At 45.8% G+C, this 72,089-nt stretch overlaps 1 protein-coding gene across 1 annotated transcript; it reads right to left on the bottom strand.

The window, feature by feature from the left end:
• Window positions 1-16,256: 16,256 nt before the first annotated feature.
• Window positions 16,257-32,278, bottom strand: Thor (eukaryotic translation initiation factor 4E binding protein thor). The gene is made up of 3 exons (XM_084609479.1): window positions 31,991-32,278; window positions 24,809-25,006; window positions 16,257-17,681 (listed from the first exon to the last, which is right to left on the bottom strand). The coding sequence occupies exons 1-3, from the start codon at window positions 32,130-32,132 to the stop codon at window positions 17,641-17,643; spliced, it is 381 nt and encodes a 126-aa protein (XP_084465605.1). The 5' UTR covers window positions 32,133-32,278; the 3' UTR covers window positions 16,257-17,640.
• Window positions 32,279-72,089: the final 39,811 nt, after the last annotated feature.

The raw sequence follows: 72,089 nt of genomic DNA, 5'->3' as shown, positions 1-72,089 counted from the left end.
GATGCAGTGCAACCGCATTCTTTATTTTTTTTTAACCTTTATTCCCTAGCAATTTCTCTCTGTGCCTGTGCTATGTCATGTGCTGTGAAGTGTTCAAGCTGTTTTGCTTCTACTCAGCTGCATCTTTGTACTGATAATTATAAGTTCATATTTTTTGCCTTATTCCTCAGTAAATTGCCTGTCACTGCCATATGCCAAAACTGACAATTCCATCGGGGTTGCATGTGTGGAATGGAACTGGTGTATCATAATGTATAATGAAAAACTTTTATGGCAGCTTTAAATCTTTATCATGTTTAAGCCAGTTATATATAGCAGTTGCTGCCATCCTGTTGACCCTCTTGGCAGCCAACCCACCATATTAAAATCACTCAAATCAGCAAAAACCTTTACTATATTGGGTGTTGGTGATGACATGGCCCTAACTGAGCCTGCTTTCAGGTAATTAAATGGCTACTTACCAACACTTTTGATTTATCCTTCTCTTATAATCTCTTTATGCAATTTTTTTTTCTTTTTCAGTTATAAGGTTTCATTAGGGGTAAATATTGAATGTTTCGAATGAGATTAGAAGGTTGAATATCTGATCAGTGATAAAAAATATCTTAAAATTAAAAATAGCAAGCATTCTTTGTCTTGTTTATTTCAGAATTCGTTGCACAGAATCACGTATACTTGCTGAACAATTCAGAATAAATTCCATACATGATTCTGTCTACCATGGTTTCTTGCACAGGAAGGACTTGCATGAAGCCAGTTGGAGCTGTTATACCACTACTGAATACAGTATACTCTCCTTAATTCAACCTTCAAGGGGCCGTCGACTTAACCGAAGCCTCAGATTATTTAATCGGCCAGAATAAGCTTTCGAAAACCATTCGCATCACAATAATTTTTTTTCTAGTGAGCAGCTGCATGGTGGCTGCCTGCATCTGAAAGAAACAGAAGTTAGAACAACGACTTTTACTGATTTCATCAATTGCTTCGCTTATCGCACTTTGAGCACTGCCGGAAGACCCTCCCTACAAAGGGAAGGTCCAGTCACAAAATGTCCCCTTTGCATTTTGAGGATGCTTCACTGCATAATCCACGCGGTCAAGCGTTTGCGGTGAAGCGTGCTGTACAGTGAAATTTTTGGTATCTTCGGTAATTTTCGAATATCAATTTTTCGAACACGAATCAAGTAAGACACATTAGATTTGTATTCGACATTCGAATATTCGCACACCACCACATTTTGTGTTTACATGAACACAGCTTGGCTACGAATCCAATGCTAGCTTGATTCCATGTGAAAACTAAAGCTTTGTATCAACGAAACGTCGTCTTTCGCCGTCACAGCATTAAAGTTGAAATGCATGGGGCACAGTCAAGCACTGCAATACTGCACACGGTGCACCTCCACTTCTTACCTCACGCTTTGCACTGCCCAGTGCTATGAATGTTTAACCGTTTCTTCCCTTCCCTATCTCTTGCTGCATTTTAATTCTATTTTACTTTTTCAACAGACTGCACTGCCTTCTTTTCAATTTCATAGCCAGTTTGTTTGTTTTTTTTTTTTTCTTCCTTCGCACAGGATGCTTTGACTCACAGCTCCAAGGCCCTCGTCGTAAAGCTTGCTTCTCCTGAAAGCTGCTGAGCCTGGTGGTAAAGCCATAAAAAAAAAAAGTTTTACCCTAAGTATTTTTCTCCAAATAAAAAATTTGTATCGCAATCCTAGGTTTCACCTGCACCGTAATGTTATTTTATGGGAAGTACGTAGGTGCGTACAGACACAGTTTAAATATTTTGGAGCAATAGCACAAGAAGGCAAGGGACCAAGAACGAGTAGACACACACGGCACTGTGTATGTCTACTCGTTCTTGGTCCCTTATCTTTTTGTGCTATTGCTCTGTAGTATGAACCAACAAGCCCTAATTTCCATGTTGCTCAAGTTTAAATGTCTTTACTATAAAGAAAAAATAATCTACAGTTGTCTATAGAAGACTAACTGGGACTTCAGTTTTACACTATACTATATCAGAGTTTGCTATAGCAAGGTTCTGCTATGTGTTAGCTTGGATGATGAGCTTTTGACTGCCACGAGGAGCATTCTGTATACAACCCCTTGAAGACACTCGATTTCTTTTGTTCAGCTGCTCATATTGACACAGGAAGTTCACAGGTGGCATGGAAAGCTTTTGAAATGCTCGTCAAGGCCTTTCAAGCCCTGTGTAGGAATTTCATGTCAACTGTGTGGAATTCATGTCAACTGGAATTTCATGTGTGTAATTTGCAAGCAAAAATATAAGAGGTGTACCTGTCTTGAGTGGACAATCGTAACAAAATGACTGCTAAGTAATTAAGTAACCCTTAACTCATGCTTGCAATATATAGAAGGTAACAGCAGTACTGCACTGGGAAAAAGGGCACTTTGTTGTAAGCGGGTCTCCCTTATGTCCTCCTAGACATACAAAGGGATCATGTTACTGGAGTATCTGGTCTGGGCTTTTCGTTTGGTACAACATTGGCTGTCAGATTTGCCAAGTGTGTGCTATATTTAGGAAGTTTATGGATGTGCCCTGGACTGGAAACAGAGTTCTGAAGCACATGACTGGGCTGCTTTCAAACGGGGTTGAAAAAGCTGGGGTTTGCACACACAATTGTTTACCAACTGCATAACTTACTCACTCTACACAAGAAAATAACAGAAAGGAGAACAGTAATCAGCGTTTTCTTATCCCTCTCCCGCAGCCGAGGAAAACTTTATCCTTGTAGGTCTGCGCATTTATGATTGCTTCGTGAGCAAAAAAAAAAAAAAAAAAAACGTTTTCTGTGCACAAATTGCAAAAGGTGACTGTGCCTACTCCCACTTATTTGAAATGTTATTGGCGTGTCACACTTAATCTAGCACCGGCATCGCATTGCGCTAGGACTCACCGTCCCTCTAACAGGCAAGCAAAATAGAGACTACAAAATACTAAAACACAAGATTAAAAGCCACACGTTCCTAACTCACAGCTAAGTTAAATGCCTAAAAAAATGGAAGTCCCCCTTGGAAAGTACCATGTAGCAAATCAGGCAGGGAGATAGCAGAGGCTAGTGAAATCACAGAGAAAGCACATGATGGTGTTAGCACGCCATCGGTGTTTTAGAGCGCAGCTCTGTGGCGCCTGTTCCTGGGTTTCGCGTCATTGTCGGCCTCGTAACCAGCTCCGCCCCCCTTTCGTCCCCCCAGTTCGAGCCGGCGCTACGGCAACTGGAGCCTCGCAAGAAGAGGGAAGGGGGGGGGGGTACACTCAGCGGCGAAGCGCGCAACAATTGGAGAACACGAGGAAAGGGGGGTCGCCAGAGGCAGCGCTAGCAGCGACTGACTGATGGCGCTGCCGCCGCTATCGAATCCAGACAGCGTGACTGCGTAGAACACCGTCATGCAGAAAGAGGAGGAGGGCCTTTTCCTGTGTGGCGGTGAGGGTGCTCTCTGGCTGCCAAAACGCCGGCTCGCTGTCAGCAGATCACGGTGCATCCCGTTCTCACTCGCTTCACTCGCTAGCGGCGTCAGCAGCATCAGTCAGTCGCTGCTATCTGTTCGTCACGCAACGTTCCTATGGGCCCACGCGCTGCCTCCCGCAACCTTCCGATAACTCAATTGCTCTCTTCATTTCTTCTACCACAAAGCTTCTTTCATGACAGCCAAGAACTGTTAGTGGATTGTTTCTTGATGGAATACGTGTGAAAAATTAAAAAAAAAAGTTGTCTGTAATTGTACATACGTGTCTTGCTCGAAATCTTTGCCTCTATCTATCGAAAAGGTGAAGCAGCCAATGAGCTGCGCTCAAATTTCGCATTAGGAAGTAACATAATCTTCGATAAGTTTTTTTTTAATGAAAAAGAGCGCAATTTTTAGGCATTTAACTTAACAGTAAGTTACGAATGTGTGGTTTTTATGCTGTGCCTCTGGTATCTTGTGTTTTAGTATTTTGTAGCCTCTGCTTTGCTTGCCTGTTCGAGGGAGGGTGGGTCCTAGTGCAATGCAATCCTGGTGCTAGATTAAATATGACACCTTTCTTTCCCTTTCGCTGCTGCACATGCACGCTGTACGGTGCATACATATGCTGTGCGCAGCAATAAAGTTTTGTTCAAGTCTGCGCTTTGTGGCGTCTCCTCTCTTGTCCATGTTCGTATTCATGCCGTGTGATTGTAAGCAAGGTTTGAATCTTGAAGTTTAATAAGTACTGAGAAAGCCAGCAGCAGTCTTCCAATCATCTGTGATGTGATAGTGAAAAAGTGCTTCCAAAACGGACTTGAGTCAAACCAAAGAATTCCAACTCTCTGTTGGAGGTTGAAGTGAAGCAGTACTTATTTTTGTGGTGGGACAGTATGTCACTGTCTACAAGGCTTTAAGCATTTCTCACATTCTGTTTTTTTACATGTAGTTACCGTCACATCACTGGAAAAAAAAAGTGTGCATTTTTCGAGGTTACTGTTATCATGCTGAATATGCTCCGGTACCTGATTTCATCAACACCACATGATCATATAAACTATTGATGCACCCTCCAGCTTTCCCGCAGCTAATCGGTGTACATCCCAGAAGCATTACATGACACATATTTTTCTTATTGGTGCTGATGCCAGCTTTGCTTGCCTTATCTTTGTTGGCTAGTAAGTACAAATGAGACAGCTTGCAGGGCACAGAAGAAAAAAAAAAAGGAAGAAACGTCAGTGTGGAATCAACTTTCTTTGCACCCTTCTCAGGTTGTGCAAGGCTAGGCTGCACTCTCCTATGTAAACCTATCTAGGGAATCTAGTTTTAAAGCTGTTGGCAAGTAAATGTGGCGAACACTGCAGCATGTCTGACTCCACAAGATGCTTATGTGATTCAATGAAACATCAAATGTTTAAGCACCTTTTAGGGGTTATGTACACATTGTTCAGTACACATTGTTTTAAAAAAGCTTCAAAATTACATATTATACCTTGTCACAGTCTTTCTCACAGTCTCTGTGAAACACGAAGAAACATATTTTGGGATGTTTAGCTCGCATGTGTTTCTATGAGTCGTGCTACCACCTCACGCCGCTAGTGAAGGGCGGCTCCGATGTGCATGTTTCCGTTTATAAAATGCACCACCCTTGAAATTATGTTTAATTCTTTCATATTTTGTTCTAGGATGTGTAGACCTTTTCACTATCCTGGGAGAAACCAGTTTAACTGGGCTGTGAAGCAGGCGTGGAGGGGAGAATCCGCAGCTTTTCCCTGTGTTATGAGCGCAGCCCAGTCTCCAATATTGCAGCGCCCTTTGGCCAGTTTTGAAAAGGTCTATATATGGTTTGTCTTCACAAAGAGGCACCATCATAGGCACACTGTGAAATTGGAAAACTGCTTTCAAAGCTTTTGTCTAGTCTACATGCATTCTTACAGACTCTCTTTGTCACTCGCTCAGAATCCCTCTCCTTTATTATCCTCTAGCTAGTGCCTTGTTTTCACAGGCAGTGAAAGGCCTGTTCATATATTTTGATGACATCTTTAAAAAATATGCATTGCTTTTCATCAGCGAATGGCCGATGTTTTTGCTTCCTGCCACTATGCTTCCACTTACACACATATATATGTAAGTTTTTGCTCTCCAGCAATCGTGCCCTTGATTCACCGAGGCCAGCATTTTCAGCTTCATCAAAAAATAGTGTAGAAAGCCCTGGTTTGCATGGACACATAAATAGTGGAGGAAATTGACATCTTCATTTGTTTTTTTCCCCATAAACTTTGTCTAGCTACATGGCTCTATTCTGCAAAATATGAGCTCAAGTTCATGCTTCTTCTTTTATATGGCTATTGCTATCTTTTATGCTCACTAAAGGAGCATAAAAAGGCTGAGCACAACTGAGCTTAATCTTACTAGGAAAAATATTGCAAAATGACAGTGATCTCGCCACTTTTTATGTTATACGTGAATCTAGAAAGAACCTTTGAGGCATGGAACTGTGCAGTGCTACAAGCCAATTCAAATTTATTTTTCAACTGAACCGAATCCGCCTCGCATTCGGGAGGTACCAGGTTCGATCCCTGGTGCTGCAGGGTACCCACTGGTTTTCAACGAGTACAAGCTTTCCCCCAGCCTGGTGCTGCTCTTTGGGGTGAAATGCTTGAAAAAGGAGTCATAGGTACCAAATAGTTGCACCGATGGGACAGGGATTCATTCTGCCATCGGACAACAATAGGTCCGCCTCGCGCAGCAAAAGAGCCACATAATGGGCTTTTACCGTGTGAGGCAGACTTATTGTTGTCTGATAGCGAAACGAATCACTGTCCCATCTGCGCAACTATTTGGCAGAAGAGTTACAGCTCGCCAAACAGTATATCCCCCGGGCTTACATGGAATTGCCCAGGCCGAGCCCATTCCCAGGAACTAAGTCCCACAAATAGCGGACACCCAGGCCAGGGACCGCTCCTGTACCAATTTACGTTTGGTCAGCATCAAGCTGTCAAAATGAATCCTGTCGGCTCTCCCACCACACGTGGCAGACCAGTCCATTACTGCCGCCGCGTTGGTCATATGGGTCGCACCCACGTGCTCGGGCAGGCAGGGTTGCAACAGCCGTGGTGCACTTCCAAGACGTGCACCCTTGCGAGACGTTGCAGCATCCCCGACTTCGGTAACTCTCTTTGTGCTGCGCTCCAAGCGACAGCCCAGTTCTAGCACGTTTTGGTAAGTGTCTTGGTTTTGACACTGGCCCCGTTGCTAGAACCCTGCAGGACCTACCGCCTATGTACCGGAAGTGCGAGTGGAGGCTTCATCCTACACCTCTCGGGTCTCACAGCGGTACTACTCACGGACTCTCAAAGGGTGCTTGTACCAATTCTGCTTTTGCTTCATCTTCACTCTCTTAGCCTACTGAGATGCCCGAAGGCCCCAGCGTTTCCCAGGATGTCCCTAGTTTCCTAGAGAGGTAGTGAGGACAGTCTCTAACAGTGCCTCCATGCGTCCTCATGGGCTGGGTTACACAGGTTTGCCCCTACCCCTGGTGACTTTATCCAGCAGAGGTTCTCCTGCGGCGTCTTTGCATGGAGACTTAGCTGGCACAGCCCATTCCTGGACTGCACTGGCGGGTGAACTCACTCTTATTTACCGCTGCAGGGGGGGTAGATCACTTCCAACTGTAGCAGTTTTCTTTTTGGATTACAGGGAGTCGGGAGCTGCCCAGCCTTATCCCTAGTCTCGTTTCTCTATAGGGACATCATCGGTAAAGGCTGCAGTCTTCAATGGACCCGCCGCAGCGGTCCATAAGCCCCAGAATCTATTTCACTTCAGTGAGTTAGACTTCCTCAGAGTGCACCAGTGAGGTTCCAGTCTTATGTCTGAGCATCCACCAACGTGGCCTCCTATAGACTGGATTATAGGAGTGCGCAACTGCTCTCAGCCTTATTTCTCAAGACTTCATCGCCAAAGGTTGCACCCCGCTCAGTTACAGGAGGACGCGGCCCCTCCCAGTGACCAACCTGAAGTCAGTCCATCCATCATCGAAAAGAATGTTTTAGCTTGCTCGATTTAATGCTACCAGCCTGACCTGTCCGTTTTCAACAGGCCACAGCTGAGTCCTCTTTGCCTCCGCAGAGGGCTCTCGGGGGCAAGTTCACCCGTGTTGTGGTCCCGCTCCAGCTGCCCTGTGGCCTGGACTTACGGGCCCGTGCCAGACATGGGCCTGGCTATGCGAGGAAGACCTTATGCAACACAACTTCCGTCCCAAGTTGCGCCGATGGGACAGTGATCCATTCCACCATCGGACAACAATAAGTCCGCCCCTCGCGCGGCAAAAACTCGTTATGTGGCCTATGACCCCTTTCCCAAGCATTACACCCCAAAGAGCCAAGCACCAGGCTGGGGGAAAGCTTGTACCTATTGAAAAACCAGTGGGTGTCCAGCGGCACCAGGGATCTAACCTGGTACCTGCCGAATGGGAAGCGGATGCTCTACCAAAAGGCCATCGCTTTGGTCAAATAGCTACAAGCTTTCCCCCGGCCTGGTGCTCAGCTCTTTGTGATGTAATGCTAGGGAAAGGGGTCATAGGTCCCAAATAGTTCTGCCGATGGGATAGTGATCCGTTCCACCATCAGACAAAAATAAGTCCGCCTCTCACGGCAAAAGCCCATTTATGTTGCCCTTTTTTTTTTGCGAACCAACGTTTTTGGTCCAGAGCCCCTTTTTCCAAGCATTTCACCCGAAAAGAGCCAAGCACCACTCCAGGGAAAGCTTGTACCCATTGAAAAACCGGTGGCTGCCCGGTGGCACCAGGGATCGAACCTGGTACCGCCCGAATGCAAGGCGGGTTCTCTACAAGGCCACCGCTTCAATTCAAACCAAGAACAGTAGTTTTCCCAGATGGGTGGTTCAATTCCAATATGCTCCCTGGAAAACCCAGATGTTTTAGGAGGGTTCAGTTTCATATTTTTTTCTTTTTTTAAATTCAGTGTTTCAAGCAATACTTTTGTGGTGAAAATATACTAAGTGCAAAGCACTGCTTTTGCGGTTAGGTTATCTGGCCAAGGTACAGCCCTATCCACGGAAAGGTGATTGGTCAAAAAGTGGATGGGGAGGGAAGATTTTTTTTCTGTTCCCAGCATCTCCTGTTGCAGTGGCACTTGTGTCAAGACACGGTATTGTTGTCTCAGTAGTACTCTTGTTAAACACCCTGTGCTTAGAAGAGGAAACTCCCAGGCGTAAAAGATGACAGACTTGCACAGTGCTACTGCACCTCCTCCGTCACTCATGCAGCCAGTGTCCACCAAGTGGGCATGTTGACATAACTGACTTAAACTAGGTGCATTCTCTTTTTTTCTGAAAAAATTAACAGCAATTACATGTGTAGTAGCGCAGAATATGAGTTACGAGTACTAGCAGTCCTAAATGATGTTAAATTGCTGCTCAGAGCATGGGTATGAGGACATCAGAATTGTTTGCCTTTGATGCCAAAAGGTCTTGTTCAAATCACAGTTACACTTGAGCTGTCTGGTAGACCTCACTACCAAGTGGCATCCACCTCTTGCTCACACGCCTCTGTATCTCGGCATCACTGGTGGGCAGCGTCTTCCCTCTCGCTGATGAAGCTCTCTGGGTAGCTGTGCCGAACTTGAGGGTTTTCAATTTTCTGGCAATAGCTTTGTTTCTTGCCAAATTGCCCTGGGATCTTGATGCCAGAGATAAATGGCTTTGGCCTGCCATTCCTTCGTTAATGCTTGGACAACAGCGATGCTGCTTGCCAGCTCTGGCAGCTTCACTGCCGCCCTTAGTCCGAGCTTCTGCCCGGTGGTGTTTCTCCCAGAGTGAGTGGGAAGGCATAGAAGTATTGTATTGTTCTTTGCCACAGAGTTCACATTTTTGCAGCATTTTTTCAGGTTTCCCGACCTGAACACATTCAAACTCCATGAAAGATGACATGCGGAGACCAAAGGAAGATAGTAAAGCAACAGCTATGTTGTCAACAAAAGGTTACAAGTGTCTTCTTTCAACACCTCCCTCACCACATCCCTATGCAGCCTGGTACGCCTGGCATGTGTATGGTATGTACAGGGTCGTCCACTTCTAGCTAGAACACGGTTACTGCTTTTAAAGCAACATTGTATCTGACGCAGGCAGATATCGATGCAAAGCAATGCAAGCACACAGAGACACGGATGTGCTGCTTCACATGGCCAGCCACTTTAGATTACTGCGTGGCCGGGTCGGATGCAATGTTGCTTTAAAAGCAGTGACCGTGTTCTAGCTAGAAGTGGACGAGGCTGTACCTTGTGCCACACGTTTGACACAGGGGCTTTCACTAGTAGCTGGATGGTGACAAACCAGCAGTTCTCTCCCGACTCTCAAAAGGGCATTCTTTTCCAAAGAGTGTTGGGGCTGTTTTATGACTTTGGCTCCCACCTGTTAGATTTTCTTTCAAGTTGTTCCGTTTCTTTCAAAGTGTAGCTGTGGTGTTTACACAGTTTATCTCATTCACATCTTCTCATGACAAACGCTTCCACTCCTTTCCTACGACCCTTTGCATTAAAAGCTAGTGCTATAAAACAACAAACACTGCCACATCTGTCTCAGATTGAATTAGTTGCTTAGAAGCTTCCATTGCTGTTAAATAAAGCACTTTGGAACACTGATATGACTTAAGAATTTTGCCATTAACTTTTGCACTGCAATTACTGATGCAGTGGCAAGTGCACATTTTCAGCAGAGATGATGTAACAGGAAAGGCCATCACACAGCCAGTGCCTCTGCATTTGTTGCTGTAACCATTCAGCAAGGACTGAATTAGGCATGCCTTGAACACTTCCATAGTGGGAATGCAGCACGCACACCTGCTGTGTAATATGCTGCAAGGGAATAATATAATAGTAATAATAATTGATTCACAGGAAAGGAAAGGTGCAATATCTGTCACACTTGCTCTGTGGACACCTGAACCACGCTGTAAGGGAAGGGAGGAAGGTGGGAGTGAAAGTGGAAAGAGAGAAAGGGGAGCCGGTAGTGGAGGGCTACGGACTAATTTCGACCACCTGGGGATCTTTAATGCGCTGACATTGCACAGCACACGGACGCCACTTCGTTTCTCCTCCATCGAAACGCAGCCACCGTGGTCGGGTTCGAACCCGAGAACTCCGGCACAGTAGTCTGGCATCTTACCACTGCACCACCCCGGCGGGGCCAAGGGAATCCCCACCAATTGCACTTTTATGCAAGTTGCTAGCTGTGCATCTACACTAATGAAGCAATGGTCGGCACTCACACAGCCAGTTTCTTTTTAAAAAAAATGGATCCTAAACAATTCACAGTTCGTGGATAGCTGCACGGCACCACTGGCACCATGCAAAAGGCACCTACTCGTAACCCCTTGCTGAAGGACACATTCTTGATTGTACCCACTTCCCAATTCATCTGGATAGCCTACCATCTAATCTGCTAGTTGGCCAACAAGGATGTTTTCACCTGCGATGCAGTCAGCAATCATGATCCATTCAGGGTTTAAAGGCCAAAAGTGTTTCGGAGCAGGCTTTGTACCAAGCAAAAAAGTAATTTGGTGCAGTTTTTTTTTGCATTTTGTAGCTGGAGTTTGATAGAAAGCTAAAACTGCGACTACATAGGGTGTTTAAACCAATTTGATGCCATAGTTCAGAATATTGCGTGCTGCATAAAAATTTGAATGGTGCAGGCTTTTAGGCAGTCATCTTGGCCGGGTCTGCATATTTCTTTAAATGTGCCCAAATTGTCTTGTTTAACCAAGAAAAATGAGCAACATTTTGTATCAATGTTTGCTTATTGCAGTACAAATGTACATATTATTTCATGGCCAAGTAGAGGTTTATAGTAATCTTATATGAGCACGCCTCTTGTGACAAATTTTATGACGTATGCAAGGTGCTATCCTCAAGGGGTGCCATTATATTCCTGCACTTATGGGTTTGATGTTGCCATGTGCTTTTCACATGCTTCTCTGCTTCGTCCCAAGTTATTGTAACAAAGAGAGTGGGTTGAGGTTTCTTCACACCGCAGCTCTAATATAAGCTCGCATGGTCACTGACGTCTGGAGGCGACACGTGCATGATGTAACCATATGCCAGTCCACTGAGAATGCTACCCCAACATTGGAAGGGGCTAAATTTAGATATAACTCCTACCTACACAGGTCTACTGTCTAGGCTACAAGTTCAAGGTAACGTGAAAACACTGTGCCAACAAGCTAAAAGCACTGGTGTCAGCAGTGTTACAGCAAGAGCGAATGAGGTCCATGGAATCACGGTATCACCCAGCTGAAGTGTGTCCGAAACCAAAATTGTGTGTCTGCATGTTGGATGGTAGTACCCTCAGCCTTTTTACATTTGCCGCGGCTCTGGATTGCCGAAATAGTATTTTAGTGTAGCCTTGGCACAATTTCATCGAACAATAACCAATTTGTAGCAAGTTTAACGCAATGGCACAGACTGACACAAATTTCAGCATTCCCACCACTGCTAATTTAGCTGTTTCTAGTGAAGCTCAGTGCCCCCGTGCAGTTCCACATTGCTGACATGTGACCTTAAGTTTCTGGGAAAAAAAATGATCAGATCTGTGCTACAGGGTGTTGAGAAGAAACAAACCTGACACATGCCGTCTCACCTGTTTCCTTTTCTCCAGTGATTCAAGCACCGCCTGTGATGAGTTCCGCAATATATGTTTTGTCAAGACTAAATGAGGCTCAACTGACATCCATGAGCATGCGTATGAAGAACCCGACGGCTTTGTGGAACCTACTGACTGTCACCTCAAATAGCCGAAAAGCTCTTGCTAATCGATGATCTGTTAGAAACTGTGTATTCCGATTGGAGCACTCCACCAGTTGGGCACCAATACCAGCTGCTACACGGAAGGGATAGTGCAGAGGGCCTTGGCCACCAGAAACATTCAGTGCATGGAAGTGGTTGCAGGACAGATGAATGCATGTCTAGGACCCAATATTTGTGCTTGCGTACAGTCGCTCTGCATAGTTTTCGTCTTGATTAGGAAAAGCTCGAAGAACAACGTGCAACCAGTGCACAATGAATTTTGCTATGTCGTAGAGCACAGTGCGACACTGGTATGCACGATTCTTGCTGGGCCTACTCCTTTTACTGTGCTATTCAGTGTAGAGCTTCACCAAAATTTTTTGCTTATATTATCTCGTGTCTCTCGTCAATTATGTTTCATGTGATTTGGCATGAAGCCTCACTAAAACAGACAGATCTTTGCTTTACGTTTCTCTCTTTTCCTTCTTTGCAATAAAAAAATGCACTTCTTGCACCTTGCCTGCTGCAAATCCTGGTATGTATAAAGTCTGCAGCAAAGTTTCTAGCCGTAAATTTGCTGAGCTTTGAAGCAAGGAGCACAGATAGTGCGTATCAGCTATTGGCACGGCACCGAAATAATACTAGTAGCCACAAAAGTGGCAGCGAGGGCTGCATACTATGATGCACAAGCGAGATCACACTTATTGGTTCGCTGCACAACCTATGGACCTGCTGTTGCCATTCTCAGTGTGGACGGATGAGTGCATGGCTGTAGTTGGGAAAGTTATTTGTGTAGCACTCACAATTAATGTGTCCTCCTCAGTGTTTTGCATTTAGCCAGCCCATTCAATCTGTTTCAGCTCTTGACAAATATCACACGGAGATCATGTTTTTCCTCCTCCCCGGCTTATGGATGCAACCATGGAGTAGGGAGGAAACCTTACAAGTTAAAATGTGAGGTTCTTAGTCAAAAATCAAACAGAGCATGACCTTTATTACTAGATTTCTTGTACGCTTGGCATGTTACAAAAGGGTTCCTTATAATGGGAGAAAAATTTTATTGTGATGAGGGTTCAACTTTACAGCTAAATATGAACTTCAAAATCCTTGCAACCCTTTCAGGGCATTGCAAGGATACAAACTTTTGTGCGTAAAAGAGGTGGAGACTTATCTGTGAAGCTTGAAAGTGTGGCCGAGCCGTGCCCACTAAAGGATTAACTGAGACACCATGAAATTGAATGGAGTGAATAATGCCTGCGGAAAAACTTTAATTTGTCTTTGTTCATAGTACTTGCTTTGGCACAGCTTGGTGATATTTATGTTTTTAAAATGGCTCTACACAGCCATATCTTCTATACCCTGTTTTGCCTTTGAAGCTGGCACTATATGCGGGATGATCTCATTTTAGAGCACAGCTTTTAAATGAGCTTTTTTAAAAGCCCATAGTGTTTCTACAAGTATTCAAAGAAGTAAATGTTCCAAAAATGCCTTTTATTGGTACCTTAACATATGTTCAAGCCAGTAATTGCATGAACTTATATGAAGCATAAATTACAGTAATGGGAATATTTTTTCCTGCGAGCTCGGACAGGTGTCCTACCTAAAGTGCGCTAAGCAGGGACCAGCGGAGAGGTGAACATCGCACATGAACCCATGACCTATTGTAATCCTTTGAAGTCTGATAGTATCAGCAGTGCTTCAATGAAATACCGCCTTTAGGGAAATGGGGTTTTCCCAGCTTTTTGATAAAAGTGTATCATGCAGCATTGGCGTCTCGTTTCCTACTAGTGTAGCCCTGCCGCTCACGAGCTGCACTCATCAGAAAGACATCACCAGAACCTTCATCGTAACCAACATTTGAGAGTGGCTACAGCAAAGAGCTCTTTGCAAGAGCAGTCGAGAATAAAGTAAAGGAGATGCATCCACCACTATCGAGACTTTCGGTTGACACTGTAATACTTTCGGAGCTAGTAAAAAAAGGTCTGGTGCCTGCATATAATATATGTAGTTGTTAATAGCCACAAGCCACTGCGGGTCAATTTTAGATCAAACACTTGGTTCTTTTTTCAGACAGTCACTATATGTGAGCGATTGAAAGCAGCCATCTTGATCTTTCAAGCGAATAACATCCACTAGTTCTTCAATATAGTCTTCATTGCCTGTTCCTTGGTCTAGATTGTGAAAAAGCGAAAAAAAAAAATGACCTGCAGCCAATTTTGCCGTCTAAGGCCTGGTCATTTAGGCAGAAAAAAAGGTAGGCAAAGCGCTTGAGATTTCACCAAAAGCCCGCAGAGAAATATATTCCCATGCCATAGGTTTGGATCTGACTGTATTTATTCATTTCACATTCAAGCTAAAACAAGGCTCTAAAACACCATCCTTCAATAAAGGAAGCTTCGAAGTATCAATTGTATATCATTTCTTTATCTGAAACCGCATGACCCAGTATTCGTAATTTACTTTCATGGTGGTGAAAGATGCATGCACGAACACGTGGAAGGAAAAAATGGCTCTATATTCTAGAAAACCTCAAGCTGTGTAGAGTAGATTATAGAGTAAATGTTTGACTTTTGGTGGTGCTCACAAGGTGTCGCGCCATGTGTCGCCACTATAATATGGTGAATGTGCATCTCTCCGTGCTTTAGGGTTATGGGAAATATATTCCGTACGGGCGCTTAAGGATTGAGTACCTATTCCTGAATTGTACATCATAGTCTGTGTAACAGGCCACCTACCACGACTATAACAGGTAGTAGAGTGGAGAGATGGAAATTACCTCCCCACATTTAGAGGGAGATTGAGGCAGTGGGTAGCTTAGTGGCAAGAGCGAAGGAATGCGTGACCAGAATGGGGCTGCCAGGGAAATAACCCGAAGGGTGGCCACCATTACGGGCAAAAGTTGCGACAAGAGCGCAACCACAGGGCAGTGCTAGGAGAAGAAGCCATAGGGTGATTCTCGTGAAAGCAGAAGCTTATGGCAAGAGCACAGAAATGCACCCCACAGGACTGAATGAAAGGTGGAGGATGGGGACGTGCCTGGAGGTTGAGAGCAGAAGCGGAAGAGGGGAAGGTGGAAAGTAGAGGAACAGGGTCTGCAGTGCATATCGTAAGCGAAAAATCACACGCACGTCTCTGGCATGTGGTAGTTAACATGTGGATTGCGGCATAGAGGTTGTATAGACTGCTACCCAAATTAGCGGCTGCTAAATAGGAAGATGAGATGGGAATCGAACCTGGAATCCTTGGATCCCAAGCCAGACATGCAACTGCTAGGCCACGCAGGGACCTTGGTTAAAATATGGCTATATATCTATGTTGGATGGTCTGTCACATAATGCAACTTAAAGGTATGCAGTTTATGCATGAAATAATAAAGGCACAAATTAAGCAAGTGGTGATTAAGTGAATAGCAAAATGCACTACTAAATATGAAAGGGGAGCCATAGACGCAGAGCTTGTCTACAGTGAAATGTGCTAGCCCACGTGTAGCTCAAGGAGAGAGCAACAAAGCCAGATAGTGGCACCAACAGATGTCACGCTGGCTCCTTCTTAACTATCAAGAACTGTGATAGCATTGAGTCGGATGAAGGAAGATTGAGATTCAGATGAAGTACAGTCATGTGGGAAAACAGTGTACTCAAACGAAGCAAGAATTCATATAGGAAAAGAAGCAGCAATATACCACACGCGGATGCATGCGTAAAAATAGTGCAATCGTCAACTTTTTATTTTTTAACTGAGCGTATATAGAGACATGTATCTAATTTTTCACCTCAGCATATCACTAAACTAAGGTACTCAAAAAGCTGCACTCATGTATTGCTTTACCGAGTATCTCGGTTATTGGCTAACGTTTTGTAAGAAAATATAAAAACATCCATCACCCCAGCAGTTTGTCCAGTCCTCATGAGTGCGCTAGAAAGGTGAAAAACCTCCATATGGTAAAGTATCAGCCACACATACTGCTGCACGAGTAAAAATAGTGCAATGGTGATCTTTCTGAACATTTTTTATTTGGCCAACAAATCTCATGAAAGTGTTCTTGTAAGCAAGTTCCAACAAAACAGAAGAAAAGGAAATGAGACCAACAAGAAGCCAAGCTCTGCACAACCGCACTGACTTTTTCCCACCTCTCCAAGACGTGCTACTATACATCACTCGAGAATAACAAGCTTACCCGTACCCTTCAGGCTTTAAAGAAGGAAAAAAAAAAAAAAAACGAACCTTAGTTGGCACACTTTTGTGTTGCTACCAAAAAGGTCTGTGTTACTATAGGTAGCAAAAAATTGAACCACAATCAGAAACCAGTGGGGGCAGATTACCAAGTTAGCACCTTAGCTCTGTTTCGTGTGCAAACAAAATAAGAAAAATGTTATTGCAACTTATATTAAATGCACTGAGCATTACAAAAGTGACAAATGCAAGCCCAGCAAGGTACTTATGCCCTGCAGGCTTCTGCAGCAGCTGAAACCACTAGGCTGCAATGGCACTACACATGGTGTTCTGTACAGCACTGACATAGTGTAAGACACACCTAAAAAAAAAACAACACTCAACCGGTGCAACTGCACTGCATACAAAACTGCATAAAAATCCCGCAGATGCAATAGAGCCTAATCTTGTTGGACTTTTGACAACAAGGTTAAGAAAGAAATTGTTTATTTTGTATTACCTCTTAAAGATCATAATGAGTAAAACCATACAGCTTCCCCTGCACTGCCTTGACCAAGCAATCCAAAATTCATAGGGTGCTCTCTCATTATACTAGCATGCTTGAGTCCCACATGCTTGAGTCCCAACACAAATGACATGCATGGCTACCATTTATCGCCTTCCTCTAGCCTCTTGCTAGGCACTACCAAAACTTAAAATCAACAGTGCCTACGGTCAGACAACTGACATAAAAAAAAGAGCTCGTCAACAGAGTTAATTGTCTTCAACACATATGTTCAAGCACCGTCCATCTTGACAGGCAGCGAAGAAAGCGTTGTCATGTGAGCTAATAAAGTAGGTAGGCATTTGTTTCGTTGGCAGAAGGAACAAAAACAGCAAAGAGAAAAAATATAAGGCACTCACTGAGCGCACGCTATTGCTGCTGCTGTCTGCAGGAGTAAATAGAAGAGAAACGCAGCTATAAAAACAGTGCTGCTAGCTTGCCACCTTTGCACCATTTCTTCAACACACAATGGAGACGTCATAAAATGCGTACCCGCTGGGCTGGTCATGCCCACTCAAAAGAGTGACGTGGGGCCTCCCTCTGCCAGCTGGCATGGGCCACAGTTGGTAGAGAGAGAAAGGGAGAAACAGAAGGCAACAGGGCAGGTGCGCTTGGCAGAGGAGCCTTGAGAAATTCAGCTTGGCACTTGGTGGTCGGACTAGATGTCCATTGGGAACTGTGGCTCATCACCCGTACCTTCTGGAAAATAAAAAGAGGTGCGACACATTCAGCTATGCAGTAAGCGAAAGCAGGATGCGAAAAAGGACAGAGACCAGGTACAATAGGGACCGGACAGCTGAATGGGTGGCGCCGCATCTTGGCGCATTGCCAGTGCATTGGAGTGCATTGTTTGTCGTTGGTTTGTGTGGAAATTGGAAATCCTAATGTTTAGATGATGATGTGCATAAATATATCCTCAGGAAAGCAGAAAGTTTGGCTAGTTGTGTGAATATGTCCCGTAAAACGAAGTCTGGTCAAACAAGGTTGGCAAAATGTGGTGCGTTGTTGGCTGCACTGGCAGCTACACGAACTTGTCGGAAACTTATAAGTCGATTCATTTCTACGAGCTTCCACACAAGCATGAGTGGCGAGTGACCTAAGCACGGTTCTTTGAAAGACACAGGCACGCATCTACGTATTTGGTTACTGTGTGTTCATGGAAAGTGCCAGATTTTTAAATCCTTCCCCAGTAGTGACGGCACGAAAGTCTTAGAGACGAAGTCTCACTCCTTCATCTCTAGTCACTTTATTGGCAATTGGAAATCGAAGGAACTCGACAGCGTAAGTTGCAACGCTAGCATTTCCCTGCCTGTGTACAAGAAAACCCCAGCAAGGAAAAGGAAAAGGCTGTCACCATCGTCTTTCGGGCTGCGTTACAATCTTAAGTGATGGCCAGAGACAATGTTTGTGCAGCTACTTTCGCTGACATAGCTATAGATAATTTACTTTTTTCTCTTAACAGAAAGAGCAGATAGGAGACATGAACAATTCCTATTACTATGATCTTGTCCTTTTTCCTCTCTTCGTTTTTCAACCAATGCAAATGCTCCGAGAGCTCTGCTTTGATACTCTTACAATTTTGTTAACATTTGTTTGTGGCATGTCCGTCTCGAATAATAAAATCACTTATTTCAGAGTTCATTCAATACCGCATGGTCGCAAAATCTGCTATCGGCTTCACATAAAAGGCGAACAAGAAAAAAAAAAAAACATTTTAATTGTTGGAAACGAGCATGAACATAGCAATTTTTTTTTTAATTTCGCAGGCACGCAGATTGCAGTTGAGAGTGCTAATAGGTTGCGCACATATTTCTTCTCAAGTAGCAAATATTTTTTTTTTATTTCGCATTCACGTTGTACATGACACAGGTTTATGTTTTTCTCAGCAGCGCCCATTTCCTGGCCCGCCTAAATACAGTGTTTCTCATTAGCGCTTTAGTGAACACGAGATTTCCTGATTATGGTGCAGTAAGACAAGACCGTTACCTCTTAGAAGTTTCTTGTATGGCCAGTGCTGTAAACAGATATAGCAGCAGTGACAAGGTATGTAAAAGGAATGGCTTTCAGTTATCCCGGAATCCTTGACAAGCAAATAGAAAACTACCTACATGGCCGTATCCCCTCACACTCATCAGGTGTCACGGTCAGGTATCTGCCCCGAAAGTTCGTGGTACGCGGAGAAAGTAGAACACCATAGCAAACGAGCCATCAGAGGGATTCCTTTAACAATAGAACGCCCCCTTAGTTGTCAGTGGCTTATCTTACAACACATCACACTGTCTGATTTTTATTTTTATATTGTATTTAAGTTTGGCAGTATTGGACTGCTGCCTTCAAATGCTCAAGGCAGCTGTGGTCAATCGCATTGGATTTCCAGGGCAGGGAGAATGCCTAAATAAGCAAAAGCCAAATACTCCCGAGTTCCCTCTTTCCTAGCAGGTGTGCGAAAAAATAGAGCCACTCATAGCAGGGAAATTATTTTTTTTTTTCTTTTCGCAACCTCTACAGCATGTCGATAAAAACATATTTATAGCATAACATCTTCGAAGTCAATTATCTGCAGCAGCTCCGACATGTTCAACCAGAGCATTGTCGCATATGTAAAAATGATGCTGAGGTGGTATTACTCATTTCGCTTATATTGGGATTAAGTTTGATAGTCTAAGGGTTCAGTCACCTATTGTAGCATAATTTCACAGGAAGTCCTGGAAGTATGTTTGTTTGCTGTTTCTACCATAAAGATAATCCTACTTTTGCCTTGCTTATTTTTTTCCCTTTCCAGCTCTCGTTAGAAGGTTGAAAGCGGAATGTCATCTGCTATTATTGTATTCTGAATCGTTTGAGCCTATTACCAAAAAAGTCAGGTGCAGCATCTCTTTCATTTTACATGAACGCTGACCACTACAACTACCACTACTACGGCCACATGGCTACACGGCTCGGCGGTATTTGATCTTGAGGCGGGTTTCGACAAAAACACAAATAAGATGAACATGTAGTGTAGGTGCAGATTCCGCCTCCGAAGTAGTCTTCACAAGTACCTAACGAAGGCGTTCCTAGCGCATGGTGAAATCGCTCGCGTGGCGTTTTTGAGTTATGTCAGAAATAACATCCGCCAAGCGCTTTCACACACAACAAAAAATTGCACGCCCTGCCGAGGATGGCTTTTTCCTTTTTCAAGATTTCCCGGTAGAAAAATACTCCTTGCGATTACTCAAAGTAGCTCAAAGCCGCACTGTAAAACGACTGGTAGGGATATGCTCGACTACGCCTCGCAGCACGAAAACGACTGCGCCGCGGGCGGCGCTGTTCTTCCGAGGCAACGGTGGCACCATACAACCGGCGCCCGACCCCTATACTTCTAAGGCACAGGCGAACTGCTGCGGTGACTCAGTGGTTCGGCTGCTAATCCCACGCTTGTGGGATAAGGTCCTGGCCACACCAGCAGCCGTGCAAAGAGTATACGCATATGAAAGAGCCCTAGATAGCTCAAATTAATCCCATGTCCTCCACTACAACGTGCCTCATAACCAGTGCATCACTTCGAGACACTAGCCTCCGTATTCACAAACCGGCCTAACCTTTACCTTCCCGCCACTGCAAAGGCGACCTTCATAAAGGTAACGGAAAGGGGAAGGTAACGCAAAGGCAAAGCAGTGTTTCAAAGACCCACTTTAGGACAGCCTTCCCGAAGGGGCTCCTTAGCGCGGTAGTAAGCGATATGGTAGCGAGGCTAAACAAATAATAATGTTTCAAACAGCAGCATATGCGCGCGTAGCTTGTTTTTATCCTAGGGACTGCAGTTAAATATATACAAGAGCTGCCATAAGCATCTTTTACACGAAATTAACTATTGTTGCAGTGATTTTGACCCACCTGCGTTCAGTCGATCCAGCAACAATGACAGGCAGCCGTTGCTGCAAGAACGCTTACTGAATCGACGCCTGTTCACCTGACAGATGCTCCCCTGTAACTTTGCGTTTTGTCACGGCATGCGCATTCTTACTACACCCCCAAGAATTTCGTGAGCCACAGCGTTTGTCCACGCGTCCTCTTCTTTGGTTTCAGTCGTGTGCTTGTGTGCGCGTTCGTTTTTTGTTTTTTTTTAACTCGTGCGCCTCGTGCTGCATTGTGAGTGCGTTCGTTTTTTCTTTTTGTGGTGTCTCAAAATGGGACCAAAAGAAAAATGACCGTGGCCGGCGTTCTAGTGGACCTTGTCAACAAGTACTACGTGATAGTGTGCACGTCGTCTGCTAGCCGGAAAACGTACAAGTGGAATCATGGTTATCATTGCGCGAACACCAACCAGTCTTTTTTTAAGAAGAATTTAAGATAAAGCTCCACCAGTATCGTTGTTGTTTTATCGTCTGCAAATTCCCTTGAGAGTGAGTCGACAGAGGCATGCAGACGGCAAACCACGCAGCGAGATCACCAGTATGCAGATGGTACGGCACACAGCACGGGATCACCTGTCACAACTTGAAATGTCCCTGCACCATAGAAGCGCAGGGCAATCAGGATCAGCAATCGCAGGAGCGGCGGCACAGGCAACCTCGTCCGTCAGAGTAATACCCCTGTTACAAAGACAGGGTTAACCGCAGTTACGCGAAACCGTGGTTAGCCATTGCTACACAGCAGACCAAACCGTGGTTACACCACTAACCACGGTTATCACAAATCGAGCTTGACGACCTCGGTTTGTGTCGTTAACCGCGAGGTTATGTCGGCGTCTGTTAACGGAGGCTACTCGTCGGCGCCCGAGTATGCGAAGCGTACGAGCTGGTCTGCTTCACAATGTTATTCATTTTCCCACTTTATCACGTTTAAAGATCGATTCATAAAATAGGTGGTGTCTACTGTGCCGCCCGCCGTCTTCGGTTACTGCCGACAGTGCAGCGACTGCGTACTGAAGCCCCGTCCTGTCTGCATGCAGTATCGTTTGAACGGATTGTTGCTGAACGGAACATCAAAAACTCTGCAGCCTTAGCTGTATCTTGAAAATACACGAGTTTGCAACGCTTTTAGCATGGGATGCAGTGAGCAGGCTGAGCTACGTTACACTTACCACGGCGCATGACGGCGCCGTGCGTGACCGTCCGTAGTCGTCGCTAGGCCTAAATTGTTTCGCTCAGCGCCGACCGCCGCGGCTTCGAATCGAATCGAAGCCGCGGCGGTCGGCGCTTTGGAGCTGATCAATGCTGTCATAAATCGTCTACTTATGAAACTGCCTTATTCTTAACCTATTCTGCCATAGTAAAAGAATGATAGGATTAACTCTGGCAACGCATTAATTGCAGAGCTGGTACAAGCAGATCGGATGAACCGCAATGCACCCGCAGCAGCTGGTTTGAGCAGAAACTTGCTTGTGTCGCGGCTATCGCTCTTACCAGCAATTTGCTGCTGGTCAGCGATCCTCACGAGTGCTTCATTCTTGATATTTGACTCAGTATTCCAGACGCCAACAAATTTATCACGCTTCATTTCGGACAGCGGCGCTAGCGATCCGCCGTGTCTTTCGCGTACAGTTTGCGGGTGGAGGGGCCACCACGGCAGTGTTTACGGCAGTCGAGGAGGTGCTGCCATCGTAGGGTGTTTGACAGTGCTGTTGACGCCTCGTCAGACGGCACTCCGATACTTCTGAAACCATGTTATAAATAAGATATTTGTAAATGCAACTTCATTCCACCAATCACCACGTCACTTCGGTTGTTGTACTTGATGGGCAATGGTCGCCTAACCGATAAGGGTGGCAAGCTGTGTAACAACAGCGAACTGCGATTGGCGGTTAACCGTGGCTAAGTTCGGTAACGTCTGTTAAGTGTAACCACTGTGTAAGTGTGTGGCCATCCGTATAGCAGGGGTATTAGCAGCGGCATCGTGGACAGCAGTTCCAGCACAGCAGAAAGCGGTATCTCGTGAGGAACTCGTCGTCATCATGTACCTCAATCGGGTTCAAGGCGATCCTCCACAGGATGAGGGACTTTTTCGTTCTCAATTTTTTCCATAAATTTCAAAAAGTCAACGAGTTCTGAAAAGCTGTCGTACTCGGTCGCCATGTTGAATTGGACAAAGGAGCTGCTGAAGGTAGGTCAGACGCTACCTTTGTGAACGCTCCCTTTCCGAGGCTGAAAGGTCGGCTAAAGGTGCAGTTTAAAGGGAAGGCTAGTTTCTGAAACGCGATAAGGAGCCGCAAAGGTAAGAACCTCGAAAGGGAAGGTAAAGGTTGGTTCGTGAATATGTACCCCACCACATACTTCCCTGGAGGAAGACGCAAGCAATACTGGTTCATACCTGGTAGCATACTATGGTGCATTCTAAATCTCTGTAATGAGCATTTCCACTTTTTCAAACAATGCAAGAGAAAGTTGCAAGGATGAGAAGCAATGGCCTCTGGTGACTTTTTAAATGAAGGCCTCACCTCTGGCTGTTATTCATGAATGCTACACAAGATATGAACAATGGCATGCCATACCTACAATACAGTACAGCATTTGGGCACTTTTCAAAGCTTGAGTACACATGCTCATTACCAACTAATTACCACTTTATATGCACCACTATGACTGGACACTCCAAATCTTGTGAATGAAAAAAGCCTCCCAATGCAGTAACAGTGGTGGGGACGGCCAAGAGCATTTAAAGCAGGCTTCGTAGCAGGCGAAATCTGGGTCTGTATTCCGAGTTTGCATCGTTATCGAAAGTGTTGCTATCTCCCCGACCTTGAGCCATCTGACTCTTGGAAACACCGGAAACAGACGTCAGTTTGATTACCACCACTTCTGGTTCCGGAGTTTCCACGAATCGAATGACTCGAGGTCGAGGAGATAGCGACACTTTCGATAACGCCGCTAACTGAATTGAAAGCAGCAGCTTTTGAGTTTTGTATCAGGAGCAAAATAGTGAAAAAGGCAAAAATGCAGCTACAGAGGGTATCCCATCTAACTTTGGAAAAGTTTCAAAAATAACATGCTGTGCAAAGATTTGGATGGCTGTAGATAGTTGTCTTCGTCCGATCTGCATATTAGCGCAAATTTTTACGTGAAAACGTCATAGTAAATGTTCTGAATGTCCATTTTAGTTTTCATGAATGTCATTCTTCTAGCAGGACTTCCTTCTTGAAACATATAGCTTGCAAAATTTGGAAATTTGCACCTGACTACACTCGTGCATCACAATGTTACCATTGTCAAGTGCAGTCCGAATGAATGAACTTGGTTCAGGTTAACAATGAACAAATCACTGGTCACTGCAACCACTTCATCAGATTTACAATGCTGCAGCAGAAGACTAAGGTGATGCTATTTCACCGCATTGCACAGGTTCCTAGCAGTTCAACATGGCTTCACCTCTCATGATGGTTTGGACATCCACCCCTTTCGGAACCGCAGAGAAGACAGCCACTAGCTATTAGTAAGTGAAGTTTTTGCACTATATTGATATCACAGGTGCCAAAATTACAGCTGAATAAATGACCTTTCAGACATTAATATAAATGCTTTAACAATGACCAAATCTTGAAAAAAAAGAATAAGGTCTTAAGAGAGTGAGTACTTCAGGCTCCTGCATATTAAATTTAGACCCTATCAACCTGCTTTGCTTGTCTATATCGTCAATTACGCTTATAAAACAATGCAATTTCATTGGCAACTCTGAGATAGCTGAGGCATACCCCTCAGTTCTTCCAAATACCTCTAGTAAACACGCTTTGAACAGTAGTAGGGAGAGAGATGCTGCCTATCTACTGCTACTCGCCCTAGTAAATGAGGCGGCGGGGCAGGGCAGGGCAGGGGGGGGGGGGGGGGGGAGAGAACGAGTGTTTCACTCACCAGGCTTGGCAGCCTTGACCGGGGATAGCACGGCCCCATTCTCTGTAGGCTTGCTGGGGGAAGCGCTGGGCTTGGCGACGTCAGGGCTGCAGGACAATGTCACCCCAGGAATCACAGGCAGATTTTTTGGTGGTGTCCGGGCCACGGGAGAGTGGCGCATCTGCATCAGGAAGCTCCTGTCGTAGATGATGCGAGAGCCTGCACCACAGAGGAGCACAGAGGGTAAGTTTTGAAAGCACCCACACAGAAACAAGAGAACTGTTTGCAAGCTGTAAAAAGCAAAAAAAGAAAAAAAAAGGATGGGCTTTTTTTTTTTAACTACCAGCACGCACACATTTTACTCGATCCATAACTGAATGAATGATTCCAATGCATTATGGCTTTCATGCTGTGTGTAACCTTGTTTAACACAATTACAGAATGCACACTATTGCAATTTTAAGCACAATACTATTGCAAATAGCTTCCTTCATCTACTAATAAGCAAAAGCAGGCAGCTACAAGGTGAAGTGAGATTACAGACTGAATTAATAGCAGCTCATTTCAATACTCTAGCTCAGAGGTCTCAAACATGTGCCCCCATGAGATGTATGATGCAGTCCACTGGCTCCAAAAATTTCCAAAAGTATGTGCTACAGATTCTTTTTCAACTGAAATAAGCTAAATGGTCGCATCCCTGGTAGGTACACATTCTCTGTGGAAAAGAAAGAAAAAATGACATTGGCACCTAAATCTGTGCGAATTTCAGATGGATGTCGGCTGCCTTCCAGAGCAAAGTGCCAGACAATCCTTCTTTTCATCTCAAAGTCCATGTTTTTCTTTTGAGGATAACGAACTGTGGTATTTATTAAGCATTGTCCACTTTCAGTGCCTATCTCTGAGCCATCTAAAGTAATGCCGTCTGGCTTAAATAGAGCATGCGGTACATTTTTTCACGATGAGTAGCAGGGTATGGTCTGGGAAGAGACATGGTTGGTTTTATATATAATGCCACCTGGGGGTAGTGCCTGAGAGACAAAAAGTTGAAGACTCTTGTGTGCTTCTTCTAGTTAGGACTGTTGACTCTTTGACTGTGTGTCTCTGCCCTGCTACCGTTTCCCGTAAATCCCCGTCTTTGTGACAATATTATTTATTTTGTTTGTTTTCATTACTGCTTTTATTGCTATTTTTGTTATTTTCTGGGTTCTGGCCTGCTAAGGAAGATATTTTCTCAATGCGGCCCGCTTAGCAATGTGAATTTGAGACCATAGGGGCCTCGGCAGCTGGCTTTCTACCGTTTCTAGTTTTGTAAGCTTGGATGGATAGTTTTGAACAAATAGCCAAAAAACCATTTCGGGTAAATGCTCTTCAGGGTTACATCATTTCAAGCTGCGGTCTCTAATCAAGATCAATACAGGAGTAAAAATGACTCTGGATATATGCTCATGCACAGCAGACAGGAAAAGGAATCCATCTTTGGCACTTTTCAAAATCTGAGATTTCCTTAGTGTAAAGGTAATGCAAACATGCCAAAACAAACAATGAGAAAAATATAGCAATTTCACAACCAATCAATCTGTACAATTATCACAGAACCTGTCCTTTGTCAGATCCAACTGAAATGCGGCAATAGCAAAAGTATTACGTTGCAACCCACACAGGAACGTAAAGCTACTAGGTGGGTTCCAAAGATATGCCCATTTGCAAGGCAGGCAACTGCTCTTAGCAAACAATCAGTGCAGGCATCTGTAAGAGGTCATAAAACGCTACAGAGAAGAAATTACAAGGAGACACTAGCACCAGAATGAACCGGCTAGATTTGGCCTGGCTCGCATTAACAAGAAAGCCGCAGCACTACAGCTTTTCATAACTGAAAAGGTCACACACCGCTCCTTAAACATAAGTTTTTTTTTTTTTGTGCAGCTTCTGCTGCATTTTGCTCCTAGTAAGAATGCCTCCTTCAAGAACGAGCAAATCAACTCAAGAAGAACGGCAGTTCAGGATAGTTGGTATTCCTTTATTATTATGCAACAGAGCAACAGAACATCTTCCATCTTGTAGCACTGTAATAATCAAGCAAATAAGCAAGCCACTAACTCAACAGAGACATACAAGAACGGAATGTGGCAGAGGCATTTACAGCTCTGAAATGCATGAATTTCGTCAGCTGTATAGAAACTCTAGCTTTCACCGTCACTCGAAATGTGCTCTACAAGTTTGGTTAATATGAGCTCTCTTTTTGTTAACGCGGATGTACCCTAGGTTTTATGCGTAGCCCACAGCTCAAACACCATCTGGTGAAAAGCAAACATTTTGGTTTTCAAAAAGACCCCAATAAACCCAGCATGCCATAAATGCCGACTACAACATCCCGAAGCAGGACACTACCAATTTCTGGGTCCCACCCAATAAGATTCCAGGGACCAAATTGATTACTTCAAGCAAGTCAACAAGATTGCAGCATAGAGTGACAACCAGATACTGAAATCATAACTCGCCTTCTGCTAAAATCTTTTGAGCACACAATTTACTGCCTATACCGTCAATTGTTCTAGTGTAAAAATACCAAAACGTTTCTGCCCAACCACTGCATATGTCTAATTACATGAGCTGCAGTACATTCCTTCACTTTCATTGTCAACGAGGTGCCCATAGGGACAGGTATCCATCTGTCCTTCGAAGACGGTGCAGTTGCTACTAAATCCTCTTCCAGAGCAGCACACCTAAATATGTGAGACGAGTACAACACAAGCAGTCACTGGCCACCACAGTCCACTCCCAAAACAACTGCAAGATGACATGACACACTGTGCCACAGGAGCTGCACCCGCAGTGAGCACTGCTACCAAGGAGAAATGCATGGCAGTTGCAGTACTTGGGAGGAGCTCAGGCATGCGTAATTCACACCAAATATATGCAAAACACTCACTCGAGCAACAAAAGTAAAAAAGTCAGCATAAACACTGAGGTTGAAATTAAAGAAAATAAAGTAGAAAAAAACATGTATGCCACCTTTGTCTTGCTTGGACACTTTGGCCAATTAGAATGATTAATACTCGTAAAACACCGGTACATACATTTGACTAGTAAGTTGAAGCTAATGCAAGCTGTTTAGCTTGACAAATAAATATCTTATTTCATGGATTTAATTTCACCTTGCTACTTTTGTTTATTGCCAATCTGGTGTGCACAGAGCAAAGCAAAAGGCTGCACCCATGTCTTATCAGCTTATCGCTACCTGCTCTGGCCTGCACCGCAAAATGGCGCCTGTGATGTGATGTAAATGTCTTCTGCAATAACAGAGTGCAATAACAGAGTGAATGTGCAATACTCGAAAGTCCACCTCCACCATCTTAGAAAAGAGGAGGAGGAAGAACTGAAACCGGCAGGCCAGCAGTATAAGATAGAGGTGTTGAAAGTATAGAATGACTGATACATCCAGCCAAAGTGGAAGAGGACAATGGCAGTTATCACAGGCCACAAAAAAAGCACCTTTCTTTAAGTGCAAAAAGATAAGATTGTGCCCTATGCTGTTGTTGAAAAACACCGACTGCATAAAACACAGCCACTCATCACCCGGCGGCTTCAACAAACAAAAACATGGCTGCAAAAATATGAACAGGTAAGGAGCACCGATGCAGCATTGGAACCGCCACAATATTTGTGTTAGTGTCCGTTATTGCTGCAGTTAAACCAAACCTCAAAAAAGGCTAGTGGGAATAGAGCAAGTACCCAAGTTAACGCAGAGGTCTTACCAGTGAATAATGTTTTCTTTTTTCTCTTTCTAATATGTTTTAAAAGCAAGGGTGGTTTCCATGTGCCTCAGTGCTGATATAAAGGCCAAGTCACAGCAATGACCGCACAGTGGCCCACACGTAATGGAGCAGTCGTGTGCAGTCAATTACTAGAATTCCATGAAAATCATCAGATAGATTTGTCATAAACCTTAATTAATGTGTTCAGTAAAAAAAAGAAAAAAAAATCACACAGCTGCAAAAAGTGCAATGTTTAGATATCAAGTTATTGAACACCGAAACGGTTAGTCAAGGAACTGCTGGCTATTCAAAACAACATGCTGCACAATTCATTCTGGCTACCTAGTATACATGCAGTTTTCGGTTGCATCATACAGCTACAACAATACTGATATTCATTTGAAACTCGCAGTACACATGTGAGAAGCAGCAAAACTTAGAGTGTGCAGAAGGCTCGGTGGAGAATTGACATACGCATGAAAGATTTTTCGACATTGAGTGTAAAGCTGCTGTCCTTGCGTCTAAGAATTGTGCTGGAGAACATAGATACCAACTGGTCAGACCTCTGTCACACGAACACTTTCGGCCGTCATTGAACTCGACCTGCATTAAACTAAATGCAGATAGAGATTGTCACACTGCGACTTTCAAGTGCAATCGAGCCTGAGCCTGCTTGGCTCAAAGCTGCTTCCTCAAGCGCATTCGACAGGGGGTGTCTACACCATCGTCATTACCGAGCTCTAAAAAAATGCGAATAGATGCAATAAAACTGCAAATATTAACACTGAAATGTATTTATTAAAGTATTTTTATGCTTTGGCTGTTAACGGAACATTTGGCACTACCTAAAGCATATGAAGGGAACTTCCCAGTGGTCATTCAAAATGCTCGTGTAGCACCAGATGCTTCAATCCTTGAAAACCTCAATGCAAATTGAGTTCAAAAAGGATCGAAAGTGTTCGTGTGTAGAGGTATTAATAGCAGAAACAGTGCAATCTAAATTAACAAGGACCACTGGTAGCATGCATTAGTTAAATACAACTGTGTCCTTATAACCCAAGCATGTAAACTAGGAGGCAAATGTGTATAATACAATGGCAGCCAGTAATATTTCAGGATTTGCTTGCAAGTACAGCAATATGTTAGCAAGCAAGACTTGCAGTTAACAGGCTGACAATGGCATACTAGTTAAGTAGTTCATGCAAGCAAGTTGCTTTAAGCTTTACTACATTAAATTCTTTGCAGTGTGGGTCATTCTGCTAAGGCAGCAAACCATAATACTGCCAATCATTGCACTGCATATCACTCGGCAAGTTGCTGGTTTTACTGCGAGCTCCTCAATCTTCTCAGCTGAGGAGTATTTTTCACATTCACTATAAGCAACGTGCATGCACAAGCATTACATGTGACAATCAGCGATTTTTCTGCAGCGCGAAATTTGAAGAGGCATTCCCCAGGCACGACTCGGCACACAGGCTAGAAAGGCGATGAGAAAAAAAAAAAAAAAAAAAAACGCGCGTAGCGCGGTCCAAACTAGGCTAAGGGAACGAGGGTTTCCTGCTACATACGTGCCTGCACAGAGACAGAACGGCCTGAGCTGGCGTAGAGCCAGATGTCTATCAGCTGAACACAGCTCGACCAAGCAGGAGTCATTGGTCGAAATTTTCCGCTAGCGTCTGCACAACCGAGTTTTAAAGAAAACGAAATGTACGAAGGAAAAAAAAAATAAATAAAACTGCACACGGCCTCGTAGAACTCACTGGTGCAATGACGCACTAGAGCTGTAAGGTGGCCTTGTATAACTATTCTTTTTTTGTTGTTACCTGCGAAGAAACACATCGCGTGGAGCTAAGCCCCACCGGCCTTGACATTGTTTCCTTCGTTTGCAGCGTGTGCGACAAAAAGAAACAAATGCGATCGCTAGTTGCGTACCGCGCAGAGAGATATCGGGTTCGCTTAAGCTGTCCAGCAGGGCATTTATTTCTCTTTCCGAGCGTTCGCTCCTTACCTTACATACTCATTCCGATAGTGACGAGACATTCTGCGGCGCCGTCAAAGGCGCAAGGTTACGACCTCGCCGAACTTCGGGCCCGTCGTAAATGAAAATGCCGGGCATGTGGCGCAGAATTTGTGTCAAATACATTTGTTGAGTAGGATTCAAGTTGAGCTGCCCGAAAAAAATGTGTAACGGTCAAAAAGCAAAGTCACGAAGCGATCTAGCGGCTGGGGGTTGGCAATTTGTGCTTTTGACAGCGACACTTTCGAAATAGCCGGCACATTTTGCAGCGACAGGGCAGGCCCAAGCACTCATGCTGCGCATCCACGATCAGACCACAATCGTATCGCCCCAGATGCCTACGTGTCCGCAGCCATGCACTTCACGATTGAAGACGGCGGCGAGGTCCATAGCGCCTGCTCCGTTGAAAAGCCCGGAGGATGTGCGGAACCCGTGCAAGCAGACGACGTTGCGACAGAGGCTGTTTTTTCGTCGCCGTGGTCGCAACCGCGAAGGAATTGGGGAACTGCCCTGCCAGCGAGCAGCAACAAGCAGCACGAGGCACTCGCTTTCTCGGGTGATGAAACCGTATCATGAGAGCCCGTAGGTGAAAAACGGTGCACGCGCTCGACTATTGCGAAAACATTCACTTGCCGCGCTTACGTACGGGGCCAGCGGCGCCTTGAAAGCTAATGAATAAAGTAATCGTCAGGGCGCAGCAGCTATTAACAAGCAAATGCAGCAACGCGAAACGAAAGCGAGCAGCAGGTGACGGTGACTCAGAGGCACGCACGCTCGGAAATGGTTTCATTGCGCCCAACCAACATTCGCGCATTTTCCGGCCCCAAAAAGACAGGACAAACTGGACGCGGCGTTTGCAGAAGACGAAGAACGAAACATGCTGGCAGTGCTACGGGGTTCTCGAAGCCGAAACATGCTGGTAATGCTACGGGGTTATCGAAGCACGGGCGGTTTCGCCTGCGTGACGCGTCATCGCGATCGGGGGACGCCTTTCGTGACATGACCTTCAGCCTCACGGGAGAAGCCGCAAGCGGCACGAGACGGCAGGGCGACCACGTGCTCCTTCCACAGCTTACGGAAGGCAATCGCGAGCGTATGGAAGCCTTCTTGGCTTGGCATACCGTTGTGTTCGGCGCATCGTCCTCGTAAGCATATCGTGAAAGTGCATCGCCCTCCGCAGCTGTGCGCGCGGCGGAAACGAGGTTTAAGTGCAGCGTTTTCGCCGCCTGCAATGGTCTATATTAGGGGTCAATAAACAAAAGAGCCGCAGAGGCATATCACATCACACCATACCGGATCAAAACAAGAAACTTCACTTTCAAAAACCGCACGGATGCAAAGTTGCATCCGGATCCACACATGCAATGCCGCTAGCGTAGACTACACGTAGACGTCAAGAAAGCAGCATTAGTATAAATATGGTAAAGTTACCTCCCGGCGTGGTAGAGAATATGGTGCCCCCGGGCGTCGAGCTGTAGTCGTGCGGCAGCTGACTTGCATCGTTGATGACAACCCGTCGCGTCGGTATACTGCGGCTAGAGCTGACTTTGTGCTCGGGAGAGTGTGCAGACATGATTGCGGTAGTACGTGCGTGGTTTAAAAAAAAAAAATCTAAAGTACTTTGCTAGCGGAGGTCGCGGAACGTTTGCGTACTCGACTGATGCGTCGCAAGCCTCTTCGCCACGAGCGCCCAGAAACTCTCCGATGCGGCGGCGCCGCTTACTGAAATAACCTTTCTTAAGTCTACGGTAGGTGGCGACTCCTGCGAAAGCCCGTGTTTTAAAAGCAACGCATTCAGACAGCAGGGACAACATTTGATAGTCCAAATCTAGTTTAGCCTCTTGTGACATTAGAATACATAGAGTTTTTCGATGTTAGACAAAACGATATAATTCTTGCCGCATCCGCATAGGCGGCGTTGCAGACTGTCGCGTCGCGTCGTAAGTCGCGTCGTAGGGAGGCCGCCGCGGCTAGAATATACCGCGGCGAAACATGTAGGTTCCCTGTCGCGTCGTATCGCGTAGTAAAGTTACAGTGCTCTAGAATATAGCACTGTAGTAAAGTCGAGTTCCCCTTCATGGATCACTGCCTTGTCGGGGCGGAGGGGCTTGCGAAACTCGATGAAGTCGTGAGCTCTGCTGTGTAGGGCCACCCAAGATAGACAGGTCACGGCAGAGAGTTCTGACAAAATGTGATTCACTGGAGAAGGTAATGGCAACCCACTCCAGTATTTCCTTCCAAGAAAACCCTATGGCCAGTCACAATACCATTATCGATATGGCGCCGGAAGATGAGCCCCCCAGGTTGGAAGGCGTCCCACATGTTACTGGGGATGAACAAAGGGCGATTCCTAGTAGCTCCAGGACGAATGAAGCAGCTGGGCTAAAGCCAAAAGGACGCTCAGTTGTGGATGTGTCGGGAAGCGACCGGAAAGTCCGATGTTGCAAGGAGATATATCACATAGCAACATGGAATGTAAGATCTGTGACGCAAGGTAAACTGGATATCGTCAAGCGAGAAATGGACAGATTGCACATTGATATCTTGGGTATCAGCGAGCTCAAGTGGACCGGAATGGGAGAATTTAACTCCGGCGACCATTATGTCTTTTATTGTGGGCACGAATCCAAGAGAAGGAATGGGGTCGCTCTCATAGTAAACAGAAGAATGAGCAAAGCAGTGCTAGGGTACAACCCCAAAAACGACCGAATGATTTCACTTCGGATCCAAGGTCACCCTTTCAACATAACAGTTATCCAAGTCTATGCACCGACCACTGCTGCTGAAGAAGCTGACGTTGAGAGATTTTATGCGGACCTACAATGCCTTTTAGACCGCACCCCATCATCAGACGTCGTTTTTCTCATAGGAGACTGGAATGCTAAGGTCGGGAGTGAAGAAATATCCGGAATTACAGGCAAGTTCGGTCTTGGTGAGCCAAATGAAGCTGGGCAGAGGCTAGTAGAGTTCTGTCAAGAAAACAACCTGACCATAGCGAATACTCATTTTCAACAGCACAAGAGGCGCCTGTACACATGGATTTCGCCGGACGGTCTGTACAGGAATCAGATCGATTATATTATTTGCCGGCAGAGATGGAGAAGCGCTATACAAGCAGTAAAAACAAGGCCTGGGGCCGATTGTGGCACCGATCATCAGCTTCTTGTTGCCAAAATTAAGCTTCGATTGAGGAAAACGCAGAAAACTAGAAGGCCTTTCAGGTATGATCTGGATCAGATTCCATTAGAATATGCTGTGGAAGTGAGGAATCGATTTCAAGAATTAGATCTAGAAGACAAAGAGCCCGAAGAGATGTGGACTGATGTTCGTGATATAATACAAGAAGTTGCTACTAAGGTAGTTCCAAAGCAAAAGAAATGCAAAAAAGCAAACTGGTTATCTGAAGAGGCTTTGCAAATAGCTGAGGAAAGGAGGATGGCAAAAGGTATGGGGGAAAGAGAAAGATACAAGGTTCTCAACGCGGATTTTCAGAAAATAGCAAGGAAAGATAAGAATGCCTTCCTGAACATACAGTGTCAAGCAGTTGAGGACAACAGCCAATTAAGGAACACAAGAGCTCTGTATAAGACAATCAAAGATGTCAAAGGAAGCTTCTGTGCTAAGCTGGGCGTGATAAAGGACAAACGAGGCAAGGACCTCACTGAAGCCTCAGAGATAAAGAAGAGGTGGCAGGAATACACAGAAGAACTGTACAAGAAGGACCCGGATGTGCAAACCCAACATAGGACGGTTGTGATTACTGATCTCGAGCCGGGCATCCTGAAGAGTGAAGTTGAATGGGCCTTAGCCAGCCTTGCTAAGAACAAAGCTAGCGGAATTGATGGTATTCCAGCTGAGTTGCTTCAAAACCTCAACCACGACGCTGTTAACACACTGCATACATTATGTCAAAAGATTTGGACAACCCTGCAGTGGCCACAGGATTGGAGGAGGTCAGTTTACATCCCCATTCCAAAGAAAGGCAGTGCCAAAGATTGTTACAACTACCGCACGATCGTGCTTATTTCGCATGCTAGCAAGGTGATGTTAAAAATCCTGCAAGGTAGGCTGCAGCAGTATGTGGATCGGGAGCTTCCGGACGTGCAAGCTGGGTTTCGCAAGGGCAGAGGAACTAGAGACCAAATTGCCAACCTTCGCTGGATCATGGAAAAAGCGAGAGAGTTCCAGAAACCCATTTACTTCTGCTTTATTGATTATGCGAAAGCGCTTGACTGCGTAGATCACAGCAGATTGTGGCAAGCTCTCCAAGAGATGGGAGTTCCAATTCACCTCATCTGTCTCCTCAGGAACCTTTATGAAGGGCAAGAGGCCACAGTCAGAACTGGGCATGGTCTTACTGATTGGTTTCCGATTGAGAAAGGGGTGAGGCAAGGCTGCATACTGTCGCCCTGCCTATTTAACCTATATGCAGAGTGCATCATGAGGAAGGCCGGTCTGGACGGGTCTTCAGCTGGAGTGAAGATTGCTGGAAAACGTATCAACAACCTTAGATATGCGGATGATACCACTTTAATGGCAGAAAGTGAAGTGGAACTCAAGAGACTTCTGATGCGCGTACAAGAAGAGAGTGAGAAGTTTGGGCTTAAACTGAACATTAAAAAGACGAAGATCATGGCGTCTTGCCCTATCAAGTCCTGGAGCATCAATGGACAAGAAGCGGAAGCTGTGACAGATTTTCTGTTCTTGGGCGCCAAGATTACCTCGGAAGGAGACTGCAGCCATGAAATTAGGAGACGCCTGCTTCTGCGAAAGAGAGCAATGGTTAGCCTTGACCGCCTAGTAAAGAGCAGAGACATTAGTCTGCCAACCAAGATCCGTATAACTCGTGCTATGGTCTTTCCAGTTGTGATGTATGGATGCGAGAGTTGGACTGTGAAAAAGGCTGACCGCCGAAGAATTGACGCGTTTGAATTGTGGTGCTGGCGAAGACTCTTAAGAGTTCCTTGGACTGCCAGAAGATCAAATCAGTCGATATTGTCGACCATAAACCCTGACTGCTCATTGGAGGGTCAAATTCTAAAGTTAAAGCTCAGCTACTTTGGTCATCTGATGAGAAGAGAGGAGTCGCTGGAGAAAGATTTGATGTTGGGAAAGGTTGAGGGTCGCCGGAGAAGGGGTAGGCAGCGAACGCGATGGTTAGATGGCATTCTCGAGGCATTGCAGATGAAGCTATGTGATGTTAAGAAGATAGTGAGAGACCGGAAAGCGTGGCGTGACATGGTCCATAGGGTCACGAAGAGTCGGACACGACTGAACGCCTGAACTGAACTGAACTGAAAGTCGAGTTGGTCCAGTAGCGTCGCGAGGGGGCAGGGGAATGCGGTGGTGCGGCCCGCACCAAGCGCTTCGCTCATACGGGGGCAGCTGGGCATTTGGAGGGAGGAAGTGGTGGGGAGCGAAAGGAATTATTGTGTATTGTTTTTTTTTGTTTTTTTTTTCACAGCTTTCACTGCCTATGCTCAGATTAATAACACACAGCTGACCTCAGGAGCAGTAATGCCAGAGGCAAGTTGGTTTACCAACTGGTACGAGCTGGCTCCAAACTGAAAGCCAGATATAACCCGTTTGATTCCACTTGGTCACCAACTGGGACCAGCTTACTTCCAACCAACTGAAACCAGTTGGAACCCCATCTAAAACCATTTTGGATCTTTTTTCATTCATTTGAGCGATTACAACGCTGTGTAATTTAACTGGCGAATTATGAGGCTGGCTTTGGGATCAGGTAAGCCTGCGACACGACGAACAGCTTTTCATGTCGTATTCGACATCGCAATACATAAGCTCTAATTTTAAACCGCAGAAAACCAGGAAGGCAGTTTGAAATTTTTTTGAACCACACCTCAAAATCCGGTTTTTTTTTTTTTTTTTTTTTTTTTTTTTTTCAGCTCCCTAGGGGCCCCTGAGAACAGAGGGCCCGGTTGATTTGAGCCCTTTGAGCCCTGGATAATCTCTGCCGGTGAGAGCGGGAGTTTCCGGCAGTGGTCATCAAAGTCAAGGCGCATTTTTTTACCGGTGGAGAATCACTTGGCACCAGGATTCGAACTACGATCCTGTTACACGTGAGGCGAATGTTCTACCTCTGCAACCAGCAAGCCCATATGGTGCCACAGACCAATCTTTCCACGGCACGTGATCCAAACGCAAATAAAATTATCCTGATTTTGTTGCTGTCTGTACGCAGCCGCATCACTGGGACAGCCAAATGGTGATTTACTAAAAAAGAAGGTGTGGCCCTTTCTGCCATATACTTTTTAAATTCCGAAAAAGTTTTTGCCGCGCACCAAAGGTTTTTTTTTTTTTTTTGTACCTACGTAAGTTTGTAGACACTGAAAAATTACTTTATCGTATACCAGCAAAGTGTTATTTAATTTTGCTGCTAATTTCGCCATTTCTCGCCATTTGGACTATTTGCCGGCGTTTGAAAGACGTTGCACTGTGTCAAAAACAAAGAAAAAGGGGAGAGGGTATACTTACACTCCGCAGTTTAAGTAATTTTTAGTTCCATTTGCAAGAAGTCTGCGAGGCACTTCTGCCACGTACCAGATTCTAAAACAATTACGCGAAAAGAGCATTTCACCTTGATTCTTAGCCGAGAAAAGCATTTGCAAGGAGTCATAACCGCTGCTCTCAATTTGATTGACAATATTCAACAGGTTAAGCTGTTCGCATATCTTCATGGCTCGCGATTTTCCTCTCTTCAATGAAATCTTTCTGTGTGGCTTAAAGACAGCTTGTATGGGTTAAATGAAGAATGCAGAGGCCGAGTTCCTTGAGAGGCGTAGCCGTAGGATCCAATCGCACAGTACGATCCAATCGCATACGAGGAGGGCGGGTTTGCTGTGCTCAAAAAGCCTCGGAAGCTGTACAAGCTGTCGCCGGGGGGACGGACACCGGCGTGGCAGATTTCGGGAGAATGGGCGGTCACTTATCGCAGTTCACGGCGCCAAAGAACTAGGGGAAGGATGCGTCGAAATGACGCCACCAGTTTGGAATTGACAACCATAGCGTTGAAATGACCAGGTGCGACGTCGACGCGTACGAATATATGCGAGACGGGGCAAAAGGAAACGTTGCGTTCTTGTATTTGTTTGTTTTTCCTCCTTTCTCTATTGTTTTAATTGTTTTGTTGCTCTTTTTGCTCGCATGTATGCGTTGGGAAAGCATGTCAACCTTCCTTAAAGTTTAAGGAGTGTGGCAGGCAGCAATTAGGTAACCAATCAGGTTCATTTTGAAGGTAGCGCGAAAAACGAGGACCAAGAGTAGAAGGACACAACACGTGTTGTGTCCTTCTACTCTTGGTCCTCGTTTTTCGCGCTACCTTCAAAATGAACCAGATTCAACTCGCCCAACTTTCAACCTTACTAACCAATCAGGTTGATATTTTTTTTTTTTTTTTTTGTATTTGGCTATGATTAGAATGTGGGTTGGGCCCCGAGGCATTAAAACTGAGCCCGAGGGTCCAGTCGGGTTTTCTGAGCTATTACATAACGCGAAATATTCGGCTATGCCGAGGTAGCCAGATCCATGCTTTGCACAACCTTGCTGTATAAGTGCTGCAAATATTGTAAAGTTTTGTGTACAAATTTCAGTCCATCTTTTCGCTCTCATCCAGCATCCCCACTTTTCGGGTAGAACCACCCCACCAACGAAAATTAACTCGTATATTGTTTAATGCATGTCTTGAACCACTCAAATTCACCACCGAATTGCCAGGTTTTCAGAGTTGCGGCTGTGCTTTGAGGATCACGCGTGTTGGGTGTATATAAGCCAATAGGGAACAAGCCTCCCCTGTCATACAGCGCACTCGAATCTGGTTAAGAGGAATATCGTGCTTCCCTTTTTGTCGAGTGCTATCAGCAACTCGTGCCAACACCGTTGAAGAAAATTTTATGGCTCGTTTCGAGGCGGCGCGTCACTCTGGGTGCCCAAAGGACCAAAGGGGTTTAAAGACGGCATCTGCTGCCGGGCCAATTTGATAATGCAGAGGTGTGGTGAGGAAGCAGTTTTCCCGAAGTTTGTCCGATGAAAACTGGCCACTGCGGTGTTTAGTCTGCTTATTCCATGTGCAAACTCGACTGTGCAATCGATGCGAGCGCACTCTTCACGAAGCGGCAGAAGGGGGCATGCGCATCGAGGCACCCTACCCTACTAGGCATATGATCGTTTCCGTTGCCGATCGAGCCTGCATAAGGGAAATCTGAGGCTGGCATGAGTGGCGTGCAAAGAGCAACCTAAACAAGATGGAAGAAGAAGAGAGACGAGAGAAAGAGAAGATAGCTGTCATCCCCTACGTGCATGGGCTCTCGCACAACCCGGCGTATACAGTCTTGTTCACCGCGCTGAAGAGACTCATAAGCCTATGGAGGTTATGTTTACGTTCTACGCGTAAGGGAAAACCGTTGTGCACTATCAAACACAGGGATGCTTTAGTGTCTTGCCAGAGGGGAGCCGTCTACAGAATTCCAGTTTCGGGTATTCTGGCCGAACGGTAAGATGCTTGAACGTCCGGCTGCAAGAGCACCCCAAGAAAGTCAACAACATTGTCATAGACAAAGAGCTTGTAAAAGATGTGACCCTGAAACACCGTGCTATCCTCTGTTCGACCAAATGATTGATTTGTATCACCACCGCACCAGCCTGACCATACCAGGGAAATTTTGGAAGTGTCACTGATAGCACGGTCCGGAGATGAATGCGTCAGCAAACCGTCTGTGGCTCCGTCAAAGACTCAGCTGATTTTTTTTTTCTTTTTGCGTATAGGGGGCATGTGGCAGTTTTGTCGTTTCTTTTTCCTTCTTTCTTCTTGCGAACCAGGTATATATGCTCCAGAAGAGCAATAAACGTCGATGCGCGCCACTATATATGCCTAGCGAGGCGAATACGTGTTGCGCGCAAAAAGAAAAAAAAAAAAAAAGGAGGGACATTCACAAGAGAAGACGGGCAGGGCGGGAGGTAGTTCTGTCTGTCTTCTCTCATGATACAGTTTCTTTTTGCACAACATACCTTCCCCCGTCATGAGCCATGATGACAAGATCGTCTGACAGATATGCGCACTGCCCTGTGGCCACAACAATGCCGTAAACGTGTCCTGATGAGAGCCAGACTCTGAGCATCTCGCGACACGGTTTGGCAAAAGCGGCACAGTGAAGGAGCAAGTACTCCAACGTTTCCGCTGATCGCCTGGGAAGATTTCCTAAAATTTGCAATGCGGTCGCGAGATTTTACCCTCGGCGTAGTCTCGAGCTGCATTTTTTTAGATCTTGGATAGCCGCCGCCGCCGTAGACGGTGGTCGGGAAATGTATAGGGTGAATACTTGATATATGTTGGATGCTTACCTCCGCATTTTAAGTGTATTATGGGACAGCGTTAATAGCTCTCGTTTGTCGGCTGCCCTTGTGGCTCCCGTACATGGGTTTTCCTGTAAAATTAGTATCGTATATAGTCTAAGGCGAAGCTTCAACGTCCTACTATTTTTTTTTCTTTGTCCAGGATGAGCCAAAATTTCGGAGTGCAGTTTTTATGGAGTAGCGCGACGTGCGTGTTATGTATGCACCAAAAAATGAAGACAAGAAAATAATTGTCATACTTTATTGAATTCTCGAAACAGCCACAATTTTTGGATAGTATAGTGAATAATAGAGGAAAGATATCAGTCCAGAATTTCCGTAACCATGTGTACGTACCGTCTTAGTCAAAAGTCCTGAATCCAGAGGATTTTCGTCGCAGCCTCAAAATGGAGCCGTGACGTCATCATTAAAGGCCGAATGGTTTTTAAAATGCTGGAAAATGGTTACTTGTCACAGCAAGAAACTATCTCACAGCATTTCACAGTCATTTAGTCTTTAACGATTATATGACGCGTCTCATGTTGCGACTGAGGCGAAAATCCTTTAGAAGTTTTCTCCAAGACGTAATGCTGAGCCAAAGAGACAAGTGTTTTTTCGCTTTTCCATTGCCTCATGCGTCCACCTGCGAATTAATATGGTGCTCAAGGGATTAAAGTTAATTTTAGGTAAAGGAGGGTGAACGTTTAGAAACGGTAATCTGTGCACCAAATGAGCGCGATTTTTTGTTTGTTTTTTTTCCACACAAATCTGCGCTGCTAGCTCTGCACAGTGGGAGTTTGTTTTTTCATCTATCAACGGCGACGTCCGCTGGACGGCGTCTACGGCGGCCCGCTCCGCAACCAGGAAGGCGATAATAACCGCGCGAACTGGTATTTGCTAAGGTACTTTCTTTTCGTCTGCCGCTTGTGGCATTAGATTTATTAGAGCCACACCAAGTGTGTGAAATCAAAGGCCATATTATTCAAAACCATATCCATATTGCACGTTATGTGATAGAAACAGTGTTAAATTAGGTCAATCAAGTGGCCCTAATGCAGATTGATCTGGCAAAAGCTTTTGATAAGGTGCGTCATGATTTTTTTGTTTGCTGTATTGGAGAGTGCAAACATTGGTGATGTCTTGCTTAAAGGCATTGAACTATGTTATAAAGCGGCCACTACAAGACTGATTGCTAATCGAAACTTTACCAAAGCTATTCCGCTTAAATTATCTGTTCGACAAGGCAGTCCGCTATCGCGCCTTTGTTATTCCTGTTATATCTTGAGCCCCTGTGTCGTAGTATCATCAAAAACAAAGCAGTTCGTGACTTCTCGCTATCGCAATGTGAAATTAAGATTTTGGCTTATGCTGATGGCATCGCCCTTTTCTGTACTGATAAAAAGAGTGTGACCGAGGCTTTGCGCGTAACTGAGCGTTTTTGTGATAGTTCGGGGGCGTCTCTTAACCTTGATAAATCAAAAAGGGTTCTGGTTAGGTCACTAGGGTACAAAGCCTAATTTTTTTGCCGGCATCAGATGGGACTCCGGAATATTTTTGTTTTCATTTTTAATAAAGAGGAGTCGCACACCACTTAAGCGTTGCTAGGCAACGTCGGCGAGGGGGCTGCACAGCTGGCCTTGGCTGTGACGGCACGGCATACAGCATACGCGAAGCTCGGCTCCTACCCTCGTAGTAAAGCTTTTCGCTTCGTAAGTATCACATGGCTGGCCTAGTCGCGCGCCTCGACTGTGCTGCTCTGAACCAGGGTTTGAGTGTACGAAATCAGCTGTGGCAGTGGCTCCACGGTCTCCTTCCAGGGGCAGGCATCCCCTGCTGAGCTCACGGAAACCCACCGCTCAGCCCAGTTGGAGCGACTATCATCTACCCTCACCGGCCGGAACATCCTTGCTCGCATCCATCTCTCATCTACCAGTCACTGCTCTACGCAACATACACTTCCCCCTGCGATTCACCGCGTTCTTAAGGTGCATCCCCTGCCTAAGAATATGCACCCAGAGCACCATGTCGCTCGCCGCAAGACACGCGCAGAAGCTATTCACAAACAATTATGGCTTCCAGCCAGAGACCGTTTACGTAGACGCTGCCTCATACCCCTCCCGCCCTGCGTTCGCCCTTAGCGCTGTCTCCAACTCTTTGCAACTTGTCGCGGCAAGGTACAACTTTTGTCTCCACTTCCCGGGAGGCGGAGGAGGCGGCGGTTGCCCTCTCTATAGCTACTACCCGAGCCACCATCATCTTTAGCGACTCTAAATCCGCCGTACGAAACTTCGCTCGCGGTTGGATCTCTGGCCCAGCCTTCCGGTTCCTCGCCTCCCTCCCCCCATCCGAACACCTTATTCAATTAATATGAGTGCCCGCTCATACGGGTCACCCAGGCAACGAAGCAGCTCACTCTTTTGCTCGAGGATACGTCAGCCGAGCAGGGACTGCCACCACCTGGGGAGATGCTCGCGAGCGCATGGTATACTATCACGAAATCTCTCTCGATTACCGTGATCAACGAACCATCTACCCTCCTCCTTATAAATCTCTAAGCTACAACAGGTGACGTGGCGCCAGCTTCAGTCCGTACATTCCCATCCCCTGCTTTCTTAGCTTTGATCCATTCAGGACTGTTCTCGCCTTAGTGCACCCTGTGTGGGGCACCTAAAGCTGATTTCGAACACATCATGATCAAATGCTCGGAATTCCACCCTCCAGCCGCTTGGCAACTCTCCGACCTCTAGCGTTGGGAGGCTGCGGTGTCCAGCTATGACCCGACCGTTCAAAAGCGGCTGACGGACTGGTCTTTGGGTGTCGCTGGGAAGCACCAGCTTCCGGCCACAACACGCAGCCAAGAGCCGACCCGTCATTAGGATGTAATCACTTAAGGCTCCCAACACTGCATAATGTTTTTCACCGCCACCACCGATATGTCGGCGATGGTTTCCTCGTCCGCTTCAGGCAGTCTGGGCACGTGACAGTGCAAGTTAGGGTGCCTCGATGCGCGCGCCCTCCGCAGAGCGCGTGCGCATCGAGACACCCTAGTGCAAGTTGCAGCGAGCTCACCGCGTTCGCTGAAACCATCATACCAGCCTGCCAATGGAACTGGGCTGTCGAGTAACGGCCGAAGCTTATTTCGCTCACTCAAACCACGATTGAGAGCATCCCAATTGTGGCGCACGAATACGTTAGTCATGCGATATTTTTTTTTTTTCCTAGCCTTTCTTTAAAGCTTGGAAGGAAGAAACACGTAAGGTCTTCTTTATCTGAAATAAAAGGAATGGGGGTTTCAAAAGGTGCTCTCCAACTTTGCTAATCACATTTTTTGTCTAGAGGCAACAGTCTGCAAGAGAGAGACAAACTTTTATTCAGAGCAGGCGTGAAATATTCGCCCTAGGTGGGCAGTCTCCTCAGTCCAGGAAGCTGTGGACCCGAGCCATGTCCCGAGTCCGGTCGACCAGACTACGCTGATTATCCAGGCTGGGGCTTGACAGCGGAGTCTCCCACTGCACTTCGGTTAAGTCCTTGGTGGTTATGATACCATGTGGTCCCTTGCATCCTCACGCCATACGTTGCAGCAAATTAGAAAAATATCTTAATTACTAATTAGTTAATTGCAAAATAAAAATTGCGAGTGGTCAGATGGCTGACATGTGAAAAAGTGGCCTTTCTGGCCTACCTCAAATGCCTTATTTTTTAACCCTTGGCTAAAGTTAGCTTGGACACCCTTTATGTATGAAGACTATTCGTTAGGTGCGTGAATGCTTGTTCGAAAGCGGCAATCATGAGGAACAGTGAAGTCCAAGTCCCAGCAAAAGCGCTGCGGTACGGTGAATACTTACGGGTCTATTGCGTTTCAGGGAAACCCGCCACAAATTTCTTTTTTTTGAATACAGGCGTTTTGAAGTTAAAAGATTACTTTTCTTGGCAAAATAATACTGGTGTTGGAGGGCGACAGAAAACAAGTCGATCGTGTTAAGTAATAAATCAGTTAACTAAATTATAACAGTCAACATTAATGATATAGTTAAATTTTGCAGACGGCCAACTCTTTATTATTTTATTTATTTACCTAAACTGTAGATCGTTTCAGGTTCAAGCAGGAGTGGTTACAATAAATTGCACAACATAAAGTATGTATCATGGACACTTGGAAAAACAGACAAGTAGAGAAATTCAGTACGATGATGGAATCGGTGAAGGAAAAATAAAAAGATTGAATGATTAAAGAAGAAATATGTATCTCAAAAATGGGTTTCAAACTTCAAGTTTCGCACGCACTTCACGAAAACGCCAATAGTCAATTTACTTCCACGGAACGGAAGGCAAACGATTCCAATAGACAAAAGCACCTGCTGGGAACAAGTAATGTTTGCGTGAATTATTGCTAATGTATTGCTGTACTCTTTTGGTATCTTTTATCCTCGTAGAATGTTCGAATCGATCCTGAAGCTAAGTGGACAGAGCTATTTCGAAGCGCCCATAATAAAGTTGAAATAGGAGTTTAATACTGGAAATTGTTTTGCGCTGCGAGAGCGTTTGTAGACCAAAGCCGTGATTATCACATTTACTAACATGAAAAATTTGCTAAAGATTTCATACTCGTTACAATGAAATGAAATAACGAATTGCAATCCCGAAAGTTATTTCGGTGTCTTTATTACCGTCAGTGACGAAGGATGAGGTTAAGAAAGCTTTAGAAACTATGAAAAGGGGAAAAGCAGCTGCCAGATGATCAGGTAACTGCGCATTTGTTGAAAGACGGAGGTGTGTGTGTGTGTGTGTGTGTGTGTGTGTGTGTGTGTGTGTGTGTGTGTGTGTGTGTGTGTGTGTGTGTGTGTGTGTGTGTGTGTGTGTGTGTGTGTGTGTGTGTGTGTGTGTGTGTGTGTGTGTGTGTGTGTGTGTGTGTGTGTGTGTGTGTGTGTGTGTGTGTGTGTGTGTGTGTGTGTGTGTGTGTGTGTGTGTGTGTGTGTGTGTGTGTGTGTGTGTGTGTTTGTGTGTGATGAGAAATAGTAACGTAATCGTGGAGATCATCGATTAGAAAGTAGAGAAAAACTGAAGGTCGCTTAAGTTTCGTCTTAACAGCAGACGCAATAGCGTGCGTTCGTTTGCTTCATGCACCTTTTAAGCTCATGTGGACTACGGCTCAATGACTCTCCACATTTTAGTGCTTTGAGTTATTTTTAATATATCATTTTTATTTATTTTAATCGTCAGTACTTAGTCAAAGATTACGCGTACCACCGCGAGTGAGTAAGCTTCATTCTCACAGAGATCTTTGACGTGTGTGTCCAACTGATGTGTGCGCAGCAAGTCGTGCACATTTGAAAATGATTTCTTGAATTTTCCCGCCATAGGAAGAAGGCGGAAATAGCAAAACGTCACGTCCTGCAGCGCCGCGGATTGGACTTGAAGTCGCGTCGCAAGAGCATACAAGAACTCAGCGAACGGCTCCCTCAAACGGGCCGCTGGCGGCTTGAAGGGTCTCCTCCTCCGTGACGAATCCTGTGCCACAACCTTCTTGACTCTATTCGTCGCAGAGGGGGAGACCCGAACAACTTGCCGTCAACCCGTTTGAGCGGACTCGATTAGTCGTGGAGGGGCCGATTTCATACCCCAAATTTGGTCCAGGCTCTTTACTGCTAGTAATCATTACTTACTAAAGAAACACGGAAGTCCGAAAGATTTTCTTGAGAATACCAATTTTCCCCCCTTACCAGCCTGAAACATAGCCCTAAATTATTACCCTCCGATTAAAAATCAAATTCGAATAAGTTATTGTAGCTTGTAAATTTAACCCGAAAGATCCGAATTTAAAAATGTTTCTACGAAAAACCCGATTTCTTTCCTATAATAAAGTTGAAAAATAGCACCAGAATTTCACCTCTAGAATTGGAAAAGTAGTAAGTGTAGAAATTTATTAGAGCAATAAACAAAAGGGAAGGCAATGCAGCCGAGCTGCTGCCGGTGGGAAGTAAAGAGAATAGGAAGAGGATAGCCAGGAGTACACAGGTGAGCGTTAGTTAGAAAGGACGGGGGGAATTTTGTACATCATTTACAAAATGCAAAACACGAACAAGTTCGCATCGCTCGCGCGCATGTGTCCAAGCACTGCCCACAAACGAATGTGCGCGAGCGGCGCCTGCGATTATTTACACATCACGTATAGTAACAATATGTTGCGTATGCATATTGTCACGTGCTTCGGGGCGTATACTGGGCAATGAAACCGCTGCTAAGCGATGCATCCATTGGAGTAGCACCATGGCTCCCATTTGCACCACTGGTAGGCTCTTGTCCTGAGGGTGCTTTTTCCGTCACTGAACAATGACTGGAAAGTTTTTGTGTCTTGGGGCACATATACGCCCTATAGGGCAACCATAGTAGCCATACAGCTGATAGGGTTCGTACGATGGCCATGTAAGACCACCGCTGTAGGGATACAGCTGGAGCCCAGGCACGAACCAGAATGGAGGTGGAGGGATGTGACGTCAGAAAGGAAAGAAATCACTCCCGGCACATTTCTGGTTTTGTGGCACGCTCTGCCCACAGGAATCGCTTCTGGCATAGTTGTGGTCCAGTAATGCTGTGTGCCCGCTCAAGTCATTCTTGGCAATGTTCTGGTTTGGCGATGCTGCCCGTTCAAACGAAAACTCCTCTGCAGTGTTGTGGTCCCTCAATTCCATCTGCCTACGTGAGTAGTCTCCGGTAGAGTTCTGGTTTGGTAAGGCTGTCTGTCCACACGAGTTCCCCACCGCAGAGTTCTGGTTCAACGATGGTTCTTGATCACATGAAGCGTCCTCAGCACAAATCTGGTTCGGCGGTGCTGTCTGCTTACATGAGGCGTCCATGACTCATCAGAGACAGCACCCAAGTCACCAGAGCTGACTCTACTGCAGGAGACGATAGTCCACAACAGTCTAGCTGCCCTCAACCTGTTTTTCACATAAATACTTGCGGTAACATGACGTCCGCAACTGCCGGTTCCGCTTGTCCAACGGGGGTGCGTGCACGATTCCGCGAGAACAGGAATACGGTCAAGGAACAGGGAACTGCGAGTCCGCAAGGCAGACAAGACCAACCTCTGTTTCTTCTTCTTCTCTCCAGCCTCTTCTTCCTTCCTCTGACGCCCCGAAGCACGTGACAATATATATACAGTGGTGGTGGTAGAGACATTTCCTGCCAATATTACAGAGGGTGGGGGCGTTGCCACCTACATGGCATTTGAGAGCCCCCTCCATGTACGCAGGGCCCTCTTACAAAGCAAAAGAAACCCCTTGGAGGCCTATCCGAGTGAGAGCGCATGTAATGATCTTGCGCTGGTCCTTATAGGAGGTACTAGTGAGTAGCTTTTCCCAGTAATCTAAGGCAACCTCTGGTGAAGGAGGATGAGGGAATTAGGGGCAGGTGAGTGATATGTGTAGAAAGTCGCCAGGTTTGCCACAGAGCTTGCAGGAAAAAGAAAACTGGTCAGAAAAGCGGGCGTGGAGAAGGATGGGGTATGGGGCTGTGCGCGTTTGTAGCTTGCGCATATGGGCAGCTTGTGTTATTGTAAGATTCTGGGCAGGGGGTGCGTAAGTCCTATTTTTGCGGTGGTAGGTAAGGATATCACGAAAGGACAGCGGGCACTCCCCGGCATCTGAGGAAGACTGTTCCTCCCCAGCCTGGAAAGTGAGACCTCGGGCCAGGGAGTGAGCCTCCTCATTACCGCGAAGGCGCGCATGCGCGGGTGTCCAAATAAGGGTGACAGAACGCAAAAGCCGGTGGGTGTTGGATGACACTAAACCATTGGCAAAGTTCAGGATAGCTGTTTTGGGATCCGAAATTATTTTCGCAGCCGGTGTGGATGTCATGGCTAGCGCAATGGCTGCCTCTTCAGCCTCTGTTGTAGAATCGGTGAGAATTAAGCAAGTAGAGAGAAGTTTTGCATGATTGTTAGTGATCGCTAGTCCCTTACGATGGGTGTTCGCATAGGTGGCTGCATCTGCATATGCTACACTGGGGTCTTCTCCATATTCTCCAAAGAGTCCATATATACTACACGAACGACACCCAAATGGCTTGTACCTAAGATCCGAACAAATTATGGTTACCAAATGTTGAGCTACACTCTCCCGCATGAATTAAATAAACAGTATGAACGAATGTATAAATAATGAAAAATCGATTGTTTTATGTTTGTTCTTGTTTCTAAAAATGATATTATGCTATGTACCACTGCAATACCCTCTGTAGGGTGCGTCGGCCTCGTCAAGCCTTTCTACTGGCTTTTTGCCGGCGCACCCAACATCCTCAAGATGTTAAATAAACATTATTCTTATTCTTCTTATTCTTATTATCTGTATGGCTTGCGCCCTGGCTGTTCTACGTTTCCCACCCCGTTCTAGGTTCATATTTTTGGGAAGGGGGGTACCAAAATTTTGGAACGAATTGCAGGAGGTGATCGGGTGCCTTTAGATGGGAGTCCTATTGGCGATATGTGTAGAGAAGAGAGCAGTGCGCGACCTGCTGATGTACGCGAAAGGCGGGCCGTCTGGGCTGTCAGCGTGGCTTCACGGAGTTCTTCATACGTGTTATATGGGCCCCAAGTTTGAGTAAGCAGAGTGTTGAGGTGCTGGGAGGAAGGCGTAGGGCTGTTTTTGGACAACTGGGGAGTAAAGCGTTCACTTGATCAAGTTCCTTGCTAGTGAGGGGTAAGTATGAAAGAGCGTATGCGACTCTGCTGGTTACGTATGCTTGTGTGAGGCGAAGTATATTTCTCTCATGAAGGCCTGTTTTCCGAGGTGCTACACGACGGATGAGTCGAGTAGTTTGATGATCATGAGTCTGGACTGCTTTGATTACATCTCCATGTGCTCCATGGGAGTAGAGGGTCATTCCTAGTACTCCGATTTGAGTTGCTACGAGAATCGGTTGTGTTCCGAGTGTCAGAGTGATATGTGGGCTATCAATATGTGTGGATTTGGGTCGGTAAAGGAAGAGTTGAGATTTAGACAGTGAGCATGATTGGCCTCTCTCCTTCACGTAGTTGTCAATAGTGGTGAGGGCTGTTTGGAGGTGAGTCTCTATGGTGGCATCATTGCCTCGACATGTCCAGACAGTAATGTCATCCGCATAAATGGTGAAATGTATGTCTGGAATCTCAGAAAGTGTTTTGGGGAGATGAATAAGGGCAATGTTAAAGAGTGACGGTGAAAGGACCGCTCCTTGAGGTGTTCCCCGAGCACCGAGCTTGATGTTTGGAAGCGTGGTAGAGCCCAGTGTGACAGTCGCTGTTCGGTTGCTGAGGAAGGCCCTTATGTAGTTATACATGTGGCTGCCTACTTATAGCATTTGTAGATTATTAAGAATGGCAGAGTGTGTTATATTATCAAACGCTTTGGTGAGGTCCACTCCAAGAATTGCGCGTGTATCGCGAGTTTTTGAATCAAGGATATTGTGCTTTAGCTGTAAACAGACATCTTGAGTGGCAAGGCCCGGACGGAAGCCAAACATGTGGTTAGGCAGGAGCTCTCGTTCCTCCAGAAAGCTGTTTAGTCGTGTATGGATGACATGCTCCATTAATTTTCCGACACAAGAAGTGAGGGAAATAGGTCGAAGATTGGCGGGGAGAAGTGGTTTGCCTGGATTTGGTATAAATCCGACTTTTGCCTCCTTCCACTCGGCCGGCAAAGTGCCTTGTTGCCAGCATTCATTAAAGTAATTGCTTAAGGCGGTTATGGAAGGGGTGCATAAGTTGCGCAAAGTTTTATTGGTTATACCGTCTAACCCGGGAGCTGAGGAGGTATTTAGGTTCTGAAGTTCTGCCATTTCTTCTGCTTCAGTGATAGGCAGACTTAAAAGATCATTATGGAGCCCTTTATATTCCGGATGGAACATTGGCTGGTAAGGTTTAAAGTATGTATACTTCAGGTCCTCAAGTAGCCGTGGTGGCGGTGTGGGGGAAGTGTAAATCAGTTTTGTGAGGTTGTGTCTCTGTGGTGTCATAGACTGAGGTGGGTCTATGAGATATCGGAAGAGGTTCCATGTTTGAAATAGGCTCATGTTACCATCAAGATGATTCCATAGGGATTCCCAGTTTGCCTCGAAAGCGTAGCTTCGTGTGTTTCTATGTCTTTGTTTAGTCGGCCCAGCCTGCGGCGGAGAATCCTGTTCCATCTTTGACATTGCCAGCGTCTTTCAAGACTGGCTTTAGCTTCTCAGAGATGTAGCAGGCGATCATCAACAGTGTCACTGGGGCAGTCAATCGGAAGTTTTCGTGTGACTGCCTGGACATCCTTTTGTAATTGTATAGTCCAAGCAGTGATGTCGGTGATTGGAGCAGCTGTCCTGGTAGATCTGCATTTCCGAAATGAATCCTACTTGGTGAGAGTGGACACCATAGGCGGACGGTGAGGAAGGTGAGTGTTAAGAAGGATTTCAAGGATGCAGTGATCACTGCCTAAGCACTCTTTGGTGTTGTACCAAGTAGCTGCTGGGAGCCGGTAAGTGAAGGTAAGATCTGGTGTGGTGTCTTTACACACACTATTCCCGATACGTGTGGGGTACGTCGGATCAGTGATGAGAGAGAGCCCTGCCTGTTGCGCAGCGAGCCATACTCTGCGGCCTTTTGGAGAATCACTTGAGTATCCCCATGCTGTATGCGGTGCGTTAAAATCACCCACAATCAGGAAAGGACACTTGTTGGCAGTTCTTTTGGCCAGCGTAAAGAGACGCTCGAAGTTGGTATGTAGGTGTTTTGGATGACTATATACATTGAGAATAAAAAGGCTCTTGGCCTGTGTATGCTGAGGGACCAATTCCAGGGGGAGGTAGTCGAGGTCTGGTATGGCTAGCGTATGATTTATAGTAGGGAGTGAGCGTCTAATTGAAAGGCAACTTTGGATAGCGTGGCTGATTCAGGAAGTAATAAGACATAACCTGGGAGGGTTATAGGATTGGTGGGTTCCTGCAGAGCCAGGACGTCAGGGCCGGTTGCGTAATGAAGAAGTTGTTGAAGTACTTTGCGTTTTTGGCCAAAACCCCGGCAGTTCCACTGCCAGACAGTTATCATTGAACTAGGTTTCGCCATCATGGATTATAGGCATAATGGAACCTGCAACGGGAGCAGGAGGATCCTCTACAGTGGGAATATGAAGTATGTCTTGAGTGGGAATGAGGTGTTCTTGTGCAGCAGGAGTGGGAGGTGTGTTGTGGTACTGCGGAGCGTTTGCCTTTTGACGTCTGTACTGGCGACTGTCGATGGTAGTAATACGATCCTCTAGATTCTTAAAGCTTCGCGTTGTTTGTTCTTCTGTAGCGTCTAGGCGCCTGCTGAATTCATTGATGTGTTAGCATGCCCTCCATGCGTTGGAATAAGACAGCTTCTATGCGTTCTACCAGCTTGGTTTCAAACCGTTCGATTATCTTTCTTTCTAGCCTCTCTGTTATGGTAACTTCTAACTTTTCAACAAGGATTTGCAGGTCAGCTTCAGTTAAAGATGAGTTTGGGCGAGCTGGTTTTAACCGAACAGTGAGATTGTGGTGAATCTATTTCGGTTTCCATGCAAGCAGAATCAGAGCACACAGATGGGCTAAGAGCACTAATGAGTGAAGGGGGGTCATTTGGTGCGTCAGCTGTGGTGGGCAGTGTGGAGCTGGTGGGTTGGGAAGGAGAGGTTACACCAGAGGTGGCACTTATCTGGGCTTCCAACTGCGCAATCCGTTGGCGTAGTGTTTCAGTGTGTTTCAGCGAAGACTTCAAGTAATTTTAAAAAATAGTTAGTGCACAATACAAACGAAATATTTCCGTAAACACACTTTCTGCCCTAGCCAACATAATATTCGGCAAACGTTCTCAATAGAGGCTTTACAGAAGTTAGCGCCATCTAGTGAAAGAAACAGAAACTGTGCGCGGTGGCCATGTTTTGTTCAGTCCGCCCGCGCCTCCCATCGAGTACGCTGTCAACGTGCGCCTTCGTAGAACCCGTGCATGCACCGAAAGGTGCATTGGAATGCTCACAAGCGATTGTTTCATTTTTTAACATCACTGCAGTCGCTGTTAGCTCCAAGCTCTATTCGGAATGATGCCAGCATGTTGTTGCGTGGCCTTCTGCAGCCAGCGCACCGTCGTAGACGCGCACGGAATCAAGGTATACGCGTGTATGCGAACGTTCGTTTGCAGTCCTAATCGGCTTTACAAGGGTTACTTGCATCATGCAAATCATTACTGCACGTCCCTCTGGCTAGGAGCTAGCTCACAGAATGGGCTATCACCTAAAACAGCAAGGTTGTTTTGCGCGCTATGGAGCTTTGTGAACTTGAAGGATAAGCTTATGCTGCGATGGAGGACACAGAAGAAGGAGCAATGCCTGTATAACGAACGCTATTGTGCAAATACGTTCTTTGAAACATTTTGTACGTAGGTTGCATTTACCATTGTGTATTGGAATTAAGACACGGGCATGATTACCGAAACTACTTTTCACAGTCGTACGAAATGGTAGTGCTTGGTGCAGAGAGCAATACGGTTGTCTAGTGCGCCCAAAGTGCGTGTTTCACGCTGCAAAAGCAAGCGGCTGCCAAACTCGCGGCGTCTAGAAAAGCAGGAAAAGATGACATCCCACTAGTGTGTTGTAACATGCTCACGTGCAGCCCGTTTCGACCGGTCCACGTCCAGAGCACGCAGCTCAGGTTTTATACCTGCCAGCGCGGCCGATAAAATAACGAAGCGTGAGCTTCACTTTTGTGTGTTTTTTCGAGTCACCCGATGGTTCGCTAATTCAGAGCTACCTGAAATTCACTGGAATTTTTAAATAGGTCGATTTCTTGTTTATTCCCTCTGTCAGAAAGTAAACATTTAAAGCCGTAATCTCATATGAAAGCGCTGACATTGGAAGCTTCGAGGAACTCGGAGGAGGAGGAACTCGGCTGAAACGAAAATAAATTTGAAAAGCCAACTCATATTACTGCGAAGTGTTTGTGCTTTGCGCAACTGGCTGTGTTCATAAAATCAGATTTATATTATATCATATCGTTATATAAAAATTAGGGGGTCACTTAAGCTCCGCCGTTAAAGGTATAATGCGATAGTGTTTCTCTCTCATACACACACAAGCACGATGTTTTCTTTCTTCACGTGTTATATTTTAGCTCTTTTATTTATTTATTTATTTTATTTACCAAATACTGCAGGCCCTAACTGGGCCCTAGCAGGAGGGGCGAAAGGAATGCAATGCAGTGAAACATGAATTCATCAAAAGTAACATACTATACACAAGTGTAGTATGTTATATGTTATGTATGCTATGTTATATTTCTATCATTTTATTTATTTTTATTTTATTTGACGTTTTACATTTTTATACACCAATACGCATGCGTCAGCAACAATCGGCTTTCCATTCTGAGCAATTTGACACTTTTGAACGCATTCTTCAATTATTTCAATTATTCAATTACACATTCTAAATTTTATTCCTTAGCATCACCAAGCACTGGTTTTTCATTCTGACACCTTTAAACCCTTACTTTCCAATTTTTCCTTTTTTTCGTGTCTTTATTTCATCAGTAGATCAATCAATTACAAAGATTTTATTAACTCGTCATCGCCTATCACACACCAATCAATATTCAATCACTGGAAGCACAAATTACCATGGCACTTTTTTTTTACGCAGCCCCCGATTATTTCCGAGACTAATGCAAACTACTGCGTCGACGGCATGGGAAGGAAAGGGCTAAGCGCCAGTCCAACTTACGTCAAATTACGCACGATCCTTTTATCATAAAATAAAATGCATCCTCGATCATTTCACCAACCAAGTATCTTCCAGTGGGATGAGCGACGGTGATTGCGCAAACCAAGAAAACAAACTCGCGATGATCTCTCATAGGCGTTTAAGTAAACAGCAAAGGCGCACAGACAAAAAAAGATCCACATTACAGAACTCTGGATACTGTACCTGGATAGGGATGACGCTGCGGATTGCCGAGGGGCCCATGCACAACTCGTAGAGCAATTTGTAACTGCGCTCGGCAGCGCGGCCGGTGGGCCCCGCCACGTTCGGCTGTCAAAATACGCTTCTGGGCGTCGCTAACCGAAACCGCCAGGGACCGAAGAAAGGTCTAAGCACAGCACACAAGGTTAAAACGTGAAAAACGCGAACAGAACGGCGAGCGCTGACGGACGGACACGAAGCGAACGGATGGAGCGAACAAAATATGGCGGCCAGCGCGGGATCAGCGTGCCGCTCACAGTTGCCAAACGTACTTTTGTAAACCCTCTATTATTCATGCAATTAACAAAAACCCACTAAATAACTTTTTAATCATTGGGGGTTAGTTCAATGTAAAGATTGATGTCACTAACGAAACAAAGCTATATCAGTTTATGAAACGAAGAAAAACTCATTTTCTACAGCCCTGCAGTGGGAAGAAATCCGACGCTTTTTTCCGCACGCAACTGAAACTGAGCACTGTTGTTACTGGGGCTCCGGCCGAAAGTTCGTGCAGTTTCTCCAGCAGCTGAAGACAGAAACGGGTCTAGCGGACGCGGGCGTACGACCGCTGCCAAATGCAACGAAGCGGCGGCGACGGCGGGGAAGTGACCCTTTTGTCCAGTAGGTCGTGCTGCTTTTTGTCTACTGCTGCGGCGGCCAACTCTCCCCGCCTCCCCCCTTAGCGACGGAGATGGGATGCCTTTCGGGCCTTAATCCCCCTTGGCGTCCATCGCGGCGACAGCAGGGAACCTGTCCTTGTGTTGAATGGACCAGAGCCGCGTCACCGGGCAGCATTGACCCCACTTTCCGAATTCTCGAAGCCGGCGGGTGACCTCCGCTAGCGGGCGACTTGGTTTCGCCTTGGTGCAGGCTCTCCACCACCAGCACAAGATCGTCATCGCCATCGGAAAAGTTTGCCCTCACCACCGAAAGATGTGGGAGGAGGTTCGAGCACCATCTTCGGCAGTGGGCGGCGCACCGAGTGATCTCTTGTGCCCGAGTGATTGGACTAAAGGGGAACATATATATTTGAGGTTGTGAATTTTTTAAAAATAAAAAATTGTACCTACACGAATCGAACACATGTCTTAAATCAGGCACGCAGTGGTTATCCATTGCGCCACAGAAGCTTTTTTTTTTTTTGCGCCCTGTTTTTTTATCTTTATTGCCTCACTTTTGCAAGATAACACAAACACACACAAGACATTTATATAATAAGCCTGCCAGGGGCTGGCTTCGTCGTTCTGAAATTCCTTTAGATCCATCAAAGGTTCTACCTTTGGCAACCGCTCAGGATTATCATCAACAAACTTCACCATCTCGATAAACCAATGGAGAGCCTCGCGGAAAAAAATTCGTGCAGGACGCGCATCAGGATCACAGTGATATCCTGCCATGCGTGAACGACATATACTGTGGAGGCCCATTAGCATGACTGAATCACATGGAACCCCCTCCTCATTTTGCGTGGGTAAGTACCGTATTCCGTAAGGATTAATAGGTAAATATTTCTTTATGATTCTTTGAAGTACATCCCAAAAATAAACCCCTTCCCAACAGTGAAGAAATACATGATTTATCGTTTCTGGCTGTTCACAAATTAAGCAATCTGCACCACACGGAAGAAATAAACCTTTTTCTTGCAAAAACACTTTTACTGGCAATGTTCCAGTGTGCACTTAAAAAAGAAAGTTTTAGCCGCTGCCGGCACTTTCATTCTCTTTACCCTCTTCAGTACATTCCTGCCAGGGCCTCCACAGATGGCCCTACACAGATGGGCTCCGGAAGAAAAACGTTGCACAAATCTTTGCACAACTTTTTCTTTTTCACAACTGATAAATATTCTTTTGAAAATCTTGCAGAAAAAAATCGCACACTAAGCCCACGCCGCCATCCTTGACACTTCTGAATAAATTCCTGCGGCTGCATCTTTCCCATTTTAAAGCCTACACAAAAACCGCGAATATCCTATGCAGCTTCTGCACACTCAGTCTTGCACAGTGTAAAACTTGCATCACATGCCACAGTCTAGAAACGAAGAAAAGGTTGCACCACTGTGGCTCTGGCAAAAATTGATAAGCCAGTTCCTTTCCGCTTATCTGCTCTTTCCCGCATGTCATCTGTGCATGCTCTCCAATATGTCTCGCTATCACGATAGCATTCTAGTGACACGCCAAGGTACTTTGGCGGAGTCGTCACTGCAGGACACGTTTGCAAAATTATCAGGAGCACTTTGCCATCTACCATGCCAGAGTCCCAGGGACTTAGACCAGTTTACCATACTGCCTGTAACTTCGCTAAATGTTTTTTACAGAATCAACGACTTCGGTTATACCCTCCTGGTTAACCATCAGGGCTGCCCCCTCAGCCCTCTTTTATTCTGCATTTACATTGAAACCCTTTGCTTAAATATCTTGAAAAATGAAAATATTACTGGTTTGCGTATGCAAGCCGTGGAAGTGAAGCTGCTGGCGTCCGCCGATGATGTTGCGGTTTTTACCATTGCGCCACAGAAGCGACGGGTAGTGCCGTCTCTAAATGCGCTCTTACTCGTTTTGATTAAACGTACTAAAGACGGCGCGTCTGATGCAACTGGCATGATCAGAGGATCACTGCAAGCAATTTTAATACAGCAAACTATATTGTGTATGCACTTTAGTTTATGCAGGGCAATGTATACTAAAAAAAAAGCATATAGCTTTATTGACTTCCTTTTTGTTGTGTTTTATTTTTTAGTGACGCCACCCGGCACTTCCGTTGCTGTAGTTAAATTTCAGCTGCCCATCTAACCCGTTTTCTAATGCGTTTAACGATTAATAAGAAACCTGTTTCAACTGGCACATTTTCATACTGTCCGTCATCTCCGAAGCACAGTTATATCAGATGTTTCAGGGAACACTTTAAAAAGGCTTCCTGTAAGAAATAAATGTATCTGAGAAGGGAGCCAGCCGCCATTGACACAAAGGAAATCATATTATTTGTGTGCGTGCGTGCGTGCGTGCGCGCGCGCGTGCCTGTGTGTGTGTGGGGGGGGGGGGAATAGTAGCGTAACCGTGATAAGAAAGTAGAGAAAAATTGGAGGAAGCTTAAGCTTCGCCGAAACACCACACGCAATAGCGTGCGTTCGTTTGCTTCATCTTCCTTTTTAGCTCAGACGGACCACGGCGCAATGACTTTCCACATTTTTCTGGTTTGAACTATTTTTAATTCATTATGTTTATTTATTTCATTCGTCAGTACTTAGTCAAAGAATACGCGTACCACCTAGAGTGAGTATAGCTTCATTCTCACAGAGATCTTTGACGTGTGAGCCAAACAGATGTGTGCGCAGCAAGTCGTGCACATGTGAGCATGATCTCTTGTTTTTTTCCCGCCATAGCCCCTCGGGGTGGCGCAGTGGTTACGGCGCTCGACTACTGTTCCCAAGGACGCGGGATCGAATCCCGGCCTCGGCGGCCGCTTTTCAATTCAGGCGAAAAGCAAGGCGCTCGTGTGCTGTCCCAGGTGGTCGAAATTTCCGGAGTCCTCCACTGCGGCGTCTCTCCTAGGCTTTGGGACGTTAAACCCCACAACCCAACCCAACCCTTTTTCCCGCCATAGGAAGGAGGTGGAAGTAGAAAAACGTCACGTCCTGCAGCGCCGCGGATTGGACTTGAAGTCGCGTCGCAAGAACTTACAAGAACCTAGGGAGCATCGATAAAAACGCCCTTTGCATCGAGGCTCCCTAAAAGAACCCAGAGAACGGCGCCCTCAAACGGGCGACTTGAAGGGTCTCCTCCTCCGTGACGAAGCCCCTCGTCACAACCTTTGTGACTCTATTCGTCACAGAGGGGGAGACCCGAACAATTCGCCAGCAACACGTTCGAGCAGGGCTCGATTCGTCATGGAGGGGCCGATTTCAAACCCCAAATTTAGTCCAGGCTCTTTACTGCCAGTAATTATTATTTACTAAAGAAATACGGAAGTCCGAAAGATTTTCTTGAGTACACCAATTTTCCCCACTTTCCAGCCTGAAACATAACCGTAACATAACATAACATGACCGTAAAGAAGTTCGAATAAGTTATTGCAGCTTGTAAATTTAACCCGAAAGATTCGAATTTAGAAATGTTTCTACGAAAAACCCGATTTCTTCCCTATAATGAAGTTGAAAAATAGCGCCCGAATTTCACCTCTAGAATTGGAAAAGTAGTAAGTGTAGAATTTTATTAGAGCAATAAACAAAAGGGAAGGAAATGTAGCCGAGCTGCTGCCGTTGGGAAATAGAGAATAGGAGGAGGACAGCCAGGTGTACACAGGTGAGCGTTAGTTAGAAAGGACAGGGGGAATATCGTACATTATTTACAAAATGCAAAACACGAACAAGTTCGCATCGCTAGCGCGCATGTGTCCAAGCACTCCCCACAAACGACTGTGCGCAAGCTGCGCCTGCGATTATTTACACATCACGTATAGTAACAATATGTTGTGTATGCACATTGTCACGTGCTTCGGGGCGTACACTGGGCAATGAAACCGCTGCTAAGCGATGCATCCATTGGAGTAGCACCATGGCTCCCATTTGCACCACTGGTAGGTACTTGTCCTGAGGGTGCTTTTTCCGTCACTGAACAATGACTGGAAAGTTTTTGTGTCTTGGGGCACATATACGCCCTATAGGGCAACCATAGTAGCCATACAGCTGATAGGGTTCGTACGATGGCCATGTAAGACCACCGCTGTAGGGATACAGCTGGAGCCCAGGCACGAACCAGAATGGAGGTGGAGGGATGTGACGTCAGAAAGAAAAGAAATCACTCCCGGCACATTTCTGGTTTTGTGGCACGCTCTGCCCACAGGAATCGCTTCTGGCATAGTTGTGGTCCAGTAATGCTGTGTGCCCGCACAAGTCATTCTTGGCAATGTTCTGGTTTGGCGATGCTGCCCGTTCAAACGAAAACTCCTCTGCAGTGTTGTGGTCCCTCAATTCCATCTGCCTACGTGAGTAGTCTCCGGTAGAGTTCTGGTTTGGTAAGGCTGTCTGTCCACCCGAGTTCCCCACCGCAGAGTTCTGGTTCAACTATGGTTCTTGATCACATGAAGCGTCCTCAGCACAAATCTGGTTCGGCGGAGCTGTCTGCTTACATGAGGCATCCATGACTCATCAGAGGCAGCACCCAAGCCACCAGAGCTGACTCTACTGCAGGAGACGAAAGTCCACAACAGTCCAGCTGCCCTCAGCTTGTTTTTCCCATAAATACTTGCGTTAACATGACATCCGTAAGCTGCCGGTTCCGCTCGTCCAACGAAGGTGCGTGCACGAGTTCACGAGAACAGGAACACGGTCAAGGAAAAGGGAACTGCGAGTCCGCACAGTGCACACCAGCCTCTGTTTCCTCTTCTTCTCTCCAGCCTCTTCTTCCTTCTCCTGACGCCCCGAAGCACGTGGCAGTATATATATATATATATATATACAATGAAGACGAGGTCATGGGTTCGCTTCTCACCATCAGCACATTGTTTTTCTTTCTACTTTATGCTTAATTATATTTCCCCTAAACAGACTACGTTATTAATTTATGTGATTATTGAAGGAAAAAATAAAAAAAAGACAAAGTACAATCCCCAATAATGCTTTCTTTGGCCTGGCCGACTGTTGCCTTCTTGCCTTCATATATATATATATATATATATATATATATATATATATATATATATATATATATATATATATATATATATATACTGGGTGTTTCAGCAAAGACCTAGTAATTTTTAAAAATAGTCGATTTACGATGCAAAGGGAATATTTCCGTAAATACACTTTCTGCCAAGGCCCACATAATATTCTGCTAAAGATTTCTCATTGTTGATGCAATGCAATTAACATAAACCCAGGAACCATGTCCTTAATTACCTATCGTAGCTGGGGTGTACGTCCCAATGTAAAGATTGATGTCATTAACGATACAAATACATATCAGTTTTTGAAACGAAGAAAAACTGATTTTCTAGAGCCCTGCAGTAGAGAGAAATCCGACGCTTTTTTCCGCGCGTAACATAAACTGAGCGCATGAAGAGCGGCGAAAGAATGACGCAAGCGCAACGTGTGTTGGTGACGTCTCGTATTCAATCAATACGCGTGTCCTAACTTCCCTGTCTAGGGAGCCTCGACCCTTAGCTTAGACCGCGGCCGCCGTTATCGCGTGCTCCGTCGCTCAGCGTAACAAAAAGGATAGTCAACGTCACCTCGGCGAACGCCGATCTTGAGAGCCTTGATAAGCGCTGACCTGGCGCTCTGCCGTTTGGATTACCTTAAAAGTTAAATTGGTTCACAGGAAGGGAAAGGCGCAGTAACTGTCACACTTGCTCTGTGGACACCCGAACCGCGCCGTAAGGGAAGGGAGGAAGGTGGGAATGAAAGTGGAAAGAGAGAAAGAGGAGCCGTAGTGGAGGGCTACGGAGTAATTTCGACCACCTGGGGATCTTTAACGTGCGCTGACATCGCACAGCACACGACGCCTCTTCGTTTCGCCTCCATCGAAACGCAGCCGCCGTGGTCGGGTTCGAACCCGGGAAGTCCGGCACAGTAGTCGGGCGTCTTACCACTGCACCACCCCGGCGGGGCAGACTGAAGATGCTTTTTTATCTTTTTATTTCATCGCTATCTTTGCGAAAGGAACGCTTCACGCTTCAGTGACAGAGGGCAGATTGCTGTTGAACATTGCACGTTCCACGGTGATGGTGTATGGACAAGCATAGCGTTATTTCTTTCAAGTCAAAAATGTGGTTCTTAACGTATCCGTGTAGGAAGGTATTCAGTGATGAGAAGTTGGGCGGAAGTAAGGACCGTCAATACGGCCGTCATAAAAGCCACATCGAACATTGGCTCACAATTTTACTTGACGCTTGTGCTGGCTTATAGCCAGTGTGGGTTCTTGTCGCGCCAATATGGGGCGTTGTGCAAACTGAAATTCGAGTCCCTGCTTAGGTCTCGCTATCCCAAAGCCCTTTGTGCAGAAACTCCGAGTTTTTGCTATATTAATTAGTCGCCATCTGAAAAAAAAAATAAGTTTCTTAAAACCATTCCGTTTCAGATTCATTTGAAGACACACATATATGGTTTGTAGCTGTGTATTGAAAATGAACTAACTGGAGCCGGGCTGACTCCGTACGCGTTGGCAATTTACTTGACTCTTGCTCCCGGTCTGAGAGCAACGTTGCGAAGACATCATTGTCGTCAATTCCACCGCCTCGTCACTTTTTTCTGAACATAGACTGATGCAATAGTCTTAAGTCGAAAAAATACCGATATGAATTACGGAAGACTCGGCACATAACGACCAAGATGTTGGAGAGCATGCAGTCTGGATGCCAGCTCCGCGTCCATTTCTGCGCTCAAATAAACGATCACAACGTCTACCTTCCCGGCTGTGGAGTGTCGGAGTGGCGCTGGCGTGGCCATCCGCACAATTAACACGATACGACGTGACGCTTTCATCTCAGGCGGCATTTCCACACATTGAAGCGATTTGAAACACTTGCACTTTGTCACATGTGCACCTAAAAAAAAAAGGCTCTTCAAGTACAAACATGTGCGCTTTTACACATGCAACCGCAAGAAGTCTGATAGCATACAGCCACTACCGCACAAATTCCCCTTGCTACGCGGACATACCTTTTCTTTTATTTATTTATTTTTATTTTTATTTGGGGGGGGGGGGGGGGCACCTTCACCATATATGCAGAGATTTTAGGAAACTGGAAGCTCAACCTAATGAGTAAATTAATGCATGATGACGACTCAGATCGAATTCTCCGGGTAGCCATAGCAGAAGCGGCGAATGCAAAAATAAAGAGAGAGAGAGAGAGAGAGAGAGAGTCAACTTTAATTGTTTAACGGAATAGCGTGGGTGGTTTCTTCAGTCCAGGATACCATTGGCCTGGGCTGTCTCCCGGGCCCTGGTGAGCAGGCTGCGCTGCTCAGAGACCCGTGTGGGCGAGCTCTGCCTCCCACTCCGCTTGGCTGAGTGCTCTAGCTTTATATTTCTGTGATTGCTCTTTGCAGTTTCATATCATGTGAAGGATGTCTGAGACTTCACCGTATGCAGTGCATGTGTTATTTTTGAATTTTTTCGGTCCATATTTTGTGGTACTTTGCTAGGTTTGGGAATGCCCTAGCCTGTAACTGCGGCTCAGCCCATCGGGGCAACTTCGAAGCAGGTCGTATATCCCGACAAGCACACACTATCCTCCGATCTCTCCCTTACCGTCTACACCTCGTCTTCTCATATGGGCTCAGTCAGGCAGGTCCCTTGCTCCGCCCCTCTGGCATTCTCCGACGAAGCTCGACCACACTTGGCATTTCCTGATTATTAAGAATTTATTTACAAATTGCGCTCATTTCGTACGTATCACTCGGAGCGCGGCCTCTCCGCACGACACTCCAGTTCAGTCTCCTCTGTCGTCCTCTCTCGTCCCTGCGTCCACCGTGGCAACACCCTCTAGACTAGCTAAGGCCTCTCCGCTCCTCCCTGACGCCATCACACTACGACGGGCGCAGGAGCTTGGGTTTTTCATGAAGGCTGCTGCGCGCTCTTTCGTTCCCGTGTATCTGCAGCCCTACGTGAAATCATTCTCTGAAACTTTTGGCCACATGGTTTAATGGTGACGCATATGTATAATATAATTTCCGGTATACAGTTCGCGGGCAATACGTTTGAAAACTGATAATTAGCAGTTTTCGGATTATGAATAAATGATGCTATTCAGTATTTTTTACTATCACCTAATATTGCCCGAAAGTCCGCAAATTTGCTTTTTTTATTGTGTCGTGGGGGGGTATTGATTTTCCGCTGTGTCTTCACATACATCTTTATTTTTTTAATAGCTCGTTGACTGGCGCGGTCTGAATAATTATTTTCGGGGGCAAAAATTTAACCCTGTGGTCTATCACAGACCGGGGACTGTTTAACAGAAATCTGGCTACTACTTGCTACTACTCATATGCTCTTCAATCACAATACTTACCTTGCTTCCGCAAGTGAAAACACTGCCATAAGTAATGGCTCTCATAATAGCTTATAGCTCTACCGTGACATCTGAGTTCAGCAGTTGTCTTTCAATTTAATAATAATAAAACAAGCTGTGTAACGTACAAAGGATATGTTTATTACAGAGTACAAGTATTCAGAAAACTTTATAGGTGTTGCACACAAAAAGTCAAAACAACCAACACACAAAATGTCCAAGCAGTCAGTGTTTCAAAGTGGAAAGCTTCCGCTTCTGAGCAACTTTCGTATCCGTGTAACTTGTTGTGGTTACCATGTCGGATGGTTTAAAGTGGCGCTCGCAGACCTGGGATAACAAAAAACAAAGGCAATAAAAGCTTTAGAACCTAAGTTTACAAACGAGACATCAGGAGCGCAGCAGTACAAGGCGGGGAATATCGTATAAACGTCGTGCGAACTGAATGTCAGCAATACTATGTCGTTACTACTTAGCATATGTATGGCATATTAGCAGGTCCAAAAGAGGCAGCACTACGGCATTATCTCGCAACATGCTGCCCACAGCATTTTCAATGCAACTGAAGGAGGTGCAACAACGACAGTAAGAAGTAAAGCAGAAATTTGAGCAAGTTGGTACGTATTCATTTCGAAACAGCGCTACAAAGAAAGGCGAGGTAACAGAGGTGTTCGTCGTTACTTCTGTTACCTCGTCCTGTCTTTGTTGCGCTGTTTTAAAACGGACAGTTGGAAGAATTCTTTCCTTACCACCGACCGCTTTCCTGGAGTGAAGTCCGCACGGTGGATAGCTTTAATCCATTGAGCACTCCTCACTGGGTCCGAAGGGAAGGTGAAGACACGCACACGTTCACCGCCATCGTAGTTCCCGTGACACCGCGGTACACAGCAATGCCCAGGCATTATCACCGCCTGCAAACTTCACACGCACCTTCGAGCACCGATGCACTCACGTTGTTGTTACTGTACTGGTGCTCACTCCTAACGCAGCGTTGACAGTTTCACGACACACGCTGCACGAAAAAAAAAAAATAACGCAGAACGGTGAAAACTTCAGACACACGTGCAACCGCTTGCGACCACCATCGAAATGGATGGATGGATGGATGGATGGATGATAGTGGCTCTGCCCTTTGAATCGGACGGCAGCTTGCGCCGCCTAGCCAAAAAAATTAAAAGAAATATATTTATCTCTTCCCCATTTTTAGCTTCTAATTCGCCCGTATCTGCCCCCCTCCCTTTTTTTCCGCTTTTGTTATCTCTTTTGTTATCAGAACGCGTTCCTCATCCATTCGTCCATCTTCCCCAGCAAATCCCAGTGCTCTCTCCAGATCTGCCGCTTTTTCCGCGGGAAGGGCAGGACGAAGTTTTTGGCACCTTAGAACAGCATGTTCCGTTGTTTCCTCCTCAGTTCCGCACGCCGCGCATAATATATCTACTTCCTGAAATTTTTTCCTGTACGTTTTTGTTTTGAGGGCCCCTGTCCTAGCCTCAAACAGCAATGAGCTCCCTCGTGAGTTGTCGAATAAACTTTCTTTCTTTATATCCTGTTTTCGAGTTCTATACATACCCAATGCTGATTTTCCTTGCATTCTTTCCTCCCACATTTTCCTTTCTGCCTCCTTTACCTGCTTTTCAATGCTGCTGTTTTGCTGCGGTGTATCTCCAAACTCTAGGTACTTAAATCTGAGCTTTCGGTGTTGGTGTTGGTGTTGGTGTTGGTTCATAGGAAGGGAAAGGCGCAGTATCTGTCACACTTGCTCTGTGGACACCTGAACCGCGCCGTAAGGGAAGGGATGAAGGTGGGGGTGAAAGTGGATAGAGAGAAAGGGGGGGCCGTAGTGGAGGGCTACGGAGTAATTTCGACCACCTGGGGATCTTTAACGTGCGTTGACATCGTACAGCACACGGGCGCCACTTCGTTTCGCCTCCATCGAAACGCAGCCGCCGAGGTTCTGTTAGTCCATTTCGTATTCAGGCTTTTCATGAAGAGGTGCAAGTGATGTTTATCGTAGTGAGAACGCATTTTCCAGGCGAGCACTGTGTATGAAGCTGAAAAAGAAAAAAAATCACGTGCACAAAACAATATTAGCTAACATTTACGCTGTTCAACAAAAAACATGAATTTTTACAAAATAATATATTTTATTTTTGCAATAAAGCAGTAATAAAGATATCAAAATGGTTTCTTAGATTCGATACCTCGGCTTGTTCTTCTCCGCACATGCGCAGTAGCGCCAAGCAGGAGGGGGCACGACATAGCACGACGGCTGCTCCACGAAAGCGCGGAGGGCCGATCCGTCGTAGTGTGATGACGTAGACACGAAGGAGAGAAGGATATGGAGAGGCCTTAGCTAGTCTAGAGGGTGTTGACCGTGGTCCCTCCGACTCCTCTCTCCCTTCGAGAGTCCTCCTCGCCAGGTCCACGGCTGTCTTCACGTAGTCCCAAGCTTCCAACTCCTCGGAGGTTCGAACACTTCCCAGAAGCCGGCGGCCGTCGCAGGCACCCGCTCGCAGCCGCGTGCAGCGGCCAGCTCGGATTACACGGGCAGTGCGCCCTGCGGGAGCCCATAAATCTTTCCTCCTTGCAGTCCTCCCGGCGCCGATTCTCCGGTCCCCACTTGCCCTGTCACGGCCGTTCTCGAGGGAGAGAGCGCTTCTCTTAAAGCGCGCGCCCTCTCCCTCGAGACCGCGCATGGCCCGGACTCGACAGAGTCGGGTGAGTAAGCCTGTCGAGTAAAAAACCAGCTGTCGGGTTCATGTATACCCAGTCGGGTCGAGTAAAATAGCCGCGGAGCGGGTCGCGTTAACTCGCTTGCAGGGGGTAGGTTAACTCGCTTGACCCGCTTGTCTAAAAGCATGTATGGCGCTGTCGAGTCAGCGAGTCGAGTTATGGCGAACTCTGGGATTAAAAAGCAACCGGAGCGGCGAGGAGCGTCAGCGAAGTTGAATGCTTTTTAGCCCTCATCAACGATAAAAAAGAATAATCGAACCTCTCAATAGTAAAAGGCAACGGAATTAAATACGAGTAAGAAACTTGCACAATAAATACAAATCTCGACGCTACGCGCCGCTGCGATACTTACTCGCTAGAAAGCGATTTATGTAGACACCAATCGGGTAGAGTAATGGTGACCTCACTTACTCGACCCGGTGCTGTCGAGTCCATGTATACAAGGCTATAGGCGCTTCGCTGCTCTGGTTTTGGGAATGTATTTAGTCATAGCCTCCTTTATGGTTTAGTCCGCCAACACTTCGCGGAACGCACGGAATACACAAACACGCAAACGCCAACCGTTCGTTCTCGCGGTGCTCGGGGCAACACACAGCGTGCACGACACCCCCATTGCCACTGTGATGCATGACTTCTAGGAATGCAGCACACTTCAGCACCGGTCGCGCATCACTCAAACAGGGTAGATGTCTCGTGGCTCCAATTCAGCGCACCATGGCACCGCAAACAAGGCGGACACACAAAACACAAATAACAGAAAAAGACGACCAAGGGGCATTCGTTCTCCCTTTCGCCTCCTACTCTCAACAACGGCACTGTCGTCACCAGCCTTGGTGCTGACCGTTACACTTCCAGCTGCGTCTACGCTCTCCTCTCTGTTGTCATCCTCCCCACTTAGTGCGGTCTCCCCTACTGACGCTACGGTTGCACCTTTTAACCGCTCCGATTGTGTATCATTATCAGAGATCGCATCAACCTTGGATGCCTGCTTAGCCGTCACTGCACAGATGCTTGCAGTGTCTAACACGTCTGAATCAGTTCCCTTCAATTCACCCTTCTTTTACGGCGCCGTGGCCAACCGCTCCGACCTGCTTCCGTACGTCTCTAAACATTAAGTCCTCCATGCCAGCGCGACGAAAAACCTCACGTTCAGCAGCACCATGTGGCTCGCTGGTCGTAGTAATAGCCCCGGTCGCCGCCACGACTTCTTAAAATTCATCACCACTGCTGCCCGCTGGCGTGGTCTGATGCGTTGTCACTGTGGTTTCTCCCAGCAACTGTGCGTGCGGGTCCGGGCTGATAAGCGCGTCTATCCCTAGGGCTAACCTGTCTGTCAAAGCACAGAAAACTCCTGTGCCAACCGTGGCTGCACCGACGTCTTTAGGAGTAGCCAACACTTTCAAAGGGACGTATACCAATTTTGCCAGCACTTGCTCTCCAAACGCATCAGTTAATTTTATGCTTGAACCGGTGACACATGGTCTCCCAGAATTGATCGTCTGATGACACTGACCTCCGCTCCCGAATCCAAGTGCCCCACGAATTTGGCCTTTCCACAACAGAGTGCGATCGTTTTGAGGGCCCGGAACAAGCGTTTTCCACCATTTGCGTTTGCATTCCCGAAGTTAGTTCCCGCAACACGCGCCAGAAAGCCTCCGTCATCTGTTGTCGTTTGCACGAGGTTCGCCTGTGCTGACCGCCGTTTCGGACAATCGCGGGCAAGATGATCAGGAAGGCCACACTCGTAGCACAGCCTACGCGCCCTGGCATAAGGAGCCGACCGTCCGGCATCGTCATACCACGCCCTAGCCGAGTCAATTGTTTTTCCTTCTCTCCTTACCGACTTTCCTGCGTTCCTTTTGATATCTTTAGCAATTTGACTTTCGTTAAATTGTTCCGCAAGGTTGGCCACTTCATCCAGGTGCATTGCTTTTCCGTTAGTCTCATTTTGGATGACAAAAGCACGGGCGTCTGGACTTAACACTTCCTTTAGTTTATCTGCTACTACAAGCTCTCGAAGCTGTTCAAGGGAAGTTATGTTGTAGCTGTTGCAATAATAGGTAAAATGATTTTGCAGTCGTATTGCGAACTGATCCCATGATTCCCTTGACCCCTTTGATCCCATGATTCCCTTGAACAGGATGAAGGAAGGCAAGAGCGATTGGCTAAGCAACGCGCCTATGCTGCAGAATGGCGAGCCCGGCGGCGTTCTACAAGTTGAATGAGCGAGAGTAGTTTCATGAAGTAGAAACCATGTTGTGTCCACAGTAAATACTTTAGTTGCACAAAAGGCGAAGACATGCCAAACCACCAGCAGAGCCAAGCGCAGCCAGGGAGGCATTGCTTTCGCAATCACTCAGGCTTAACCAGAGCTAAGCCACAGCAAATTTTTTTAGGAGATTTAAAAGTGGAGTGCCTCCGCAATGACGCAGCATACTTTGGCACGCACTTCTTCAAAGCGCTGGCCAATGTTTAACGACCGGCCACCATTTCTGGTGCCCTGCGACACGAGAAAAATGTTGTGGTGTCTACATGTGTTTCTATGGGTCGCTCGCACCCCCATACATTTCACGGTCTTTTAAAAACACTTCGCCTCGGTAGTGAGATTTCATATTTTGAAGATCTGTTCCAGGGTGTTCATGGTTGCTCTGTGCCGAATAACAACATCATAGATGCTCCGTGAAAAGAGAAAACCGCTTTGAAATCTTTCGGTTTCATGTATTCCTATGGGCGCTAACCATATAGTTTTCACCCTCAGTGGGATGGATGGATGGATGGATGGATGGATGGATGGATGGATGGATGGATGGACGGACGGACGGACGGACGGACGGACGGACGGACGGACGGATGGATGGATGGATGGATGGATGGATTGATGGATGGATGGATGGATGGATGGATGGATGGATGGATGGATGGATGGATGGATGGATGGATGGACGGATGGATGGATGGATGGATGGATGGATGGATGGATGGACGGACGGATGGATGGATGGATGGAATATAGGAGCGTCCCCTTTGAAACGGGGACGGTAGCAGTAGCTATCATGCTCATTTTTCTCCCTATATCTTAATTATTGCTTTAGATTGGTTAACTATACCATCATTCTGTTTATTGAATTTTTGTTTAATTACTAACATTATGTCACTTTTCTGCTTTTATGCCACCACTCTTCCAGTCGTTTTTTGCTAGCTTCCACCGCCGGTTTATTCACCCGGCCACTGGCATCTCTAAACCCCAGAGTTTCAGGAAGAGTGACTGCGCCTGCATCGACCTCCGAATGGATACCATTACATTCGGGTATAATATGGTCAATTGTTTCACTGGAGTTACCACATACAGCAGATGCGTCATCTTCATTGTTAAATTTCTTTTTGTAGCTGCACGTTCTAAGGCACCCTGATCTAGCTTCAAAAAGAAAGGCACTACCTCTTGAGTTATCAAAGAAATCTTCCTTCCAGATCTGCCTTTTCCACTTTCGGTATAATTCGACTCTCTGTTTCTTTTCCATCAAATTTATCCAATTTTTACCTTCTGTGTTTTTCACCTGTTGCTTAACGCTCTTTATTTCTTCGTCCTTTTGGCCAGTACACTTACTGGTTAGTTTCCTAGTTCTTTTCCTCCTTTGTGAGTCAACGCTTTTTAGGTATAGGTGCTCATCTGTTACTGTCCAATTTCTTCAGGCGTTCCTCATATAATATTTTACTCTGAGCTTCCCGTACTTCGAAAGATGCCCAGCCCATATCTCCCTGTACCGCACCATTTGTTGTTTTGCCGTGTGCGCCCCTAGTGCTAATCGTCCGACGGCTGTCTGATTTGTTTCTTATGTGGACTGTACTTCTGATTTGTGGGCTGCCGTGCCGCGAGCGATTTGTTTGTAAACACGGTGTTGGTCTGTATGGATCCCTAGCCCGGGAAATTCGCTCACGCGTTTCGAATTGGGCGCTGCACCCATTACGACACGTCATCAGCGGACGTTGCGCTTGCTCTATACTTCCGGCGCTCCTCGTGCGCTCAGTTTCGGTTGCGTGCAGAAAATAAAGTCCAACTTCATTGAGCTGTATGGCTCTAGAAAATGAGTTTTTCTTCGTTTGAAAAGCTGATTTGGCATCGTCTCGTTCACGGCATTAAACTACTCATTGGAACTAGCCACATAACTACGATAATTAAAAAGTTGATTAGTGAAATTTGTTAATTACGCCCATAATTAGAGGCATTGTGGAGCAACTAATGTCCGCTGGGGCAAATAGTGTGTTCCTACAAATATTGTTTGTATGTTTTGAGTCCACTATTTTTTCAAATTACCTTGGGTCTTCCCTGTAAAGCCCTGTATATATAATATCGTAGGATGGAACCGACTAAAGTAGGAGTACAAGCCTATGAAGCTACAAAGGTATTTGATAGATCTCGGCTTGGGAAAGGCCGTGATAGCACGAAGTTTGGCCGGGTCTGGAGACACGCCTTCCTTGGAGACATCGTGCCCTAAAATGGTCAATTGACGGGCGGCAAAACGACACTTCTTTAATTGAGCTGCAAGCCGGCATCAGAAAGGCAGGTCAAAACGTGCTCCAGGCGGTAGAGATGAGTGTCGAAGTCACGAGAAAAGACGACAATGTCGTCGGAATAGCAGAGGCAGGTCTTCCATTTCAGTCCACGCAAAATGGTGTCCATCATTCTCTCAAATATCGCAGGAACATTGCAAAGGCCGAAAGGCATAACAGTAATTTCGTACAGGCCATCCGGAGTAAAAAACGGTTTTAAGCGGTCGGCCATTTCCATCGGGATCTGCCAGTATCCGGAATGTAAATATATAGGGAGAAAAAGAATTCAGCCCCTTGCAAGCAGTTCAGTGCGTCGTCTATGCGCCGAAGAGGATAGACGTCTTTCTTCTAACCTTATTAAGTCGGCGGTAATCTACACAGAAGCTGATGAAACCATCCTTCTTTTTAACGAGCACAACTGGCGAAGTCCAAGGGCTGTTTGAGGGCTGAATGACGCCGTTCTGGGGCATCTGGTCTTTCCCTCAGTGTCCGGAGCTGTAATCAGACGGAAATTGGCAGATCACTATTACATTGCGTGTCGCCTTATGAAAACAGATTCTACGCAGCACGCCAACTCTACGGGGTGTGTTATGACCATTCTAGACCAAAAAAAGTTCGATAATCATGTTACTGAATATGATTGGGATTCATTTATTCATCATAACACTAGCGACACTGCGTACGATAGCTTGGTCAAGGTATTAGGCGAAATAAAAAACAAGTGTGCAAAAAAACTTTGCTTGTGAAGAAACGTAAAATTGACTGCCAGTGGCTGACTGCTGAAATCCTGGCTTCTATCAAAGAAAAGGACGCTATTTGGTCGACAAACTTCGAGCAGAATATCGTTTGCGTCAGAAACAAGGTAACTTCGCTTATTCGCTTATCAAAGAGGAAGTTCTTTGCACAGCAGTTTCACAACACTCGTCGTGATGTAAGGAACACTTGGTCTCTGATAAACCAGTTACGCGTTAACATACGCTTGTCCATCCAGCAATCAGTGGAACATAATTTCGGTGTAGTGTCGCCTATTTTGGCAAATGAGTTCAATAGCATTTATTTATTTATTTATTTATTTATTTATTTATTTATTTATTTATTTATTTATTTATTTATTTATTTATTGTACCTAAAAGGCCCCTGTTATGGGGCATTACATGAGGAATGGGCATGACAGTTAAAAAATTATGGTTTCGATCTTTTTCTTGAAATGGATGTGGTTGATAAGGTGCACGGCTTCCGGCGGCAGATCGTTCCAGTCCCTAGATGATTTCACAAAAAATGATCGGAGATGAGCAGACGTTTTAGTAGACGGTCTTGTGGTGGTCAATTCGACTGGAGAGACGATGAGCTGGTGATATGAGTGATGCTCCTAGAGATTAATGATAAAACTTGTGAAAAAGGCACAATCTAAACATATTTCGCCGTGATTCAAGATTAGGTAGTGAGGCTCGTGCTTTTAAAGCAGACACGCTAGTATGGTATGAGTAATCTGAATATTTGAAGCGGATAGCGCGATTTTGAATTTTTTCTAGTGTTAACGATAGGTTAGCTTGATGAGGGTCCCATACTGATGAAGCGAATTCTAATTTAGGCCGTACGAAAGTTAGGTATGCTAACAATTTAAGAGAAGGGGTAGCAAAACGAAGATTACGACGCAAAAACCCAAGAGTGCGATTAGTGTTATTAGCGATATTACTATATGTAAGGACCAATTTAGGGTAATGCCTAAATACTTACAGGTGGTAACGGGAGACACTTCAGAATGGAAAAGAACATATTTGTGAGGAATGTGGGAATGCCTGCGATGAAAAGAAATCCAGCATGTTTTAGTAATATTAAGAGACATTAACCAATCCTTACACCAAGTTTCTATTTCTACAAGATCTTTTTGAAGGATGTCGGCGTCAGCG

Source organism: Amblyomma maculatum, chromosome 7, assembly GCF_055883805.1.
Source record: "Amblyomma maculatum isolate TAMU_Amacu chromosome 7, ASM5588380v1, whole genome shotgun sequence".
NCBI lineage: Eukaryota > Metazoa > Arthropoda > Arachnida > Ixodida > Ixodidae > Amblyomma > Amblyomma maculatum.
This window is presented reverse-complemented; position numbering and strand designations above follow the sequence as displayed.

Bases quoted from the DNA above. Each gene is read 5' to 3' on its own strand.
- Thor (XM_084609479.1), bottom strand. From the start codon at position 32,132: ATGTCTGCACACTCTCCCGAGCACAAAGTCAGCTCTAGCCGCAGTATA. The intron at 25,007-31,990 runs GTAACTTTACCA...TCTGTGGTGCAG, and splicing joins ATTCTCTACCACGCCGGGAG to GCTCTCGCATCATCTACGAC. The intron at 17,682-24,808 runs GTGAGTGAAACA...TTTATTTTCCAG, and splicing joins GGTCAAGGCTGCCAAGCCTG to AAGGTACGGGTGATGAGCCA.